This window comes from Podarcis bocagei (assembly GCF_964188305.1).
Source record: "Podarcis bocagei genome assembly, chromosome: 3".
NCBI lineage: Eukaryota > Metazoa > Chordata > Lepidosauria > Squamata > Lacertidae > Podarcis > Podarcis bocagei.
In genome coordinates this window covers 68,469,549-68,541,637 of record NC_138127.1, presented here as the reverse complement: position 1 = coordinate 68,541,637, position 72,089 = coordinate 68,469,549, and positions in this window count along the sequence as shown.

Here is a 72,089-nt window from a genome sequence, read left to right as displayed (position 1 = left end):
TGACTATTGGCCATATTAGCTGTAGTTGATGGGGGTTGTAGTGAAGCAGCATCTGGAGAACAGGTTCCCCACACCTGATGTTATCCGGTCCTTCTCTTTCAATTTTTCCTCGCAATATTCCCCTGAAGTAGATTAGGCTGAGAGATATTGACTGGCCCAAGGTCATCCAGTCCAACACCAACCTTTAAACCACAATGGTTAGACAACATTCACTTAGGAGTAAGCACCATTACATCCAACGTAGAGTACTTCTGATTGCCTAGGACTGCACTATAACCCTATAAATGTCATTCTGAGATTTCCAAATTCCTCTAGTCCACCAATTTATGGCGCTCCTAAAGATTCTTCATTCAGACAAAAGGGCTGCCCACCCCCCACCCCCAGCAACCAGTGATTTGGCCCCTCAAGCAGGACTTGAAAACCATAGCTACCCAGGGCATATGCTCTCTCAATCTGGAGGTTGCATATAACCAGCATGGGTGGCATTCAACCAAGTCTTACTTAGAGTAGACCCATAAAAATGCACGAACCTGTCCAAGTTAGGTCCATTAATTTCATTTCGTCTACTCTAAGTAAAACTTGATTGACTACCCACCCTACTACTAGAAATCATTGACAGACCTATCCTCCATGGATTTGTCGAAAGAAAAACTTTCTTGTAGCACCAGCATCAATGGGAAGATTGGCTTACTGCTGTTCATCTGCAAAGATAATGGAAGCAAGCTTGAAAACAGCATGTTCATTTACCTAGCAACAAAGTGCACAATACCTCAAAGCCACGTTCCTCATATTGATTCCGATCCTTGCATTAAACCTGTTCCCATATTGTTACCAATACATACTGCGCTGGGTATCATTAAGCACAGTATTAACTGAACCACAGACTGATGCGTTTGTTATTTCCCCCTTCTACAATAACTATCATGACCGGCAAGATTCTCCGCAGAAACGCCCGCACACCATTTCGGTTTATGTAAAAGGCTCTTTTGAGAAGAAATGTGCAAAAGGGATGATGAACTTGCTAATAGGCAACAACTCAAAGCCTGAGAATGGAAGGAAAAAATGTTGACAGCATGAGTAGTCAGCATATTGATCTCTGCTATTAAAACTGTATATGGCTTAGCCTTTTGTATCTAACAGCTAGCAGCAATTTGCGCATCACTAGCTGAACTGACAGTTGACTTATTAAGAATGAAAACACACATTTATTAGACCCTATGGATCTCCCCAACAGCAAGACGAGGGCTGATTAGAAAGAATTCTGGGTCTTCCTTGTTAAGAGTGCAAATAGAAGTTTCTGTGGAACTTCTGAATGAGATAGGTACTCCACTGGGAGAGGAAGGCCAACAGCTAGTGCTATGGTAATGATCTTTTGAGTGAAGTGCTGAGCAGCTGGTTCGTGTGTGATTACAATCATTTGATTGCTCAGTCCTTGATAAGCCTCTGCCCCAATGTGGGGATGGTCTCCATTGAAAAATATCACATTGGAATTGTCAGCTGCTATGAAATGTATGCCTATGGTGAAAATTCAGATAAATGTGTCATCACTCAATATCAGTTCAAGCCACCTTACATGTCTGGATTGTTCAGAGTTGTGCTAGGTGAAAAAAGAAAGTGGGAGGGAAGGGTATGTTAGTGAAATCAATAACTGAAGTAGCACTAAGATGGAAATAAATGGAATGAACTGATGGAAAGATTTGATGCTCTAAGAACTGGTGGCTAAAGACAATTATAATTGCCTTACTTGTATGTTAGGTATGTTAGGGCTGGTGTAGGCCTTTGGAGGGCCAGGCCCATAGTAGTGTAATTAGGGAAGCTGAAGGCAACTCTTGAGATGGAAATAAAAACCTGTTAGATAGCCTGTGTTGTAATTGTATAGCAAAGCCATTGTTTCAAAGCAGTATCAAGCTAGAATGTCTGTCATAGCTTTGGAAACAGACCAGCAGGGACCAGAACACTGTCAGCTGCTCCACTGGCACCAGCTTAGAAACTGGATCAGGATATTGGCTCTGAGCCTAATGTGTCAGTTTGCATTTCTTAGTGCAGAAAGTATTGATCTGATGTGTAGAGATCTTTCCTATTCTACTTAATTCAAGAGGATTCTGGATGCTTCTCTGTGTGAAAGAAACAAGCAGAAGGTTCCTGATGTTTGGGTTATTCCTTCTGAGAAGCTGAGTACAGCTAGCTTAAACTGGTTCAGTTATCTCTTCTTCAAGGTGTAGTGGTTAAGAGTGGTAGACCTGAATCTGGTGAACTGGGTTCGCGTCTACACTCCTCCACATGCAGCTGCTGGATGATGGGCTAGTCACACTTCTTTGAAGTCTCTCAGACCCACTCACCTCACAGAGTGTTTGTTGTGGGGGAGGAAGGGAAAGGAGAATATTAGCCGCTTTGAGACTCCTTCGGGTAGTGATAAAGCGGGATATCAAATCCAAACTCTTCTTCTTCTCTTCAAGGTCATGCTGACTATAATAGTGAGGCCAGAAGGAGCCTGGGTTTCACTCTCTCTTTCTATCTCTTTTCCTGCTGGTGTGGTGTTCTGTATGTAGTGTTAAGGTTTTAGACTTACTGTAAGTTTAAGTCTGCTGCAACTGGACTTCATATGGATAGTGCCAATCTTGAATTGGATTTGTGACCATTATGCTCATTTGCCTTCAGTAGCAGTAAAGCTCTGCTGGATGAAATGCCCCTGCTCTATTTTTGGGAATCCTGCAACGTGTTTAAATTTTTACTCTGCTAACTACTATACATTGGAATCTACTCTGGATCAATATTGAGTAGAATTTCAATGACATAATGTGGGTGACCAGGGCCCTCTAAATCTGAGGGTGGCAGGCAGGAGCTCACTGAGCTGGGGCACATGGGCTCATAGAACCAGAGTCAAAGCCTTCCCTGCCACCTTCGCTTGGGCCCGAGGAACTGAATGCCTGCCATGCTACTTAACCAGTCCATCAGTGCAGGGAGCGTATCAGGAAGGAGGCTGTGGAATGAAAGAGAAGTGCTCGTCTTCAGGTGAGAGGGTTGGCCTCTTAAGGATTTGAAGTTCTCAAAACAAAAGGTGGGGTAGAGCAATAAGAGAAACAGACTGGAGGCAGAAACTCCAAAGGCCTTAGTTCATACTCAGCCCTTCTTGGAGCTTGCCTGGACCTGTGTGCACCACCTTGGGACTAGAACAGGACAATGTCCAGTCAAGTGGGTTTTCCACACTCAGTGGTGATGCACAGCAGATAAAGATCATGCTAGTCAACATGATCATCATTATAGTGCCTAATGTAGCATGGTGAACGAGGGAACAAATTCAAAACGGAGATACGATGACTACAGTATAAGCAGGGTTGAAGTACTACCAATACTACTAAACTCTATTCCCCGCTTCCTCCCAAAGTAGTGAAGGGTGACAAACACCAAAGTGGTAAAACATTATGATTAAAAATAAAATAGAATATTTAAAACCGTGGTTCCCAAGCTTAACCCCCCACTGGGCCACCTGAAAATTACTGAGGGTCATTGTGGACAACCTATTGGTTATTCTGTGAGTTATTTAGCAATTGTAGCGTGGAGTGCTAGATGCTGAAGTGTTTTTTTTAAATGGAATTCAAATTATAATACAATAAAATACAATAAGAAATAAAGGAAGCAATAAAAATATAATTGAAAATCAATATGAATACTTTAATGTGATGGATGTGCCTGCTGGGCTAAACAAATTTATTTGACATTTGCTGTAATTTATGCCAGCCAACTTCCACTCTGAGCCACTCTTTCTTATGCATGTGTTTTCCCTTAGTTTCTCCTGCTCTTTCTCGCTGCTTGCTTCATTTCCATGACTCTTTCCTCAGGGGCTTTGTCTCCCTTGTTTTACTGCTTAGGACCTTCCGCCATCTTGCTGCCAGCCCCACCTTTATTCCTTTGAGGAATTATTCATTTGATTTATACACTACTGAAGGAGCTCAGGCTGGCGTACAGAGGCACAATGGAAGAACAAAGGAAACATATTCTAAAACAGCTTAAACATTCTAAAGACAATTACAAGTCCTCCCTCTGTCACTTCCAATGTACCTCATACCATTCTTCACACACACGGCTCAGCCAATCTGCAGAGCTGCCACCATGGAACCCCTAAATGAACCTCGTGGACCACTGGTGGTCTACAAGCCACACTTTGGAAACCCCTCATTTAAAACATTTGAAAACTATTTAAAACATCTAAAAACATGTAAAACAGTCACATACTCCCACAGCTGGGAGCTTGATGGAAAAGCAACCATTAAGTGTTCTCTGAACAACTGAGAAAGGTTCTGTTGCTTTCTAGATCAACTTACTAGGGTTAACCTTGCTGTAGATATAGGGTTTATTTTTTATTTTAAAAAATTAATTGTCTATTGTCAATAAAAATTATTTATTGTCTCTCAGCAATGGATGTTACAGCAATATAATAATAACTTAAATGACAGCAACCACAAATAATGACGATAAACATCAGAACTGAGATAAAACAACAGGAGAAAGGTGAAAATGAAATAGCTTTAAAAGCTGGGCATGCTACCTGGACAACAGCGTCTCCAGATAGTATCCAAATATCATAATTAGGGACTGATGGGGAAGTAAAAGGTCAAGGTGAGAGAGTTCCACAGATGAGGTATCACTACCAAAAAGGCCTGTCTCCAGTCACTTCACTGTAGAGGGTGGGATATTCTGAACAAGGCCTGTGATGATGATCTTAAAGACATTTGGGAGTAGGTTGGACAGTTTTAGTGGACAGTTGGATCAAAATGTATTGTAGGGAGCCATAGCAAGGCAATTTTTTATTTATACCTTTAATACTGTATATACTGTAGAATGTCAACCAGTACTCTTGCAGTTCACAAAGTTTTGCTGAAGGGCAGAGTATCAATATTTTAATTAAATGTAAATACTTTCTTTGATGAACCCACATAGCTCACTGGGTAGGATGTCTTCAGAGAATCACTCGCAGCGTTCCCCTTCCTGGGACACGAGTTCAAGTTCCGCCCAGGGAGGAAAAACTCTTTATGTGGAAGGTCTGTTGGTCAGTGGTAGAACACACACTTTGCATTCAGAAGGTCCCAGGTTCAATCCCTGGCATCTCCAGATAGCAGCGTAAGACTTCTGTCTAAAATCCAGGAGGGCCACAGCAAGCCAGCATTGACAACACTGAGATAGACAGGACCGTGCTCTGGCTCAGTTAAGGCAGTTTCCTAGGTTCCTGGCAGGTAATGACATTTTTATTTTAGCAGACTTTTACCTGCCAGCTATACGATGATGTTTTATTTAGAGCTATGTTTTATCTTTGGTTGCTGCCTTCATATTTGACTCTGGTCTTCATGCGATTATTTTTTATTTATTGAAAGTATTGTAAAATGCAGCATGCTTTTAATTTGTTGAAAGCCACTCTGAGTGAACACTAGAAGGATGTGATAGAAATCTCTCTCTCTCCCCCCCCACCCACCCAAAATAAAAAGCTTCCTGTGTAATTTTAGGCACAGTAAAAAATAGGCAAGTGTATTGGAAACCAAAAATGCGGAGGCAGACTCTCAAGAAAATACTTAAAATGCCAAGATTTATTGAAAACTATGACTTGCCTGGTGTAGTTGTAATGCCATGTTTTGCAAATGTATCGCCTTGATTTGCAATGTGCAAAAGCACATTGTTTTGCTTCCTGTTTGTACCACTGTTCCAATCATGCAGTCCCTAAAAAGCTTAGGTGATCATCCCCAAATGACTTTTCAGCAAAGACAGCATTGAATATATGACTAACAAGTATGCTGCTGTTCAGTGCAGACAGTGTTAATCCATCAGATTAGCTCAGGCAACACGGAATCTCATTCAGTTAAGACGGGACACCTGGATGCTCATCCTCAAAGTAGCAACACAGCAAAATAACAGCAGAGCCCCAGTCCACGCTCACAATCGGCTTTGGGCCTTTGGATTTGTGACTTGAAGCAGCTGGATTATTCAGTGTAGCAGAGTCAGTGCGAGTACCTGCTACCTCTGAGATAACAACAAGACCTGTAAACAGAGATCTGCAGACTGATCTACTGTTTATGGGTTCTTCACATCATGTTTTCAACCTCATCTTTTTAAAATGTTGTTTTTACAGAAGAAATCACAGGGAGTCTTGACATCTTAATATGTTTTGCATCTTGATATTAGTTTGGAGTTTAGGTCATGACAGTAAAATGCAATGTTTAGATGAAGGATACTGTACAAGCAGCTGACAACCTGATCCTACACTTGTTCCTGAGATGCACAAGCCCCACCGAAAGCAATAGGCCTCCCTGCCATGAGATATGCATTAGAGCAGGCTTCCTCAAATTCGGCCCTCCAGATGTTTTGAGACTACAGTTCCCATCATCCCTGACCACTGGTCCTGCTAGCTAGGGATCATGGGAGTTGTAGGCCAAAAACACCTGGAGGGCCGAGTTTGAGGAAGCCTGCATTAGAGTGAGGGTTAAGGATGGTACATTTGTGTTCTCTGCATTTTATATCAGCATAAAACTAAATCAGAGTCACTTTATCTTGAAAGAAGGCATCAAAAGATTCAATTTTTTAAAAATCCCATGGACAAAAGTTCTATATGTGGAGCATGGGCAACAAGCAAAATGAAAGAAAGCAAAGACAAGGCTTTTGGAACTGATGGAGATGAAAGTGTAAGAAGACTGGGACAGAGTCAGCTCCAGAACTGCAGTACTCCGTCTGCATTCGGCTGTTTGTGTGTATCCAGCAGATCCAAAGTTGCCTCCTCTCCCTGCTTCCTTTTGCTCTCTTCGCCACCAGAATTTCCATTATTCACAGTCTGAGAATGGAGGTGGAGACTTCCATGGCCTCTATGAGCAGGCCTTCTGCTCCATCCACAAATCTCCTTTGCCACCACTAGTAGATTACAAGATCTGCACTATCCTATGGCCCCCTGGCCTTCCCAGAGAATTATGGCCTTAATAAATGAATAAACAAATGAATGAATGAACAAGCTTCGTGAGTACTCTGAATGAATGAATAAATGAATATGAGCCAGAGGAAGCTGCCGGGACAAATCAAATTAAAGGAGAGGAAAAAGTGGAAGGATTATAATCAACTGAATAGGCACAAGCCAGAGAGCAGTGCCGAATTGTTGAAAATGTTGACCTCGACAGACGCTGGCTTTTACTTCAGGCTCTGCCCCAGAGCCTTTAATGTCTCTACAGCAGAAAGCATTTATCATGCATCTTTCATTGGTTCCTTTGCAAAGACAATTAGACAGAAAACCTTTCAGATTCTCTCTCCCCCTCCCCCAAGCGTGTTTTCCTGCCTTCACTACCACTAGTGTAAGTGATGGACTATTTTTGGTATAGCTCTTAGGACACATTTCAGGCTATTCATCTATCTCTTCTTAATGGTTTAGGAAAGAGAATCTTGTCAATGGAAAGGAGATATTATTGAGTTTCTAGATGAGCTTTGCGGGAGTTACTTTTATCCTCAAATCTCTCTCTCTTAAAAGCTGTACCTAGTTATTGTGCTGAAATGCTGAGTTTCAGCCGTTTCAAAATGCGTTTTAAGCATTGCACATGAAAAAGATATTAAGCAATATTTCGTCTTTGCCCATGAATCCCATAGAGTTTGCTTTTGAGGCAGGAGGATTAAAAATAGTTTTAATAAGTTTTTAGCAAGTACTCCATAAAACAGACTGATTTTAAAATATAAAAGATATAGCTAGGGTACTGCAGACTGAAACAAAGCTGAAGATCATTGGGTTGAAGTCTCTAGAATGAGAACCCAGTTTCCATATGCAAACTTTACAAGTCTGCTGGCATTTGAGGGAAATCAGGGACTTACCTAAGGCCAACCATCGAGGGCCAGTTGCCACTCTTCATTTTGAACCTGGGAATAGATATCCACTTCCAAGCGCAAAATATGCAATTCTTGCATCAGCTGAGATTATAATTATGATTGTTATTATCATTGCTTTTTATCTGGGGGGGGGGGAGACGCAGGGGTACGCATACCGCCAAACATTTTGTGAATCTAAGTGTGGCCTCATTGAGCGGCAGTATTTTAGTATGATTAGGAAAATGAGAGTACCCCTAATTTTTTATTAAAGCACTGGTTATTATGTATTGTACCCACACTTCACCAGCAAGTCGCAGGGTGGGTTACAACAATTTAAAATTCAGTATTAAAAACAGCTGAAAACAACAGCACATGCACATCTAAATTGCACTTTTATTTGGCAAATATATCCATGCCATGGCTGGGAAAGGAACATCTCCCTTGCTCTGCATAGTCTGCTGGTGTCATTCATAAGAACATCAGAAGGGCTCTGCAGGATCAGACCAAAGGCCGATTGAGTCCAGAATTGTGTTCTCACAGTAGCCAACTAGATGCCCGTGGGAAGCCAAAAAGTGCCTCATGACATAGCCAAGAGCATACCTGCCAACAAGAGGTGGCAGTGACTATAGCAGGAGGTGAATTTATCTCTTGGGGACAATGTGGCAAAAAGAAGTGAATTAATCTTCACTTTTAGCTTAATACACTTTTCCCAGCATGACTCAAAGGAGCCACTAATGGAGCATAAGGCAGAAGATTAAAAACATACATTGTTTCATATATATTTTTTTAAAAAATACCCAGAACTGTTGGCATTTTCTCTTGAACTTTGACAAAAAACCCCCCATAACCTTTCAATTACACTTATATGATCTACTTAAATAACTGCATGCTCGGTATGACAATGTCTATTGTGAAGATTCTTAAAATTTTTTTTCCCATTGGAAGGAGTCCCAGTCCTCTTAGCAAATGGATTTCAAAAAAAGATTTTTAAATTGCCTGATCAGTTTGAAATAAAAACTATCAATTCTTCTTCATATCATGAGGGAAAGCATTGGATCCTTGTCTCTCATGGTTATTCAAGGTGTTTTATGTTGTGTGAATAGATTTTTTTTTATAAGACACATTTCAAGTATTCCAAACACTTCATCACCACAGACCCCAACAAACAGATTAGTAACATCCAAACCTTTCTTTGTGATGGTTCTCATGGGTACAGAGTACCAGCACCTCTTACTTTGCTGCTCATAGCAGCCATTTTGTGCTGGAACCAACAACAAATTTACCAATATATGGGTACTGGCGCCTCATTATTTTTTTGAACAACAAAAAAATACTGGTAATATTATTCTTCTATTGCAAATATGCAGACTGAGAGAACAGAGGCTTTAGGCTTACGCAAGACCATCAGTGAATTTAAGACTTAGGCGAGATAAGTTTAAACCAGAGATTTCCTGGCTAATGGCGAGGGTGGCCAGTGAAAAAGAGGACAGGGCTCTTGCACCTTTAGTAATTGTGGAGATTTTAATTACTTAAAGGTGTAGGAGCCCCATTCTCTTTTTCACATGGTTATCCCATTAACACACTTTACTTCATATATTTCTTAGATGAACTTCCAGCTGAACAAGTTTTTAAAGAAATTTGTTTTGAGAACAAAATATTCAATCTCCCTGAGATTCAGAATGAAATTATAACAGGCCTTTTGATGGCTGCATGCAGATTCTTCTATTATTCTTATTCTTATTCTTATTAAAAATTAAGAGTGCACATATGCATATCTACTCACAAGTAAATCCCACTAAGTTCAGTGTGACTTACTTTTAGGTTTTTGTTTATTAAGTTCAATAAGGTTTTCTTCCAGGTAAGTAGTGGATTGCAGCCTGAATTTCTTAATAGCTTCTTTAAAAATAGAGCTGATTCTTCTAGCTTAAATCACAGATGCCAGTGAATGCTAATGTCAATCTGTGAATTGCTTGTATTTGTAAAATTACTTGTATTGTTATATACTGACAAACTATTCAAATACACAGCTTAAGAAAAAATTGCTGGGTGAGCAGGTTAATTCTTTTACTGACATTTCTTTCCCCATCAATTTTTCCCACCTATGGGCATTAAATTGTTGCCTAATTACATATTATCAAAACTGCACATTGCCAGTTTTTGCTCCGCACATAAAAACTAGCAGAGACAAGCCATTGAAAAATGTACCTTGCACGTCACCCTAAACTGAAGCCAAGAGCACTAAGTAAATCAGTGGGATTTAAAGTGCTTAACTTCTTTATGTTGTTTGTCTAACTTAAATACACTTCTGGTTCTCCCCAAAGCTCAGAGTGGCTTAGGTGTGATTCCTGGGCACTTTTCCCCATCCAGGCAGCTTACAAGGTCATAGCTGCTTAGCTTTTTGTGGTGGAAATGTGCCATATAATTTCATCCCACACTCTGGGCAACTTTAAAATGTCAGTACTCTTATAATGTCAAATGATATGCCTTGTCTTAGATTTTACACCTGCGAGGCGAGTCTCTCTCTCTCTCTCTCTCTCTCTCTCTCTCTCTCTCTCTCTCTCTCTCCTGATGCTTTTTCAGAAATAATATCAACACAGCCCAGATTATGTAGAACACAGTCCAGTGAACCACAGCTGGGTGTGGGGTGGAGCAGAGGAAGAATGAGAATAGACATGATGATTGGATTAACCAGGCCACAAGTATATCAATTCACAGCTTCTCCACCAGATTTGGCATGGCATGGGGCAGAGGGTTTCACTACCACTACCTGTTTGGTCACTGCCTGTGGTACTTTCCAGCCCACAGGAGAAATGCCAATTTAAGGCAGCAGAAAGTCATCCACAGTCACTTATCTGACTAGCTTGGTAGCATGGCTAGGGTGACCACTCACACAACACAAAAAAGGATAAAAAATGGCATAAAATTTGCACATGCTAACATTTATTGTATACATGCAAATTTAGATACTGGGCAGTATCCATTGATGTTGTTCCATTTGTGTGTTAAGATCCCCAGGGGCTTCCCAACAATAAAGACACAACTGGCACGGAATTTAGTTATAGGTTATTGGTATAATTTTGGCCACAACTTTATTGATTACAGATAGTGAGTTGTTTGTTTAGGCATTGGTTCCTGATTAGCTGCACCTGACCTCAGCAGGACAGCGCTGACGACTGGACCCCACCATATCGTCAGTACAGGTAAACACCGTGGAGGAGCACTGGTACAGTCACGTGACTCAAGCTCACCCCAAAATGCTCCCAGGGACTCTTGCGTGGCCCTTCCCCCCGAAAGGGGTCGACAAAAGCATGGCGAGTCCCTGGATTCTGTTAATGGAATACCTGTTGCGTATTGGAGGGGCCAGGTTCTCCGACTTCCCCTCCAGACCACCTTGAACCAATGCCTAACCGCCAAACCTTACAAAGTTGTGATGATTTGCTACGCGGCAGGCGAAACCCAAGTGGCATCAGCCAATTAGCCAAATGGGAAAATTCCTACTGGGCCCCTGCCCCAACAGCAGACGACTCACGACGGCATAGCAAGGTCATAGCAAGACCCTAGATATAGGGAGGGTGGGTGGGCAATCTGGTGCACGAAGTGAAAGCAGGAAGCTCGATGCTAAAGGTCCCTCGGTTAATACACAAAAAATCCCATTGGCCAGTCTGCCCAGCAACTGAGGGACCACCAATCGGGTTTTTGTGGCTATCCAGTCGCTTCCACCCACACAACAATGAGGTCAGTCCTGATGATCTCACCGCAACACGTGCCCTCTGTGAGGAGGACCCGATTAGTGCAAGGCCTTCAGGTGTTCAATGTAACTTCCCCTCCATTTCCTCTCCCTGTGCACCCCATAAATCTATTCTGGGGTCTCCCCCAACCCTCTGAAGCAGATTTAGAGAGGGTGTATCGAGAGAGAAGAGGGAGAAAAAGTTCCATTGTGTAAATGGAAGGCCTTGCAATAATGGAACTGCCTAGTAGGATACCATGCAACTACTACAACTTACAGTGGTGCCTCGCAAGACGAAATTAATTCGTTCCGCAAGTTTTTTCTTCTTGCGAGTTTTTCGTCTTGCGATGCACGGTTTCCCATAGGAATGCATTGAAAATCAATTAATGCGTTCCTAGGGAAACCGACTTCAGACCAGGTCCGGGGACAGTCTGTCCCCCGACCTCTTCTGAAGGCTGGGGGAGGGGGACAAGGGCTTTTCTTCCCACCCCCAGCATTTTAAAAAACCCCGGGACAGCGGAGGGGTTCTCCGCTGTCCGGGGCGATTTAAAAGCCCCTGGGAATGCAGGCAGGGGGGACAAAGACTTTTGCCCCCCGCCAGCCTTCAGAAGAGGTCCTGGAGGCCCAGGCTTCGCGGACCTCTCCGCCAGCAGCGGCAGCGCTGCCGCTGCTGGTGGAGAGTGGCCGGCATGCCGAAGCCTGCGCGCGCTGACATCAGCGCGCCCAGGCTTCACGGACCTCTCCGCCAGCAGCGGCAGCGCTGCCGCTGCTGGCGGAGAGTGGCTGGCATGCCGAAGCCTGCGCGCGCTGACATCAGCGCGCCCAGGCTTCGCGGACCTCTCCGCCAGCAGCGGCAGCGCTGCCGCTGCTGGCGGAAAATGCTGGCGCTGGGGAGCAAAGCCTTTCGGCCCCCGCCAGCCTTCCTGGACCTCTTCTGAAGGCCGGAGGGGGGGGGAAGGCTTTGCTCCCCACCGCTAGCATTTAAAAGAGGTCCCCGGAGATTTCCCTATGGGCTTTCGTCTTGCGAAGCAAGCCCATAGGGAAATTCGTTTTGCGAAGCGCCTCCAAAACGGAAAACCCTTTCGTCTAGCGGGTTTTCCGTCTTGCAAGGCGTTCGTCTTGCGGGGTACCACTGTAACTGGAATGACAGTACATCTCACCATAGTGGGGAGGATGGTGACCAAGCAGCCTGTATTATGGCTGCTGAGTTGGCTGTTCAGGTGCTGAATGTTGATGGGTAACTTCAAGGCCTCTGCTCTCCCTAGGATTCTTTGAGCAGATCCACACTGTGCATTTTAAGTGCATTCAACATACATTGGAAACACATGACTTTCTCCAAAGAATCCTGGGGCCTGCAGTTTCCCATTTCTTGTAGCAAAAAGAATTTTAAAAATCTAACAATTTTGTTATGGCTTAAGTAGGGTTGCCATAAAATTCCTGACACCCGCAAAACCACCAAAATTGTCGAGCTTTTTTGGGGGAAACCTCCCCCCCCCAAATAGTGATTTTAAGCTTTTTCAAAGCGTACATCTGGGTTTTCCCTAACATCCCTTGATGCCATTTTTACACCTGAAAACCAGGACATGCCACTGATGTATGGCAAGCCTAGGCATAAATTTTCATGGGCTCATCCGAGGCAGGATGTGAAATCTTTGTTGACAGGTATATGAAGGAGAAAATGGCAAGGTGTGAGTTGAACAGCAATGGGATGTCAGTAAATGGCAATTAGAAAATAATATTTACTTTATCCAAATTAATTTCAATAATTTGCAAGATAAGACCTTCTCTCACTCTCTCTCTCTGTGTGTATTAAAAAAAAAATCTTCTGTTTTCCCCACTCCTAAGAAATGTTACAAACCATTATGGCTATATTCTACCTCCACTGCTGGAGACAATATGGTTCCAGTTATTGGAAACTGCAGGAGGGGAGAGTGCTGTTGTGGGTGGGTCCTGCTTGCATGCATCTCTTAGGATTCTGGTTGACCAGTGTGAAAACAGCTTGTTGGGGATAACATGATCTGCTGGCCTGGTCCAGCAAGCCTTTCTTAGGTTAATTTTGCTCACATTGCCATTTGTCACAAGTTTCCTCACCCAAATTCAACTTGGGCCCCTTCTGACATTATTTTATTACTGTGGGAACTGCTGAAACGATACATTCCCCTCCTGTGTCGTTTCAGTAACACTGAATCTGGGTCACATAGGAAGACCTCATAATGAAGCTCTTTCCCTTGACAATCTGGCTAGTCCTACCACAAGGCAAAGGGAGGCAGGCGCCTTAAGCTGCTGATCTGGGGTGTCACGAAAGGGCAGCAAATGATGAGATATTCAATTTGTCATCATTTGCTTTTATTCCCAGAGGGAGGTGCTTGGGATTTCCTGCCTTTTGTGCCAAAGTAACTTGGCCAATTTAATGTTCAAAAGGATTCATTTATCTGCCTTATCTCTACTGCTATTTATCAATGCATTTTCATTTGGTCCATTTTACATCTATCTCTTGAACTATGCCCTTAAGATAAGAGCATCACAAAACTAGTGCAGGTTCCAGAGCTGTGATATAGTTGACAATCTCATCAATCACTGCAGTTATAGATTGCCAACATCTATTCATTCTTTTAAAACAAGATTATTATTTTTTGTAGTCATCAACCCCCCAAATTGCTTTCATGTATAACTTACTTTTAAAAGTTTGGTTGGAACAATATACATTTTGTAAATCATTTTAAGACATTAATCTCTTCCAATGAAATGGAGAGTTTTATCAATATTGTCAGTATGCCGGTATACTGAACCTTTCCTCAGTTATGTTTTAAATATATGCCCTTCTGAGTTTTCATTTGCTTCCAGAAAGAGCACCAGGCTCATTTCTGAAAACAAAGTTGGTGTGCCCTACTGAGACCCTCCTTTGAGCTCTAATCATCTGGACTTCACTAGGTAATGGCTGTGCATTTCTTTGGAGAGCCAAAGCCACAGAAGCTTAAGGAGTTCCCGATCTGCCTTGAGACACCTTGTTAATGGGATGATCCGACATAGATACATGAGAACCTTCCTTGAATCAACCTGATTCACCTTGTAATGTGGGGTTCAAACAGAGCCTATGCACACTCCTAGTACATTCCCAGCTTTCATCCCTAGCTAATGAAACAACTTCCAGATACCAACCTCCATTCATTCACACAAATTGTATGATGTTTATATATAAACGAAGTATCATAGCAATGGATGCCTCTCATATTGCTTACCGCCATATAGCTCTTAAGGGCACGAGGGACTTCTTCATGCTTACAAGCTGGCAGGTTATAGCTGAAGTGGTTGCTTGTATTCCACCTGAATGCAAGCGGAGCAAAAGTATGTGCAGCGTGGGATGGCGCATAAGCCTTGTGAGATCTGCTCTTCTGCCAAGGATTCAGAAATCTTTGGAACTGATGTGGATGACAATAAATACCTGTCTGTTGGATGTCTCATTTAGACAACCTCATCCTTCACAACTAATCTGGCCACTTGAAACTTGGTCATCTTCTATCAATCCTCCATCTTCGTACTTCTCATCTTCCTTAGAATAAGAAGGCATTCAGTTCACGTAGGCATGCCTTTATGATTTTAAAAAGAATATTCTCAGCCTATCTACTCCAGGTGCTGACTGCAGATGCTAGAATTGTAGGCATGTGCTATTTTTTAGGGTAACGTTTTACTGCATCAGACAATGCCGCCAGATGTGTTGCAAATTTTGTTTGATGGCTGGCTTTTTCTTGTCTTTATTTACAACCAGGTCCCTTAAGAATAACAGGCTCATTCTTTTGTGGTCTATTAATACTCTCTCTCTCTCTCTCTCTCTCTCTCTCTCTCTCTGTGTGTGTGTGTGTGTGTTTAATGCTGCAATCTGAGGGTGATTAGTTAAGACTGTACTCATGTCCCACAATTGTCATCCACATTACGGTTGGGTGTGTTTTTTAAAAACGTGAATGTATATTTTCCTAAATACTTGTATAAAATGGATGTTGAATGTAGGGGGAATGTCAGCATAGAATGATAACATTTAGTCTGTTTAAATGGAAATTTGGGCAGCTGCTTTCATTATATTTAACAATAGAATTCTCCTGCATGAAGGCTGCTGGGTCGTGGTACATTGCTGCATGTTCTTGCAATTGCACATTCATACATGAGAGCCTCCCAGTTATGCTGCAGTCAACAAAGATTAGTTTGGATGTTGTAAACCAAGTGAAGATACAAAAGGCAAAGTTTATGTTTTAGTTTGTGTTGCAGATTTTTTCCTTTTTTTTTGGGTGGGGGGAACTTTCCCCACTACTTTCCAAATGTTTCAGTGATATGTTTTGGTAATGTTGCTGCCATATTGTTGGTTCTTAGCAGCTGGGGTGACTTGTATTGCAGTATTATTTACTTTATTTATTTTGATATTCTTATGCTCTCAAGGCAGTTCACTGAAATAACATAAGGACAAATACATATGGGTATATATCTTACACATAAAATATTAAAACTAAAATAGCAGCATAGAATGACTCAAACCACACCAGGCATCCATGGGAAACATAATATAAAACACACTTTAAAAAATATAGTGCAGCTTCATTAATTAAAAGCCAGTTGGAACCAAGAGTTCTTTTAAGGCCCATTTATAAACTGCGAAAGAAGCGATGAAACCCAAGTTCTTCAAGGAAAACACTTGGGTGATTTAAAAGGCCTCCAATCAGCAGTACTATTCAACTGCAAAATGACGACTGTATGAGCAAGTGCTCCAGCCATTTACAAGCCTTGTTCACTTAGAATCATAGAATTGTAGAGTTGGAAGGGACCCCAAGGGACATCTCGACTAACCCCCTGTGATGCAGGAATCTCAACACGCGATCCCCCATCCAGTCTGAATCCATACCAGACACTGTCTTAGCTTTGCAAATGTGCTAGCAATTTTATTAGTCCACCACTTGTAAGATGCTCAAACTACCAGACCATTTTTTTCCTTTAAGAAAATATGTAGTCAGTTTGCATTTGGGGGACATCTGTGATGTACTCTTATATTTTGTTGCAGTTCAACAGTACCTCCTAGAGTTTCTGCAGTCATGGCACTCTTGGGGGAAGTTTGCAATGGGCAGACATTCTGGCTTTATTCTCCAATAAACATTCTGAGGCTAATTCTTTTTTTGACAATACCAAAACCTGTTAGAACGGGCCACCTCTTTTATAATATAAGTGCAGAGTCATTTGAAAAGTGGTCTAACCTCTAAATAAATGGCTGACCACATAAATGAAGTGTATTTCATCATTGTTCAATGCAAAGGTGCTCTGCCTGAGAACCTCTGAAAGAAACTCTTAATGTGCTCTGAAATCCTTGTGTTTGCCCTAATAGCTAACATTTGTGTGTTCAGACCCAGAACTCTCCCCCCTAAATAAATTCATACTTGACTAAAATTTTTGGTTTGTTTTTTGGCAGAATTTAGGCCACAACTTTATTGATTACAGAAAGTGACTGGTTGCATAGGCTCTGGTTCGACTAGCTCCCTGCACCCTTGCAGGTAGCGCTGACCCAGGGTACCAGCATAGGTCAGCCAAGGGTGAACACCTGGATAAGCGGAAAGCCAGGCATGGGCTAACTCTGCCACCCAAATGTCCCCCTGGACTCAGGCACGGGCACAATGCCCTCACAGGGGTTGACCAAACCATCGAGTCCCTGGATTCCTTTAATGGAATACCCTTCACATAGGGATGGTGAGAGTGTTCTCCCATCCCTATCATCTGAACCAGAGTCTATCTGCAACCTTACAAGTTGTGACGATTTGCTACGTGGCAGGCAAAACCCAAATGGCAACAGCCAATCAGCCAAGTGGGGAAAATTCCTGCTGTGCCCCTGTCCCAACAACAGACAACACACGACGGCATAGCAAGGTCAAGTGCAAAAGCCCTAAAAGTAGAGAGAGGTGGGCGGTGTTCCAAATGCATGCGCTGAAAGAGGAAGCTCTGGGTCACGTGCATGGGTATATATAGGTCCCTCAAACCGTTTAGACTGTGTTCTATTGGCCAGATTGCTCCCAGCTTTGAGGGACCTACCAATCGGGTGTTGTGGCTGACCAATTGTACCCACCCACAACACAGGGTGTCAGTTGTCCAGGTCTCACCGCAACATGTGCCCTCTTTAAGGGAGGACCTGATATAACATTAGAATGACTTTCCTATTTTATTTGCAAGTCTCTGTGTGTCACTCTTGCCTTTCCTTTTCTCCACCTTTTCCCTCCTTTTCCACCTTCCCTGTTTGCTAGATTGCATCAATATTAAGCTCCCTGTGGTGTTATAAAAATATTTCACAAGGTTTTGTTAAATTCTGTGTCCACCAGGCTTTGAGGAAACAATTCCAAATATCCCCTCTTTATTTGTTTTCCTTCTTTGACCTGGGCTGAGGAGTCCTGGGTAAAAGAGTAGACTCACGCGTCAGCAGTCATCCTGCTGGGCTGGCAACATATTATAATTCATTTTGGGGGGAGGAAACTTTATATAAAAAGGTGGTTTCCCAGTAAGGACCCCCCCCCTTTTAAAAAAGGTCTCCTGATGTCTCTTCTGTATGCCAATCATTCCTTTCTGTCGCTTTTCTTGCATGCCTTCATTTAATCATCACTTCTCTAAATTAAAAAGCCCCGACCTTTTAAATCTTTCTTTATATGGGCACATTTTCCATGTCTATAACCCATCCCCTAGTGTATCTCTGAACCCCCTCTATTTCCATGATAGTGTGATCATAATTAAGCTCAGCCTTCCATGTATAACAATGATTAATATAATAAGCTATAATGCTGTCAGTCTTCTCCCATGAGTGGTTACTGTTAATTTAAATCTCCAGCTTTAGAAAGCACAGCATTGTACAGATGGGTCTATAAATGAAAGGGGGGGAAAATCAAAGCACCCAAAACTGAACAACCTATCCTAGCACTAATGAAATTGAGAACCTTCCTGTTTACTTCAATTAATTTGGGACGGCAACCAAAGAAAAAAGCAACCCTTGATGCCCTAGTTGAGTGGAAAAGAACAACCAAAATTCCTCCACAAACAAGAAGCTTGCTCTTGATATACATATGATAAAAAAGTGAATTAAAAAATCTGCTTTTAATTCTATACTGTTATAATTTAGCATTGTGTGAATGAGTCCTTTCTTCTCTGGTCCAACAGCAAGGAAGAGACTGAAAGCTTTCATTTCCATTTTAACTAATCACAGTTTAGTGTTCTCACAGACAAACAGTGATTAGTCACAACCGTGGTTTACTGAAACAAGTCAACTTCAAATCTGCCTTTTTTCAAAAAACCATAGTTAAGATTAACCCCAGTAAGGATTTGGAATTGTGGCTAACTGAATATAGAAGTGCATGCTTCTACTCATCCTCTTTGCAGACACACCAGAGTAGGAGAAAAGGGGGAATGTGCTACCCTGAGCCATGCCTGGGTTCATTCATATAAAGGAAAACCAAAGTTTAGTGTTGTCACAGACACCACAAACTCATTGATGGTGCCCATCAATTCTTAGCTGCTTCCTTCCCTCGGGCCAAAAGGTTGAAGTAAAGTGGCAGTGAGTCCCCATAATTGTTTCAGGAGCTAATCCCTGAAGTATCTTGGATTCAAAGGGAGAGGCATTACTCTTCCTATCAATACGACTATTTTGGGGTGGGGTGGGGGGAAGAAATGGGACTATCAAGAGTCTCCACCCTGAGCAGTGCCACATCTTGAATGTCAGGACGGCATCCTTATTGATATAAAGGGAGAGGAGACCATCTTTGAGAGAGAAGTGTGCTCCCTCTCTTTCTCTCTCACACACCCATCTGATGGGAAAAAGCATTTTTCATACCAGGGACAAAAATGCTTGCAAAACATGTCCTCCATAATGCCTCAGCCCTAGGGAAAGCAACCTTATTAAAAATGAGCAAAGGGTGCCTTTAGAAGTGAGGACGCATTAATGTTGTTTTCCTTTCCCTTCCTCCCTAAGGGCCGTTTGGCCTGAACGGAAAGGAGGCATCCCTCTGTTAGGCAGGGACAGCTTTACAATAGAGATGTTTTGATATCTGCCATTAAGCCGTGTCACATATTTCGTTCCGTGTTGAACAGGTGTTAATCTGCTTTCAGGAAAAAAAGTGGAGTGTTTGGCTTTGCTCCTAATCAGAGCCATAGGCAGTCATGAAGCAATTCCAGCAGTTTCCTCAGTAAATTGGTTATGAATATTTAAGGAGGAAAGGCAGCCCTTTTCTTTTACTTTTGCCGCAACCCAGGCCAAAGCACGCCTCCCTTGGTAGTGCAAATATCCCCACCTCCTTTTAAACAAAGCCGCATCAGGAAAGTGTCTCGCTCATATTTTGCTGTTTAAATAGGCACTAAATTCTGAACGGGAAGAGAGTCCATTTAGCATGTTCTTGTATGTAAGCTGTGGTCATATAGCAAGCTGCCGACAGAAAATGGGAGTGGGATGTTGCCTCTAGCTGGTGAGGGGAAGCCATATATAATGGATTGCCTCAATTCTCATGAAGGCACAAAAGCAGAAAAGAAACAGTTTGTGCAGAGTGATGGCTGCGCAGCCATTTTAAGAGGAGAGTGAAAATTTTAGAGAGGTGTGTTGGCAAGGGTCACAGGCCTGCTCTTGGATACATTCAATATTTATTTTTTTTAGAAAAAGGAATGCATTTTAAGAGCGCCTGTTGAGATTGCTATTTCCCATCCCTTTATTTTTTTAAAAAAACATTTATTATATAAATTTAGTTAAAATGACTTAATTTTTTAAAAATATTTTTTTTAAATTTTTTTTTAAAATTGTGGACACAACATAAAAATGAACATAAAAAGACAAAAAAAATCAGAGAACAGAGTGGTACAATAGGTTTACACAGCAGTATATCTGTCAGGGGCTGGGCAGAGGAGGAGGTGTGGTGGAGACCGCCTCCCCATCCTGACCCTTCCAGGGGGGGAGAAAGAGGAAAGCAGTATAGATTTACAACAGTGGTTTGTGGGAGGTTGCAGCTCAGAGGCAGATGAGGGGGAAAGTTGGGAAGTAATGGGAGAGGGGGAGCAGGCAGAGCTGGAGCAGCAGCTGGCTGACACATCGTCACTAGAAAGCATTCCAGACCCACCATCTCCCAGAACCTGGCAAGCCTTAAAAGTAGGAGAGCAAAGAGCTCAAAGACAGAGGGCACTTAGCCAGCACCCAAAGAGGAAATGATGATGATGAATGTGGAAGTGGGAGAGAAGGGGGAGGTTGGAGGTTCATTCGGGACAACGCCGTTACAGTGGTACCTCAGGTTAAGCACTTAATTTGTTCTGGAGGTCCGTTCTTAACCTGAAACTATTCTTAGCCTGAGGTACCACTTTAGCTAATGGGGCCTCCTGCTGCCGCCGCACTGCTGCTGCACGATTTCTGTTCTCATCCTGAAGCAAAGTTCTTAACCCGAGGTACTATTTCTGGGTTAGTGGAGTCTGTAACCTGAAGCGCCTGTAACCCGAGGTACCACTGTATACAAGAGGCTGGGTTCTATAGCCTCTCTCTGTAAAGTTTGAAGTTAAAAGGGACTGTGAGAAACTTTCCCTTGTCTTTATACTTTCATGGGCAAGCAGCCGGGGGGCTGTGGACAGCATCCTGACAATATCTAGTAACAGTCTTCAGTTCTGTATTCATATTTGTTTCACTTTCCAGCATCACTTCTGTACCGTTCTTTCAGATGGATGGCCAAGATGATCTGCAATTTAGTCTGCCTCCCACAAGAGTTTCAAAATGTGTTGATGGTCCTTCTGTTCATTTGCGTAGGCCATGAGGCATGTTACCTGCCACTCCCATAGGTGAGTGAATCATGTGCCTCAAGTTTTCAGCAATTGCTTTCTTTTTTGATTACACATAAGATGCCTTCAATCCAGCTTCTTGCATGTGCAACTGCTGTGTGTGTGTCTAGCCTAGGCTTGATAATGGGTGAAAACACTGAAGCAGCTGATTGGGAATGGAGGTGGGAAGCAGTGGAGGGAGCTAAATCCAGCAGCAAATTCCTTTTCCTGAACAATTGGTTAAGACCACATCTACACCATACATTTAAAGCAGTACCATGCCCAAAAGAATCCTGGGAATTGTAGTTTGCTAAGAGAGCTCTTTTGGAGACTCCTATTCCCTTCACAGCTACAGAGTGATTTAACAATCAATCCCTCGTTCTAGGGAACTCTGCAGATGTACTGTTTTAAAGTGGTATAATAGTTCTTTAAATGTAGCAGATGATGCTTCTATGCCATTGCTGATTATTTGATTGGCAATATCCATAGGGAGGACTGGTCGCCAGATTTGATGTGGAACTGTACGCACAGCAGCCATTTGCCAGTGTGCTCCATCATACAGCTGGGCATACGTATGTGGAAGCCTGCTGTGTTTATAGGCAGATTCGTGGCCACATGATATAAGTAATTCTGAGGAGAACTGCACCTTAAAAAAATGGGAAAGGGAGCACATGACTGCCTAACCCTTCCCAATTGGCTCCCTAGGGGGGTGGGGAAAGTTGCAAATGTTAGGGGTAACAGATAGAAGCATATGTAAGCCACAAGCACACATGTTTGTAAAAAAATTGGGGAGAGGAAATCAAGGAGAGGGAAAAGTACTGTATTCTAGGAGAAAGGCATTATGAATAAACTGAGGAGTCAGAAAGAGCGGAATTGGCAGGCACCCAGTAGGAGGTCACAGCAGTTAAAAAACAAACAAATCAAGTTATGGATAAGAGGGCTAGGAACCAGAGTAGATAGGAAGTGGATGCGCAATTTTTTGAAAATGAAGGAGCGGAAATTACTTGGTTGTATAGGGAAAAGATTTTGTTTCCTTCCAAAAAAAACTCCCATAGAAACAGCACAGTTACCATTTGTTCTGTCTCACTCTGTTATACACTAGTCTCTCTATCCAGTATGATTCTGGATGGGATGTCCTACTTCTATTTTTCCAGGACACCATAATTGTCGTGATGCAGGAGGTGGGTCCAATGCATAGAAGATGCCAGGAATAAGTCTGTGGCTACCACTGTAGGATGAGAATTCAGGCATCTCTCACTGAGGTAGCAATGGACACGTTCCACTTAAGAACTTTGAAAGCAGTTAACTCTTTAAAATCAATCTTACCCACCTGAAAATTCTATTTGTTTCTAAAATTTGTGATCTATATTCTTATTAGATCACATATCCGCATGCATATAGCCCTGGTAGATTGTATGCCTTCACGTCTCCTCAGCGACAAATTTTAAAGTCCCCGCGGCACAATTTTTGGCATTTCACAGCTTGCTAGAACTCATTCTATAAATGAGTTGGTTGGTACCACTGGCTGTGACATTGTGAGAAAATAGAGTACCCATTAAAGAGATAGTTGGTTACTGATACTGTTGGTCTCTGTGTCGGCCTACAATTTTGTATCAGCTTCCACTTGACCTTTGCTGCCACAGTTGCTTTAGCGACATCAAAGCTATCTTCAGTTGCACATTTAAAGTACCAAAGGTCTCTGTTGTTTTAATGAAAAACCATCTCAGCATGAATTTTAGTAGGCCACCATGTGACACATCAGATGCATAAACTGGACAGCAAAGGTGTTGGCGTACATTTAGAAGAGACTACTGGATCTGGCATTTTGTTCAGTATCCTCTTCTCAGAGTGGCCAAGAGGATGCTTATGGGAAGCCCACAAGAGCACTCTCCTCTCCTGAGGTAACTTGTATTTAATCAGGAGCATACTGTCAGCAGCATAGGTCCAGGCTACAGGTGGGTGTTTTACAAGGGATGAGTAAAGCTACAATCTTATACCCACCTTGTTTGGAGCAGTCTCACTGACTTAATTAAGTCAATGCTAAATAAACATTATTTAGTACATGTTAGCAAACATGTAGGATCAGGCTGTGCAGTCTTCACATCTTCACATCTCACCTTGTAAAACAGACATTCCCTCTCCCACTAGACTCGTACCTTGATTCATAGGCAGTTCTAATGCATTTGCTGTACTCGGTGCACCTGAAGACACACATTTCTTGCTTACCAAAACTCCTGCCACAAAACAAGGGTGCTTATTGCTCTCCTGGGTTGTTTTAGGGTGCCACTTGGCTCTTCCTAGATCAGCAGGTGTCCATTTGGCTTCAGTTTGTTGAGCAGCGTTTTCCGTGAAAGTGTACAGAATGCTGGTACGCTGCCTCGAGCATGGAGGGAGAGGTGGGAAATGAATTTTTCAAAACAAGCGACACATAAATACATTCTGAATGCTCTGTGCCAAGGCTGCTCAGGTCTTTCCCATAGCAATGGAGCAGGTACATCGCAAATGTGACATGCTTGCAATGCTCTTCAAAATTCAGGCTCTCAGCACATCTGTTCTAACCCAGTGGATGCATCTAAGGGCCTGTAATGGAAGCCACAGTGATTCTGACATGTGTAATATTTTGTTGGGCAAACAATGCCACGTTTGGTTTTCAGACTCTCCTAAGACAACAAATTAATGAGGATCACCATGTTTATTAACAGGGATTCCTCTGGTTTTCCCATTGTATTAGCAGAAACATCTAGCGTTAGGGGTAGGGAATCATATCCAGCTGATTTTTAGGGTCCTTTCTGCACACAGCCTTGTGGGCTATGTTTGACATGTGGGTGGGGCCACCCACCTGTCAATCACCTAGCTTCACAATTATGTCATGTCTGTGTGGTTTGGCCCGGGTAGTTTTAAATCAAATTACATGGGCCAAAAAGGTCCGCAGTGCTTTCTAAGCACACAAGAACCGGCTGATTTTCCTACATATAGCTCCTAGTATACTTTAGATTCTAAGTTAAACTAGAATCAATACATAATAAAAGACAACAGCCCTTGTCTTACAGGTGCACAGTTCATGAGATCTACTGCTCAGGTCTCTTTTATACAAGCCAGTATCACTTGATGTCTCCTTATGTCTACCTTTCCAAAGCAGCTGCACTTCAGATGGTTTGGATTTTCACCCAGCTGGGGGTGGGGTAGGGGGTGGGGCTGGTTTTTCCCTGTACCAGCATAGATATTATTATAGTCCCAAGCAGTGTGAGTGGAGAGAGTCTAGATCCTGGCAGAAGCACTTGGCAGTAACTCTTCCAGCATGAAATACGAGGCTTGCTTCTCTGGGGTCACCTCTGCTGTTGTGTTGGAAACGTCACTAGCGAGGAAAGCAGCATCCTGCTTGCAGCTCTACACTGGATGGGGTGGGGCCTCAAGAAATCAGGAAGGGTGCCGAAGACAGCCCAGAGGCTCCAATGTGTCATCTCTGCTCTGACCCATAAAGGACCTTATGTAAGACCTAACCCTTTCACTTCCTTATCCTTGCCCATTCATCATCACGTGTCCTCTTTCCAAACCTAAAAATGGTATTTGCTTCCAATAAGGCACTTTAAGCTTCAGTAAGAGAGAATTCAACTGAATCTAAATATATATTGGTTGTGTGTGTGTGTGTGTGTGTGTGTGTGTGTGTGTGTGTGTGTAGAGCAATACTCCAAAACACGCCTTCTCTCCCACCCCGTATTTGGAGATGTGCATTAATTCCCTTATTCTTCTTCTAGCTGTGCACCAAAGGTTGCAGCTAGACTCACCAGGGTGCTGTTTCATTAATATTAATCATGGGTATCCTTTATAGTACTGAATTTTCTCTTAGTGCTAAGGAGTGTTCTTCAACAATGAGTCCTTTTCAGGTGAATTATATCCAGGGCACTTATTTTCCTGCTATTGGCACAATCTACGATATTTGCTTTAAAGAGCACAGCTTGTTTCCTACCAAGAGCTGAGATTTGCAGACTTTTGTAAAGAAAGCCTCTGGTCTCAGTTCCCAGTTACAGAACAATGCCGCACTCTCCTCCAGCAGGATCACTTGGAGGGATCCTAGTTTGATGAATTTTTAAAAACGGCTTTCCTGCTGGTTGCCGCTGCAGTGCTTCTGTGGTAGCGGGCTTTGCGAGTGCTTATTATTATTATTTTAAAGTGCCGGGCACCAATCTTTCCTTAGAAGCCGGCATTTGAAAGGATGCTTTGGCACACGGGGCTTAACTAGTCATACATTCTGAATCACGGGCCTGTACCCTGTGGCAGCAGGTGAGCAACTAAATGGGCTGGAGATGGAAACTCCTCCCTACGGCTTCAGAAGCGAACGCTGAGCTGTCGAGCAGACAGTTCTGCAGAGCTTCTGAGGCTGCCAAGTTGCAACTTGCCGGCACGTTGCTTTGTCTGCGGAAAGCAGGTTGCAGAGAGGCTCCTACAGAAACCTCCACTCTCTGCTCAGAAGGATTCTTGTGTCAATTTTAACAGCCTACCGACACAGGCAGAAATTCTTCATGTGCAGCTGCCCACACCCGAAGATGGGAAGGCTCAGTGATAGAACCTCAGCCTTGCATGTAGAAGGTCCCAGGTTCAGATCCCAGCATTGCCAGGTCAGGAGATTGCTTGAAACCCCGGAGAGCCACTGCCAATCAGTGTAGACCATACTGAGCTAAATGGACAAAAGGCCTGACTCATTATAAGTCAGCTTCCTATGACAGGAAAAGCTTCACCAGGTGCATTTCTCTTTAGAAATAAATAAAGAAAATAAAATTTTTCCACCTGCTCTCCGCAGCCACAGCTGATCCCCGCCCCGCATTCACTATCCTTGTATACAACAACCCCAAAATTAAAGCAAAAATTGTCATCTTGTACATGGAAAAATACAGTAATCATGTCCCGCTTTAGGCCTGGTGGAGAGAGGCAGGAGCAGGACTGTCAGACTCTCAGCAGGTGTTCCTGCTTCCCCCAGCCTCCCAACCTGGGAGATCTTCTCTACCCTGCCCCTCAACCAGAACCACCAGATGTATTTCTCAGTGTCTCAGGGCCGGCCCTACCATTAGGCTCAAACAGCTGATTTGAGGTGTCATGAAAGGGCGACAATTGCTAGAAATTCAATCTGTTTTCACTACATCGGCCCATAGGAGCCTATTTGTAGTGGGACAGGAAGGAGGGCAAGAAGCCACTTCTGGGGCACCACCACTGTGGTATTCCAGCCCTTGGGAGGAGTGGGCTGGGTATACAAGGAGGCAGCAAGAAGTCAGGAAGGCCTCCCACCTCACCCGAAGTGGTGTGGCATGAGATGACCACTGGTCCTGCTAGCTAGGGATCATGGGAGTTGTAGGCCAAAAACATCTGGAGGGCCGAGTTAATCCCACCTTTCCTCCTTAATCCCACCTTTCCTCCTTGATGGGCAGACTTGCCCAATTATGATAGGCTTAGGAACCAATTTATTCTGATCTCACACAACTGTAATTTTTACACCCAGGAAAGGAAAGAAACATTTTGAGGATTTTCTGCCTCAGGTGCTGAAATATCTTGGCTGGTTTGGGGTATGTTGCCCTTTGTCTTGGAATTGTGTGCATGCATGCCTTTTGCTGCTCCACTTCAGGCAGTAAAATCCTGTTTTTGCATTTGCTCAGGAGTCTTGCAAGAACAAAGTTAGTAACTTGGCTTATTTCTGTGAATTGTGTGCACACCACGAGGAAAGCAATGTACTGAGTAATGCTATTACTCAGTACATTTTGGGGAGGGGGTGTTGGCGACAGGAAAACATGCTTTCATGCAATGTGTCAGGATATTAGAAAATCAATTCTTGAGTTTACCTTGAATAAACAGCACCCCTGTCCCCAACAACTGAACAGCAATGTTCATTACTGTTATTCATATTGTGATGCCCTTTAAAAATAAGAGGCAGCCATTAAAAAGCCTTCTTGGTTCAACTTCCATTTCCAGAAATTGTTCTACACAATGCAGTTTGTTTACAAATGAGATTGGGTTTGAAAGAAAGTACACAGCACTCAAGAAGCAATCAGACGGCCAACAATAAGAAATGGTTTTGTGGTTTTGTTTTTGTCTTGAAGGAGACAAGCAGAACAACAGCACGTTTTGTTCTCGAGCTCATAAACAAAAAATCATAAGGTAACTGGCATGATTGCTTAGTGGCATGTCACAGAACAGGTACAATGTTTTAAGTTAGCTCTGAAAACAAGGCAGATTAGCGTGCTCAAGTGAATGGAAGTTGCTCTGGGCTGTAGAAGACAATGGTTTTAATGGCACCACCACTGCCCCAGACTCATTGTGTTGCATAATAATAATAATAATAATAATAATAATAATAATAATAATGCAGGGTTAAACAGATGGGCAGGTCTGGGAAAAATGGCCTTGCAGGGCAAGTTGGACCCCCTGGCAGGCCATGTTTGGCCCATGGGATTGGTTTGGATTTGATATCCTGCTTTATCACTACCCTAGGGAGTCTCAAAGCAGCTAACATTCTCCTTTCCCTTCCTCCCCCACAACAAACACTCTGTGAGGTGAGTGAGGCTGAGAGACTTCAGAGAAGTGTCACTGGCCCAAGGTCACCCAGCAGCTGCATGTGGAGGAGCGGAGACGCAAACCCGGTTCACCAGATTACGGGTCTACCGCTCTTAACCACTGCACCACACTGGCTCTCACCTGAATCTATGCTCATTGACTTAAAATTCTCAATGAGAAAGGAACATGGGGCTTTTATGAGATTTTCCATTCTGTCCTAGTGATTGAAAGACCACCGGGAATAGCACAAAACGGGGGTGGGCAGAGATAGAATAATGATTTCTGGTAACTCCGACTTTGAAAGATGATCTTGAAAAACTGAACACCTTCAAACATTTTTGGGAGATTCTGAGATGTTTAGATTTTTTGAGAGAAAGGCAGTTTAAAAAAAGGCATTTTGCAGAAAGAGCAGTGAAAGAGGACTGAGAGGTTGTTGTTTTTTAAAGAGAAAGGGAGGGAGGGAGAAATGGATTCTTAAATGAAAATGAATTTATTGAAACTCAGAAAGGATAGGTAAACACCGAGGAGAGAAAGTTGTGGAGAACAAAAAGCAGAACTGTCGAGACCAGTCTGGGCTCACCCTGTGTGTGCATGTGTGCTTATGACATGCCATGTACATTGATGTTTCTTCATAAACAAAGCAAAAGAAACATGACCATGCTGAAGAGGCCCCCTCTTTTTAGTTTACATTTAACTGGAAACCTGTCTCTCTGCTCAACACTGCAGGCAGCTGCAACCAAAAGCCACAAGCATTATACATTGCTCTCTTCTGTGCTGGAATATAGTTCCTCGGGGCTATAGGTAGAGAGGACAAATGCAGCCATTGAGTTTGGCACAGAAGCCTTTCAAGTAACCTCCCACATTTAAATCATCTTCCCACCATTTTGTAAAGGACCAAGATGTCCTACATCTTCTGAGAACAAGTGAAAACAGTGGTGGCCTTCAAGACAATAAAGTTTAAGAACCTGTCACAAGCCTTCTTAACAATCTCAGCTATCTTAGAATGCTAGAAGGTCTACTGCCAGCAGAAGGACAAACTGGACTTGGACAGGGAAGAGTTATTTGTGTGTGTGTGTGTGTGTGTATGTAACCACACTTGACTTTCCTCCCTAAAATTCCTCCCTAAAATGCAACAAGACTATATATGGCCTTTATTGATCTTAAAATGGTGTTTGATTCCATTAACTGGGCATTTGGATATTTTGTAACTCTGCACCAGTGTGCCTCAGATAAAATGACGTGGGGAATGCACAAATATACCCTAGGGAACGAGAACTGTTTGTCAAGGTTAACAAGCACCAACTATTTTTGGACTTATTTTGTCAGTTTGTAAGATGAGGATTGCGTTTTCACCTCCTCTGGGGAAGGAAAATTGCTTTGTCCTTTTATATGCAGATGATGCCATGAAGATGCCTTTGTTACTTTATTATCCAACATCAGTTCACATTATATGGATAAGGTTAATTACATGACGCTCCTTGTGAAAACGACAGGCAAGAATCCCTCTTGTCTTAATTTGATTTTGGGTATATGGGCACACAAAGCCAAGTAAAGAGTGGATTCTGAAAGTCCACATAGACCTGACCAAATTGGAGACATGCTATATGGACTCATAATATTTACGGCCATCAATTTCTCATGCTTTTCATGAAGAAGAAGAGTTTGGATTTGATATCCCGCCTTTCACTCCCTTTCAGGAGTCTCAAAGCGGCTAACATTCTCCTTTCCCTTCCTCCCCCACAACAAACACTCTGTGAGGTGAGTGGGGCTGAGAGACTTCAGAGAAGTGTGACTGGCCCAAGGTCACCCAGCAGCTGCAGGTGGAGGAGCAGGGACGCGAACCCGGTTCCCCAGATTATGTGACTACCGCTCTTAACCACTACACCACAGTGCTAGGTTGCTCAGATTCACCTGGTTTAACGAATTGTAGGCAACTGAGTCATTTGCCAAAGGCAGCCATTGGTGCTCATTGAGGGCAGAAGTGGGAATTGCTTCCCTCAAAAGCAAGGACAGGTCTGCATTTTATGATCACTACAGGAAACAGAATTATGGTGCTGGAGGAGACTCTTGAGAGTCCCATGGACTGCAAGAAGATCAAACCTATCCATTCTGAAGGAAATCAGCCCTGAGTGCTCACTGGAAGGACAGATCGTGAAGCTGAGGCTCCAATACTTTGGCCACCTCATGAGAAGAGAAGACTCCCTGGGAAAGACCCTGATGTTGGGAAAGATGGAGGGCACAAGGAGAAGGGGACGACAGAGGACGAGATGGTTGGATGGTGTTCTTGAAGCTACCAGCATGAGTTTGATCAAACTGCGGGAGGCAGTGGAAGACAGGAGTGCCTGGCGTGCTCTGGTCCATGGGGTCACGAAGAGTCGGACACGACTAAACGACTAAACAACAACAACAACAGGAAACACTGGTATTTAGTGGTGTTTTTCACAGCAAGCACATGCTGAGTGGATATCGCACACCTTTGGTTTCCCAGCTGTGTGTCAATATATGTTTTATGTTTCCCAGGATATTTTTCAGGGGGAACTCACAGGAACTCAGTTCCACCAACTCTCAGGTGGGCACCATTGCCATTCTAAGAGAATGAGGGAGGTGTTCACGGTGAGTTCCGACACCTATTTTTCTAGAAAAACAGCACTGGTGTTCCCTACATGCTACGGGAAACACTGGGGCAAGGCACCCTTTCCTGCAGCAATTGGAATGTGTGTGGGATTCTTTTCTGCTTGAGACAGATGAATGCCAACCAGGAGGAGCTCTTTTCCCCCAAGCATAGCTACTCTCAGTTTCTGGACAAAACTCTCATCTGTTTCTGAGCTCCTTCCCTTATTTGTGCCAAGCACAATGAGCCAAACTTTGGGGAGCCAGGTGATATCCAGTGGTTTTAAAAATGTTTCCTTGCTTACTATTTTAGGCCTTTCGGTGCCTTCCTTTTTTTGGCTAACCTAATCATTTTAAAAATGTAATAGTCTCATAAACAAAACAGCTCTGCTAGAGGATTTGGCCACAACTGTCTCCTTTAAGTGATGTCCCCCCTGAAACAGTGTGTACTGCAGAAATCCCTTAGATTTAAGTTGTAGTTGAAGCAATCTCTGGATGTGAATCTTTCTAGGCACCATTAAGCTGCATTTTAAAACTTACAACTCAGCAGTTCCTTTTGCAGAATCTTCTCAAGAGTTCCTATTCTAGGCAGGCTTCTGTTTGCAATTCAGATCCCAACTGAGATGATGATATCAAAAAGGCTGCTATAACTATACTGTCATCCTCTTCCACAATATGTATTAGACGTCAAGGGTAGCCCCCACAGTACAATACTCTGAATATGACGTTATCTGAGCATGGATCCACTGGCAGAGGAAGGGGGGTGCGGTGGGTGCGGTCCACCCCGGGTGTCATCCTTGGGGGGTGGTGACATCGCCACCGCACCCCCCTGGGACGCTCGGCACAGGCGGCTAGTCCCGCCCCCATGGGCAGCTAGCTCTGTCTCTGCATGGATCAGTAGAACTAGGCTATAGATGGTGAACTAGCTATCGTTGAAAATAGGCTTGCCTAGCCATTGTCATCTTGTGACAAGGCTGGATTTCAGAGTGCTCCAGGCAATGCACCAGCTCCTTCAAGAGCAGCGAGACTGCACCCTGGGTAAATTGTTTCCTCACGTTCTGGCCCAACAGCAAGTGTCTGTGCCTTGTCCGGATTCAGTTTTAATCTTTGGCTCGTCTCTAGCCTATTACTACCTCTAGGCATTGGTCCAGCATCTGCACAGCCTTGCCTGATTCAGATGGAGAGTAGAACTGGTTGTCATCTGCAAACTGGTGACACTTCATCCCAGATCCTCTGATGGTTGCTCTCAACAGCTTTGTATAGATGCAGGTAGTAGCAGGACCACCAAACACAATATCTTGCAGAGCCACTCCAAGAGGATTCAGGGGTATCAAAAGCTGCTGAGATGTGGAGGAGAATAAACAAAGACATACTCTCCGAGTTGCTGTCTCAATAAAGGTAAGTGACCAGGGCAAGCTTGGCTATTTAAGTGACAAAACTGGGTCTCAAGTCAGACCCAGATGGGTCTAGATAATTTGTTTCATCCTTGCATATCTCTGGTTGAATGACTGCAACCAACTCCACCACCTTATCCCTAAATGGGATATTAGCTAGCGGGTGCTTGCTGTCATACATCTCAGGATCTAGGGAGGGTCTCTTAAGGAAGAAGCATATAAATACCTCTTTCGGGGTACCTGGCATCACCCATCTCCACCACAAGGCATTCATCACCCCTGAAGCCATCTTCACATTCAACCTTCTAGTCTTGTTCCAGACACATGATAAACCAGGGATGCCGACTTGAATATAATGGGGGGCGAGGCAGGAAAGCCCTGCTCTGCATAATAGATCACAAGACATGGCACACACACATACACCATTTGAATGGTAATGCCCATCAACTTTGGGGGGCTCTGGTGAAGGGGAAAAGGGACCTTGGCCCCTAGGAGTTGGCTCCTATGTGATAAGAATAATTTTGCTGGGGCTTGGACTTCTGGCATAGATGGCAATGGAAAGAAGGATCAAACCCAAGAAAATATAGTGTGAATTTTATCTCATGCTTTTGTGACATGTTTATAAGGTGTGGGTGTGTTTTGAAAATTATGGCCTGTCCACATATTGAATGATGATTGATTCCAGCAATACCATGCACTTTATCGCAGCAGCAATGAAAAAGACAAACTCAATGTTAGGAATTATTAGAAAAGGGATTGGAAATAAAACTGTCAGTATCATAGTGCCTTTATATAAATCGATGGTGTGGCTGCATTTAGAATACTGTGTACAGTTCTGGTTATCCCCACATCCCAAAGAGGATATCAGAGAAATGGGTAGGGGTGGGGGCAGAAGGGAAGGGCAACCAAAATGATCAAGGGTTTGGAAAAACCTTCTCTATGAGGAACACCTCAAATATATGGTAGTTTAAAGTTTGGGGAGAAATGAAAAGAAAAAGCGGAGCATGATTTATAATATATACAATCACAAATAGTGTGAGGAGGGTAGACAGAAATATACTCCCAGCCCCTCTCTCATATAACAGTAGACACATCAAATGAAATTCATTGACAGTGGATTCAGGAGAAAAAGAAATACTTCTTCATACAACGCATATGAATTTACTCGTTTTGGAATTCTCTCCCACAAGTTTTAGCGACGATCACTAGTTTAGATGGCTTTTTAAAGGTTACTTAAATTTATGGAGAACAGCTCTAGCAATACCTGTTAGTTATGAGACCTAAACGGAGCTTCCATGCTTAGAATATCTCAAAATACAGTGGTTGTGCCCTAAACCCACTACCCTCCAGGATGAAATTTAAGGTGGTATCCTGGAATTCCATTCTTGCCTGCCATTTTTGTTGGTGAACCACAAGGGAACAGAAGCACACATACACAGAGAGAAAGGGTGTGTGTGTGTGTGTGTGTGTGTGTGTTTGTGTGTTTGTCAACATGTCCAAAGACATCTGCTGTTGGGTCACACCATAAACACTGGTGGAAATGAAGTTTAGCAGCCCATGGTGCTATAGTGGTCAAAATTCCACAGTTCCATGACACGGCAGGTAATAGAATGTAAAAGGAATGTTAGAAAACTAGTGTCAAAATCGCCTTGTTTAAATGCACCCACAATTGGGTGAGATTCCTGCATAGCAGGTGTTAAGGTAGATGATGCTTGGGGTCCCTCCGTCTCCACAATTCTATGAATCTATGACTGGAGAACCCTGCTCACCTTTATTTCGTTAGCTATATTTCAGGCCTGGAGCAGTATTTTTTTTTATTAAAAAAACCAACTCACCACCACAAAACCCTTCAGTGTCCAGCTTGAACTGGAGCTGATCTCTGGGTTTCTTTCTGCACATTGTCTTATGCCATGAAAGAGGTTTAATGGAGGTTATAATTGCTTTTCTTCCCTGGCAAGGGTACACTTCATTTGAAATTCACTCTTGAGTAATGATGCCCCTATTCCTTTTATCTTGTGCATTTACAAGACTAAAGAGATATTCTTGAAACAGCTCCCCAAAGAGAAGAGTTTGCAAGGGGCTACTTGCTATGCATTTTTCGCTTTTGGAAATTGTCTCTCATTCATTCTGCAGCTGAGGCAAGTTGAGAAAGGCCTCCTTTATATTGCACAGTCACCTGTAAACGTCAAAACACTCCAGAGCGATAGAGGCAGATAAATATTATCCTGATGTGACTGGAAACGGGTGGGTGAGAATGAGCTTCAGATTGATCAGGGAAGGACTGTATTATGCCTTTAAGAAAAACCTTTTAGGGCTTCCTTGAGTGATAAAATAAATCTGAACTTAGGGTAATAGAAAAACAGTTAATGTATTTTAGGCAGTTCCAGCACCTCTCAAATGGGTGCCATTGCCATTCTAAGAGAACGAGGGAGGTGTTCCATTGTGAGTTCCAGCACCTCTTTTTCTGGAAAAATAGCACGGGTTTTGGATACGGATTAAGCCTTGGAGAGCAAAGGCTTAAACATTCCCTTCCTGTGAGCTGTGCCCCTGATGAAAATTGCCCTATATTTGTGTTTGTTTAGGGCCATGTCTAGTTTAGCTCTCTCACACCTTTTGTTCCCACTAAAAAAGGTAAAGGTAAAGGACCCCTGACAGTTAAGTCCAGTCGCAGACGACTCTGGGGTTGCGGCGCTCATCTCGCTTTACAGGCTGACGGAGCTGGCGTTTGTCCACAGACAGTTTTTCCGGGTCATGTGGCCAGCATGACTAAGCCACTTCTGGCGAAACCAGAGCAGTGCATGGAAACGCCATTTACCTTCCCACCGTAGTGGTACCTATTTATCTACTTGCACTTTGACATGCTTTCAAACTGCTAGGTGGGCAGGAGCTGGGACCTAATGACAGGAGCTCACCTCGTCGCGGGGATTCAAACCCCCGACCTTCAAATTAGCAAGCCCAAGACTCAGTGGTTTACACCACAGCGCCCTTTATGTTCCCACTAGCTTGGGCTTATTCATTTTCTAGGCATCTGACAGCAAGTCATTTGCTGGGCTAGGGGAAGGGATGGAGAAGAAATCCGGTTCAGTTCAGATTTTAAGGCCACCCTACCTCAACCACACTTTCCAAAACAATGTGGGTTATATGCAAAGTGATGCCTTGCATGAATAGAAATACTTCCAATTGCACAACAGGACTCCCTCCCCTCTGCCTGTGCCCTCCAGTCTGTTCTGGGACTGCTGGTTCCTTCAAGGGTCAGCAGCAGATTTGGGGACCACGCAGAGGAGGAGAGGGTGTGAAAGTCCCATTGCACAAGTGGAAGTCATTCTGTTCATGCAGTAATTTCTTTGAATACAGACCTTTGTGAACCGAAACACATCTATCCTTCAAAATGCACAATACTCTCCAACCAAATAATAAGCACCAAAGTGTATATATCAGGGGAAAGTCTGTGTAGTAAAAATGCAGGCATTAATAAAAATACTGTATAAAATGCATTGGAGCAGGGGAAATTGTGTGCAGAAATGTGTGCAACAGGCAATTGCATGCAAAAAAAGTGTCTATTAGGAGAAATTTGCATGAAAAGGGTGACAAATTTTTATGAGGACTTTGTAAAAATAAATAAATTTCAAACTGATGCAGAAATATGGAGAAGTGAACTAAAAACAGAAAAAATGAGAAAGAGAGGGAAACTGAAATTGACAGGTTTGTCTCTTCCTAGCCAGGACCTTGACAGGTACCAGGCCATGATGTCCACTGAAGCTGGCACGGATGCAGGGCAGGGAAGCTGTTCTTGAAATGACAATGTTTTCCACTCAGTGCAAAACATGAGGAAGTTCTTCCATAGTTAGGTCTACCAGAGTTTTGTCTTGTTGACACTCTCATATTGGCTTCTTGAATAAAGCTTGTTTATTAGGAAATTGTGTTCTCCCAAGCATTCTTCAGTATTTCAAAAAGATCTGGGCAATATGCAAATCTTATTTAAATTTAATTAATCAGCTCAAAGGCACATGGTTATTCACCTAAAAATTCTCCAATTTCTTCACAACACTACTTCACATGTATGCATCTGAAATTATATTTCTGAATAATTTTGCCTATGATTTTTTAAAATATAGAGTTACACAGTACAAAGGCATTTCTCAACCTTAATCACCTGGATATATGTAGAAGGAACAACCTACAGGCTCCTTCCACTTTCCACCTTATGCTAGAACACTGTTGACAGCTTAAACGCAGCTTACCAGTCATGCTAATGCAAAGTCAAATCTTTATTTCTGAAATTAAATGTGCTGAACTGTGTCCAGAGTGAAAGCTCAGCTGCTGCTCTTGAAAACATATCCATTTAAATTATTTCCCTATATTTTCTACAAAAGCAGAATAAGTGTGAGTAAATTCATTCCTTGGAACTTGAACAATTTGCTTTCTCCCTCAATCTCAGATACGGAAGGACCTCTCCCACCATCACTATTAATCTGCAAGTTGTAGCAAGAAAAACGAATATTTGCTTTCAGAGGAAAAGCTTTACCATGCTCAGCAGTGAGCCTATGATTTACCGCCACTGCATGGGCATTTCTATAGGCTGGGGCAAAGTAAAAACACTAGCAGGCTCACAAAAATATATGAAAATATTGCCTATACCTTTTGCCACGTATCTCAGATTCTAGAAATGTTTGCCAACACTGAATGTCACCCCCACTTAGGTAAAGGTAAAGGGACCCCTGACAATTAGGTCCAGTCACGGACGACTCTGGGGTTGCAGGCCTCATCTCGCTTTACTGGCCAAGGGAGCCGGCGTACAGCTTCTGGGTCATGTGGCCAGCATGACTAAGCCGCTTCTGGCGAACCAAAGCAGCGCACAGAAACACTGTTTACCTTCCCGCCGGAGCGGTACCTATTTATCTACTTGCACTTTGACATGCTTTCAAACTGCTAGGTGGGCAGGAGATGGGACCTAACGACAGGAGCTCACCTCGTCGCGGGGATTCAAACCACCGACCTTCCAATTGGCAAGCCCAAGGTTTAACCCACCCACAGTGCCACCCGCGTTCCACTTCCCAAAAGGGAAAAGGTGAGGGGCCAGGCAGTAGGGAGCTCAGCAAAGCCAATCTGATGCTCCTGCCTCCATGCCCACACTGTGCTGAGCTCACTTCTACCTTGGTTCTCCCCTTCACAGTAAGTGGCAATAACACATGGTGTTGGGGTGCTGGAAGAGCAGTGCAGCCCCACCTGCGCCAGCCCGCTCTCTGCTACTGGTGGGATGGAAGTGGGACAATGTAAAACATGTCGTAATTTGAAGTAAGTTATTTGTTGTTGTTGTTGTTTAGTCGTTTAGTCATGTCCGACTCTTCGTGACCCCATGGACCAGAGCACGCCAGGCACTCCTGTCTTCCACTGACTCCCCCAGTTTGGTCAAACTCATGCTGGTAGCTTCGAGAACACTATCCAACCATCTCTTCCTCTGTCGTCCCCTTCTCCTTGTGCCCTCCATCTTTCCTCACATCAGGGTCTATTCCAGGGAGTCTTCTCTTCTCATGCGGTGGCCAAAGTATTGGAGCCTCAGCTTCAGGATCTGTCCTTCCAGTGAGCACTCAGGGCTGATTTCCTTAAGAATGGATAGGTTTGATCTTCTTGCAGTCCATGGGACTCTCAAGAGTCTCCAACATTTCTCCGGTGAAAATAAGGATGTAATAATACCCCACCCATCGGACGGGGTTGCCTCAGCTGCTCTGGGTAGCTTCCAACATATATAAAAACATAAGAAAACATTAAACATGAAAAAGCTTCCCTATACAGGGCTACCTTCAGAGGTCTTCTAAAGGTTGCACAGTTACTTATCTCCTTGGCTCAGGGGTCCCATAATCCTGCAACATTTCTCCAAGGAAAATAGGGATGTCCTAAGGAAAAGTGGGACATTCTGGGATCAAATCAGAAACCAGAACAGCTTCTGTGAATCTGGGAGTGTCTCTGGAAAATAGGGACACTTGAAGATATTTTGAAGGAGAATGCTTGGCTGCCATTTTCAGTAGCAGCTGTTTAATGTCTAGACGGAGTAACGTCTTGTTTTCCCATTAGTCAAATGGCTGGTATATTTCTTTCTTTTTAGAACAAGCTTATCCAGCAACTTGATGAATCCAGTATACCTCTAGCTCCCAGCTTACTCAGGGAGCATGGCTAGTGGTCAGAATTGATGGGAGCTGGAGTCCAGTAACATCTGGAGGGCGACAAGTTTACTGATAGTGAACTTGTTCTCTGAGCATTGATCCTTCAGTAGCAAAGGTGGACCCATCTGCGTACACAAGAGAGAGATCAGGAGAGGGGGAACCTAAGGGGGGTGGGGTGGGAACTAAAACAGCCCAATGAACATTGATCATTCTCAGTTTCCATAGAATACTTTGTTTCTGTCTGGGGAGGGGCAGGCAGTAGAGGGAAACAGAAGAACCTGGGACGGGGGATGCAGTGGAGTAGCCTGAAAGGAGGGATGACTTACTGGCTTGCTAGAACAGTGATCAGGAATGCGCCACACTGCAAAATTTTGTTGCAGGTTGCACTTGCCAAATATAATTGGAGAAATTATTTAACTGACTCTCTGACATGTAGCCTAATCAGCTGGTGATAGAGAGAAATATATATATATACTTTCCCATTCATTTAATGTGTATAGAATTGAAATCAGCTCAGTTGAGAATGATTACTCAGAAGATAGCACTTACCCCAATAATCTATAAGGTAGATTCTCCACTTAAAGATGTAAGTCAGAAGCCAGTTCAATGAAAGAAGTGTCCTTTTTATAAATCCTTAAGGTATTGCTATGAGCAGAATCTGGCCATTTAACTAAGCTGCCCTGAAACACAGGAGAATGAAAAATAATAGACTCAATTTACTAACCATTTGCATGGTACAATTTCCATAAATTGTACTAATAGGGCAACTTATAAACATTCTCCTAGTGTATTAAAGAAAGCAATTTACAAAATCTATTTAGAGCCATAAACTGAAGTTTGTTGGTAAAGTGGCTCAGTTTCCAAGTAGTGTTTTAGATATAAAACAAATTGTTCCTGTTCAAGACACATTATGTTAATGGCACATTACATTAATACCCAGTATAGACATGTGCAAATAATGAAATACTTTGATTTTGTTGTTGTCGTTTCATGTAGTTCATCTACATATTGAATTGACAACTGTCCTCTATTTTGGAGACATTGTGCTTCGTCTTTCTGGGGGAGGGGAAAAAGAACTCGTAGGATATTGCAGCTTTTAAAGGTGAAAATTACTGTTGGTGGGGGGAGGGAGGAGGAAGAGGAAAGATTTTCTAAACCTGTTCTGCTTGTCACTGAAGTAAATATGTCAGTATATAGGAATGAATATATTAGACCGTCCATACACTACGGAATCACTCACTTGAAAACCTACACATTATATTTCAAGCAGCAAAGATTTAATGGCTGACGATGCAGTGACAGCATGTATCATTAATAATGTATTTAACTAGGGCATTATGCAGTGTTATCATAAATACTGAGCACCAAGTTACAGGTGGCAAAAAAGAGAGGAGGATGAATGCAATCCTTTCTCACAGTCTTTGTGCAGGGGAGCTCATGCGGGCGCTGTTCTGCCTGAGATTGCGGAACAAAATAGAAGAATCCTGCATGTGCTTATTCCCTGGTTGAAAGGCATTCCTGCACCTCTCAGAGACATAGTGATAATGATTAACATATTTGCAGCCTGATGATTCCCAGGGGCTGCTTCAACGGTGGAGCTACAAGCGGATAATTATGATGTACTCAGCATGTCAAGTGGGGCTGAGCCATGCACAAAGAATGACCATCACTACCCACTTGAGACGCCTCGATTCCCCTTAACAAGGTGCAAATCTGGGAGACGATGCTCGACTCGTTGACAGGGCTGCAAAGTCCTCTCCAAGACTGTGGGGCTGTGAGCTCAGGTGTGTTGGAAGGAGGCAGGGGCAGCCACACAAGTCAGACCACCTCCAGCCAATGCCGTCGCTTGACAATCATGGCTCTTTCTCACCTGTGCACCATCAGATTGGCTTATCAGGTTAATTTCAGGTTAATTTGAGGGTTTCAGGTAAGTCACAGACAAAAAATATTCTTTTCAGTTGCCAGGGTACCTTCAGCATTTGACAAAAACTGGATGACAATGATAAATGGCCTTGGCCCAGTATACCTGAAGGAGTGTCTCCACTCCCATCGTTCAGCCCGGACATTGAGGTCCAGCTCCAAGGGCCTTCTGGTGGTTCCCTCACTACGAGAAGTGAGGTTACAGGGAACCAGGCAGAGGGCCTTCTTGGTAGTGGCACCCGCCCTGTGGAACGCCCTCCCATCAGATGTCAAGGAAATAAACAACTATCCGACTTTTAGAAGACATCTGAAGGCAGCCCTGTTTAGGGAAGTTTTTAATTTTTGATGTTTTATTGTGTTTTTAGTATTCTGTTGGGAGCTGTTCAGAGTGGCTGGGGAAACCCAGCCAGATGGGCGGGGTATAAATAGTAGTAGTAGTAGTAGTAGTAGTAGTAGTAGTAGTAATAATAATAATAATAATAATAATAATAATAATAATTTTTGTCACATCTTTGTAGAGGAGCTTGTCACAATTTGGGAAAAGGAAATTCCATAATTACCAAGAATGGCTTAGCACTTGAGACAGGGAAGGAGGTGGCCTTCCAGATATTTGAGACCCAAGTTGCCTAGGGCTTCTTGCAACTTGAATTGGGCTCAGAAGTGTGCTGGAAACCAGCACAGCTGCTTTTGAACAGGGGCTGTATGTGTTCTAGATGTCACACCAGCCAGTAGCCTGGCTGCTGCATTCTGGATCAGTTGAAGCAGGGACACATTGCATAGAGCGCATTGCTGTAGTCAGTTCTGGAAGATTCTAGAGCAGTGGCCAAGTCTGATGATAGCTTTCAATGGATTCATAGAGCATAAATTTAAATTGCACAAATATGAACAAGTTTTTAGTAATTATTACTATTAGTTATTGAATTTGCAAACCGCCCTAAACCTGCAGGTCTCAGGACGGTTCACAAGATAAAATAACAACATAAAAACACAAAATGCATAATCAAACAAAAACAACCCAATAACGCCCCCCACCACATTTTAAAAGGGACAAATCTGATCAGGATCAAATGCATGCTCAAATTACATATTATTTTCTTGTAGCATAAGAGCTCCCATTGTTTTAATGAAAGACCACATAAGGTATTTTGATTTTTTTTAAAAAAACACACACCCAAGGGTTTAAATTCTGCTCAGTTACACCCATGCAAACCTATTGAAGCCATACATTGCTACATATGTATGCCTAGCCAGGATCTGTTCCAAAAGCCTGGAGAAATTAAAAATTAAGGAAGGGAACACAGCATGCTTAGTGAAACTGGCTATTGGCCAGAGGAAGGCAAGGCATGAACACCTATCAGATCCTTGGCTTGTTTGGAGGAATTCAACAAGGCAGAGTGGCATAAACAAGTATTTCTCCTAGCGAGGCACGAAATAATTGCCTAGCCAAAACAGGAAGGAATTAGAGTGGAAGGGTGGTAGCTGTTAAAACAAGAGTAACACACCCAAGCCCAGATGGCGAGCTTCCTTAATGTGATGAAAATAAATAGAGCATGCAGCTAATAAATGCCAAGCACAGAAGCACATTAGCTTAAATGTATATTCCATACCAAAACACATTAAAAAAACATGAAGGTCAGGCAAAAATAAAGCCTGGAAAAATTAGGAATTTAAAGTAGCAAGGGAGTCTTATTAAACATTAACTACGGTATGTACTTGGGGCTGGACAAGCCAAATATTACCTTGGCCGAAAGAGCTTTAGTATAACGTGTGTGTGTGTGTGTGTGTGTGTGTGTGTGTGTGTGTGTGTGTTATATATGTGTGGCTTACTCCCATGCAGCCTGTGGTTAGATGTGCATAGAAGCCCAGGCATATGAATCTTGCCAGTTTTTTCCCTAGACCCAATCAGGGTGTTTAAAGCCCTAAATGACCTGGGCCCGAAATCTCTGAAGGACCACCTCCTTTCCTACATAGTGCAGACCCTCTCGTGTGTTAAGATCATGAGAGGGGGGGCCCCTCTTGGTGTCTCCACTGCCCTCAGAGATTTGAGGGGTGGTGGCCTGGGAAAGAGCTTTTTCTGTGGCAGCCCCTAAGCTGTGGAATTTCCTCCCACCAAAGGTGCATCTGGCTCCTTCATTAGGTAGTTTTTGAGCCTTTGATGCTCGAGAGAGATATTTTTAGAAGCCACTCTATTCCCTGTCATTTCTTTTATACTAATTTCATTATTTTATTTTTAAATGGCTGTAACCCACCCTGAGATTTTATGGTGAAGGTCAGGGAGTGGCACCACTGCTTACACAAATGGGAAAGTGGGGTAGATCATCTGCTTTGCATGCAGAAGGTCCCAAGTTCAAGCCTGGCGTCGCCAGGGAAGGGACCGCTGTCTGAGATCTTGGAGAGCTGCTGCTAGATGGGCCAATGGCCTGACTCAGTGTAAGGCATGAAGCTAGGGAGTTCCTTATCTTTTGAAGGGAATGGACTGTCCTCTGAAGGTGAATTTCCATGTATACACTGGAACTATTAGGTGAATGATTCTTATACTTGGTTGTAAGGTGTTTTGATTCAGTTCTCTGATGACCATCACATTTTCATAGGTAATTGTTCCAGCTCCTTAAAAATCAAGGTCCTTCTGCCCACTGGTTCCCTCGAAAAGAAAGGGGAATGTAAAAGAAAAAGCCAGGTGGAAGGTAGGTTGGTAGGTATTGCTAGGTGTACACAGGCTCCTGGTATGTCAATCAGGCAAGGCCCATCGGGGCTTATCTAGCAACACTTCTCCCTTCCCCTCGGGAAACTGTAATCACTTATATTTCATCATCGGTTCTTACACGTTAGAAATTAAAACATATTTATGATAATCCTCTTGGACGAAAGCCTGAAATACTGAGAGCTTAATCCCTCACTGCCAAACAAAGGCTTGCAGTGAATAAATAGCATTAAGCACTTTCTGAGTCAAGTGCTAACCGTTATGCTCTGAAAAATGACTCCTTATAAAGAAGGAATTAGGGATTCCGTATTCATTTTGTCTTAGTCATTTTCTCTCACAGTTTGAATGCCGTTTCGGAACCAGGAAATACTACCCAAAGGAAAGTTTTGCGGATTTTCACTGTAATCAAATATCTTGCTCGTAAGGCAGAAATCAGAAACAATCCAGCTCTGTAGTGGATTTCCAGTAGTGGATTTGTGCACGGGCTTGAATCACTCCCCGTCCCCTCTCACACACGAACACACATCCCTAAGGGACTATTAGCAATGGCCACTGTCTAACAATCCAATGCAGACTCTTGAGGCCTGCTTGCGGACTTCTCATAGGCTTCTGACCAGCCACTGTGAGAATAGGATGCTGGACTAGACGGGCCATTGGCCTGTCTTCCTAAATTCAAGTGACTGTGACTTCTAGTCCAGAAGAACTTCCACACCTGCAGTCTTACATTCAAGCCATTCTACAATTGTGGGTAACTGTTCTTCATTTAATTCAATGGGAATTGTACCAATAAACTTCCAGGTATTCGTGTTTGGCAGCTAGTATCATGTTTAGGGCAGCACTAGAGGTAAAGGCTATCAACTTCTTAATTGGGTTTGTTCCTGTGCCTTTAAGAGCAGCCCATCATGCAGAAATTTGGCAGGTGATGCTTTTCCTGTCATGGAAACACAGTGCCGGGGAACAATTCACCTGCTTAATTTCATGCCGTTGCAGAAGTTTAGGGATTCTTAAAGTGTTCCAGACCACAGGTGATCTTTTCCTGCAGAGTGCCAATACGTTTGGTTATTATGAGGCATAAATAGTAACCACAAGCAATGCTCTTAAAAGATAATGACTTTTTTGCATTTTAATTTTGAATATATCCAAGAGTGGGCTTTTGAATCTAAATGCCACACCCCACCCACTTCCAGATTAGAGACACAGGAGTGGGGCCAGTAAAAAATATATGTTTGCAACACTATACAAAACCAGGTGTAAAAGCCATGAACGGAAAGCAAGATGGCAATACAGTGGCACATGCTGTTTTTGCAAAAGAATAAAAACAAGAACGAATTTCGCCTCACCCATGTACTGTCAGTCTCCCTGATTCACCAGTGGCAAGAGTTTGCTTCCTGCAGCAACTCCCAGCAAGAAGTCCATTAGCTGTAATGTGGCTAGTTCCAAAATGACCCCTATTTTGCCACTATGTTTGTTTCACGATGTATGTATCCCTTCAAGTAACGAGGAAGCCATGTTTCCTTGCTTGATCTCCAGTGTTCTGTTTTGCAGACCGAAAAGCCGAATTTCTTTTTAAAAATGCAGACTCAGGTGATATTAGCAAAACATGCAACCCTGTGCGAAAAACTGGCATAAACTGCTCTAGCTTGATAAAGTTGTTGCCCTGGATTCATGCCGGTGCGCATAAAAGAAGTATGCCTTCTTTCCATGCGCGAGGCATTTCCGATTCTGAAACTATCGGGCCCAGTTAACGCTCTTGGTGAACTTGTCCTGCTGGTGATCATTCTTGCATTTTCCATGCAATCTAATTCCCACCCAAGGCAATCACAGCTTGCAAATTGCACATTCTGTGCTTGGCGGAGGGCAGGGTGAGTTTTGGGTCACGGAAGGAATATTCAGGAGAGAGAACAGCCCCGCACCTCCAGACCTGCCTGTGGTTTTAATGAGGACATTGAGTTCTGCATGAGTCTTTAAAAAGTGATAGCTTGATAAATAATAGATCTTAATTTGGGCTTGTTCAAACAGGGCTCACTCTTTAACCCTGTATTGACATTCATTGGAGGTCTTTTCATACGTTCGGAGAATGCATGGTAGAAGAGAAAAATCAGGATTGTACCTGTTGTTCTTACACCCAACCTCTTAGCTGAGCTGTCTGTTTAAATAGAGACAATCATACAAATTATATGTAGGACATCGGTTCACTATCAGTAATTCTTCACACATGCAAAAAGCAGGGAGCCAATGGGTGAGTTTCTGCTTCCTCTCCCACATACTCACTGAATAGCACTTTGCAGATGCATGATGTCACACGCAGAAGCCTGCATGTAGTGCACATGTCGTCGCATGGTTGCGTTGCGGCGGATGGAGGTGACTCCTCTTCCTCCTCTTCCTCCTCCTCTCTGAAGCAAGCAAGGCACACTTTTCCGTGGGGAGGGGCTCAGACTTGAAGGCAGAGAGGGTCTGCCTCTGTGTCTGAGGCCCCCACCCTCCGAAACAGGGTGCCCCGCTGGCAGGCTTTGAAGGGCAGAGCTGAACTGCTTCTCTCTCAGAGGTTGTGCTGCTGCCATCTGCCTTTCATTGACTTTGTGGGTGCCTGATCCCCACAGTTATATTATTGTGGGTGCCCAGGCACCCACGGCCCCCTGGATTTGGCTCCTATGGATATTGGCATGAGCACATGTTTAGATATTAGGGTCTTGGGCAAATTAAACTGAGCTATCTTGTAACTGAAAACACTGATGGTGGTGCCCCAATTGTCCTCAGTGGTCTTCCATAACCCCTAGCTGTGCTTCTGTTCTTGGATAAAGTGTGAGATGCTCACCATTTCATGTTCACTGACTTCCTTTGCTGTTTCAACATGTGCCTTGCAAAGCTCCCCTCCCTCCCTCCTTCTCCTCTAGTACCTTCTGGTTTGTGTGCTTCAATTAGCAGAAGAGGTGCTGTTGGTTGGAGTAGTGAGCAGGACAGGGTCTTCTCAGTGGTGGTGCCCCATTTATAGAACTCTCTGCTAGGAGACATTTGGCTGGCCCCCACATTAGAAGTCTTCCAGCACAAGCTGAAGACATTCTCACTTACTGAGTCCTTGGACCCAAGTAGGAGTAGTCCTGAGAGTTATGTTTGTTGCTGCTGAGTTATATTAGCTGACTACAATTCTGTGATTTTAAGTTAGCTGTATCCAACTAAATCCTTGTGCATGCAGGATGACTTCTGCTTGCAAAATGGGACTTTATCCCCTTTCCTCTTCTCGCAGATATCCTGTGCAGAAAAAATGGAGGGGGGAGGGGATAGAGGGGGAGAAGACCATTGCGCAAGTGGAAGTCATTCCACACACACAAGGATTTACTTACCGCTAAGCTGAGGGACGCGGGTGGTGCTGTGGGTTAAACCACAGAGCCTAGGACTTGCCGATCAGAAGGTCAGCGGTTCGAATCCCTGCAATGGGGTGAGCTCCTGTTGCTCAGTCCCAGCTTCTGCCCACCTAGCAGTTCGAAAGCACGTCAAAGTGCTAGTAGATAAATAGGTACCGCTCTGGCAGGAAGGTAAACGGCATTTCCGTGTGCTGCTCTGGTTCGCCAGAAGCGGCTTAGTCATGCTGGCCACATGACCCGGAAGCTGTACGCCAGCTCCCTCGGCCAATAAAGCAAGATGAGCGCTGCAACCCCAGAGTCGGTCACAACTGGACCTAATGGTCAGGGGTCCCTGCACCTTTAAGCTGAATACAAATCCATGTTTTTATTGTATTGCCACCATTATCAGCAATAATAATAATAATAATGTTCTACCCTTCTCTCTCTTTTAGAGCGTTCAGAGAGACTTAAGTGGATCTCCCAGTAGTGCTCCATCTAAACACTCCTCATTAGGTCTATGCCTGCCTCCTTTGCTTTGAGATTGTGTGCTTCCATCCCAGAGCCTTCGTACTCATTTTAAATGCTGACTGCTGAATACATGCAGGTGAGGCAGCTCGTGGCAAAACAGTCCAAGTCTCCACAGTTTCTGTATTAAAAAAAGATTTAAGAACTAGGAACCTTCATTAACTTTTCACTGATTACGGAAACTTTCCAATAAGTCACTACATATTGTCTTTGGGAAACAGGCAAATGAATGTCTAGAATTTAATCAATCAGGGATATAATATTTGTCAGAAAGAAAGGACTCTTTTTCTTTCTATTTCACAAGTCCACCAGGAGGGATGTCTTATTCTCATTTTGTTTTATTTTGCTCTAATCTGCCTCTGGGTTAAACCACATAAACATACTTGTCCTTAAGAGCTCTGTTGGCCTCATGTTCCTGACACGTTGACAGCATGGGGTGGCACACAACCTTTGGAACTCCCTGCCTATTGACATCAGGCAGGTACGTTCACGGTACTCTTTTAATCACCTACTAAAAGTAGAATGTTGACATGTATTTTAATCTGGCTTTGAGTTTATTGTCAACTTCAATCAGTGCTTTTTTGTGTGTGTGGGGGGAAAGGTGGGGGAACTCACCATGAAGTTTGTATGTTTATTGTGGGCCCAGTCACAGTGCCACCCCCCCCCCCGGCAGTGGCCAAAGATGTGATTAATAAACTCAGGCAATGATCTGGATTGGAAATGGCTACAGATTTATTGATTACAGATATAGGTGGATTTTTGACTCAGTTCCCCCAGGTTCCTGCTCAAAAAACACCCTGACTTCAATTATTTTTCAAAGTTTTACATTGTTGTTTTTACTGAAAATTTCATTGTTTTATTCTTTTCGTAAACCACTTTGAGATCCCTCCCCCAATAATCAAGTGGTATCTAAATTCTATCAAATAACATAAATAAATAAACCGAGGCATCTGTAAATACTAAATAAAGGGGCAGGGCTGAGCAAATTCTCTCCCTCCACTTGATTAAGCGATAATAATTCCACCCCTTTATTCACAGCAGCCCTCCCATGGTGGTAAAAATATCATCCTATACCAGACAGACAATTTGCTGTCCTTTGTGTGTACCCCATAACATAAGGTTACCAGATTTTTTTCAGTGAATCCAGGGACACTTTTCAACTTCAGTAGGAATGATAGGATTTTGTCAGGGGACTGATTTGTAAATCCAGGGACTGTCCCCAGGAAACGGGGATGTCTGGTAAACTTACCATAACATGCCCCTTGGGGCAAGCCACTTTCCCCTGCCCAATAGAGAGCTTGTTTTCCCCTGCCAGTAGTTGGTGCTTAGACATACCCAGCACACGGACACTTTCAGTTGTGGTCTGCAGCAGCTGGCTGAGTTGTGGGCTTTGAGAAATTGTTAGAATGTAGTTTCAGCAGTGCAATCAGCCACCTGTATCACTCAACCTGATCAGGGTTTCTTTTTCATTGTGGGGGTAAGATCAGACATGTAATTGCCTTTTCTTCTGGCGTGCAGTTGTAAACTCTAAACAAATCTGGGCAAAGCCAAGTAAATGGAGTCCTTGGAAGAATTTCAGGTTACCTAGATTGCGCTCCCACCCTTTTCTCCCTTTTTGTATCTTTTCTTTTATATGGTTTGCAAGGTGACCTGCAATCCCATGCACACCCATTTGGATCTGATTCCCACTGCATTTATCTCAACTTACTGGCAAGTAAACACATATAAAATAGGATCTGTGTCCTCCCACCCTCTGACTCAGACCCTCACCTGAAAGCTTTATTCAAGAAATCAGTGCATGGTCTCAACATCAGTTCAAAGCATCAGATGCACACGTAAAAAAAGTCTATAGGCTGAGCTCTGAGATACATTGCTGGGCATTAGCTAAGACCTTGTCCTAACACACCAGTCCTGGTCCACTTTTAAAGAGCGGCATGGGACTCATGATTCACATGCTTCTCATCCCAAGCAAGAAGACTGTGCTTGCAAATGTGTTCTTTTGCAGGGAGGAGGCCACAGAAACATAGAAACACAGAATTATAGAGTTGGAAGGGACCATGAGTGTCATCTAGTCCAAGTCACTGGAATGCAGGAATCTTTTGCCCAATGAGTCTGTTCACTCCAGCACAGACAGTGGCGCATCCTTGGAGACGGATCCTGAGTGTCCAACCCTCTGGCTGTCCCTACACCTCTGATTGGCTGGCCCTGCCAATGGGCCAGCCACCCACTCATCCACTAGGGTGGGATCCACTAGGATCGTCACCATCAGGAGAAGGGCTAAGGACTGACTCAGATGGCTCCCCCCTCTGCCTGTGATGTCCAGCAACAGAGGGGTGGAATCATTTCCCAAGTCACCACTGGAGGTCTCCCCACCTCTAGCCTCCACCCTGCGCTCTGTCCATGAGCATTTCACCAATGCAATTTCTTTTCTTCTTAATTGATGGTGAATGGACAGGGGAGAAAATGCAAGAAGATGTTTTGTCACAGCACGAGTCAGCGCTGCTGCATCTAGCTGTTTTTTTCTGTAGCTACTGGACGTTGACTCTGTTTCTGGGAGAACATAACATTGTGACTACGTTATGCCATCATTTGCCCTGGTGAAGTGGCTGCTCAACATATGATTGATCACCCTGGCTGGCTGCAATCCTATGTACACTTCATTGTTTTATTTAACTAGAAAAAATTATAAAGCACTTACTAATTTAAAAAAAAACCTATCCAAGTAGTGCACATTAAATAATACAAAACTATTATCAATTATACCAAGGTATATCGGTAAATATTAAAAACAAGTATATATAACTAAATAATGTGTCTGACGAAGCTTGCTGAAATAATGAAAAACAAACAAACGTTTAGCAGGTATTTCAAACAGTACAGAAAGGGTGCTTGCCTAGGATTAATAGGATTAATAGACTGGGAGTTCCAACCTAGGTGCTTACTTGGGAGTAAGTTTGATGGAAGTCAGTTGTCTATAAGTAAACATCTATAGGTGTGGGATTCAAATCTTAGCTAAGATTCCAATCCTACAAAAGAACACAATGAAGCAGATACTTTGGCCTACCAAATTCTCAATCCCTGTTATTTCGCAGAATCTTAATCTATTTAAGGATAAAAATATCTCATTCCTGCACAATCAATACTATGCTTCCCCTCCTGTCTTTGAGGACTGTTACAGTGCACTTGATGGGTCATCAACATTTAATTTTCTGGCTAATTGAAAACTGTGCAGTGATGTCAAATTAATGGGAAAGCATTCAAACAGAGAGCTTTTGGCTTAATTAGATAATTAACACAATCAGTACAGCATCAATTGTTATTCATATTAATATTTTAACTGTAGGTGGTTTTCTTTCAAAGCGCACAGTTGGCTTGGAATACCGTTTATCTTGTCCCTGTTCGTAAAACCATAACGCCTGGGCTGAACCAGAAGGTTGTGTCAACCCCACTCCCAAGACAAGACCCTCCATGTCAGATAAATGAAAAAGGATATGCTTTAATTTCCACCAGAAAACAAAACAAAAGAAAAATCTGCAAAAAGGGAGAGATATTTTGTTTCTGACTTTCTCTCAGTACAGCTCCATCTGTTAGGCACTGATTGCTTCGTAGGAGTAAAGTTGTCTCTTTCCCCATTACAGTGATCACCCCATAACATCCATGACTGCCACTGCACCTATCTGTTCCTCCTATGGCACCCACAAAAGGTCTATAAAACCCAGAATACTCAGTTCCTGTTTGCACAGGCTCAACCTCTTCGTCTTCTACACTGAATCCCTCCCCTCCTTAAATGTGCCCACATTTCAGCGGATGCCGACAGGTCAGCCGCCCTTCCATCCATTCTGAAGAGAAGAGGGATACAAAGAGCTTCTCTCTGTGAGCTGATATATGTGCCTTTCCCTCCATTGATAGCGGGGCTGATGAGACATGCTTGCCTCATTTTGCAATTCTGTCTCTTTTTCTGTTTTGACGGATGTGGCAGCCATTTTGTATTGTGCCGTATCCTCCCCCATTGCAGCCATTTTGTAACTGGTGCCCACAACTCTTTATCAGTTTTTTGGATGTGCCCAATGGCCTGCGTTTGGCAACCCCCATCCTATTAGCTACCCAAATCCTCTTCCAGGATCCCCATAAAACAAGGAGAACATTGGATTTAAACAAATAACATTGTGGCACTGTGATCTATACCAAGGTTGTTGTTGTTTCCCCATCCCTTAATATTATTTCTTTTCTTTTTAGAAAAAAATACACTTTATGTTTTCTAAGAGTTACAAAAACGAGAAAATCAAGGCAACCATGATACATTTCACAACTTGAGTCTGATATATGCTAATCCACGCAATCAAGCTGCAGCCCTCCCAAATTGTCTTTCTGTAAATGATTGCGAATTGTGGGCAGTTTAGCTCCTTCTTTTCCTTTAAGCAGCACTCTCACTTTATGTGTGAGTTTCTCCATTCACAACAAGCTCTGCGTTTTATGGTACCGGCTGTCTAGCAGGTTGGTGCCTAGTACCTTCTAGTTTTGGCAATTATAAACCTGCAACAACTATCGAAAAGTTTATGAGCTCTTTAGGCAGTACATTTTCTAATAGACTATCAAGCAGTGGCGTAGCGTGGGGGGTGCAGGGGGGGCCGACCACACCGGGCGCAACATCTGGGGGTTAGGGTTAGGGGGCGCAAATCCACGGGTTAGGGGGTGCAAATCCACGGGTTAGGGGGCGCAAATTACTTGCCTTGCCCCGGGTGCTGACAACCCACGCTACGCCACTGCTATCAAGTAACATTAGAAGAGTCAATTGAGGACCAAGGTATGTTAACTGATTAATGATTTTGGTTTTTTGTTTCCTAAAAGATTAAGTTCTGGAATGGTGCCTTCTCATCACATGTCCGCAACATGCGAAGTAATGTGCTTCACTTCTCACAACCTCTCCAGCAAATTTGGGAAGACAAATCGATTATCCTGGTGAGAATGTGGGGAGTCAGGTACTAGTGGAATACTGCCGATAGTCTTCCTTCTAGGAGGAAGGGGAAAGGGATCGGAAGAAATCATTATATACTAGAGGGGACACTTGGCAGGGGAATGCTCTCAGGAAATGAATTTCCTCAATTCCCCATTTTAGCTATGAATGGGAGAGATACATGAAGAACAAACATGCCTGCCCTATCAATGGGTAGTTTGGTGCTTAGACCTGCTTGGCTATGGTTACCAGTATCATGCTAAAGGAAACCTGTAAGACGTGGAGTACTGCTTGAATGGAGGGACAGGGGGAATCTCAGTTCAACAGCCAGTCTACCTGAGGACAAATAAGTTATTGCTCTCCCTGCTCTCAAATGCAGTGACCAGTTGGACCGGAAGTAGAGTATATTTTTTTCCGTCCAGGGCTGAATTCTCTGAGGTGTAATTCTGTTTGGGGCTGCAAGATAGCAGTGGGCAGGGCCAAAAGTGGTCTGCTTGCATAGCTCCCTCTCTTTCCCCACCTCTCTCACACCTCTGGTGATTGTCTGAAGAACCATCTCAAGGAAATTATACCGGTGGCTGTAAATTGGAACTTTAATGTAAAAAGAAACCTCACATATGGGTTCTCCATAGGAGAATGCTTTTTCTAAGTGCTTTTCTGCCGCTTACATTCCGTACAACTGTAGTTCACTGTTATTAGAGGGGGGGGGGAAAGCCCTAATTGAATTTTGTAGGTCAGATTTGAAATTCTAAATGAAACCATACAATGGAATTCAAAATGTAGGCAGCCCCTCCGCCCCTTCACTGAACATCAACCTCAGGGCTATTGACTTGCTAAAGGTGATATATAATTCTTACCTTATGTGGTCTATCTACAAGTAATTTCTTTTTAGGTTGTGGAGATAAGAGTAAACAGGTTCAACTCAAAATAAGAAATTCTCCTAATAAAACCAATATTAATATTCTAAACCATTCAGCCACATATGCATGTAAATAATTGAGAATCTTAATTAATGTGAAGTGTACATCTGCCTCCTCTTAAAACCAATCCTGTGCATAAAATCCAGCTCTGGGATTTCACCAGAGGAAGAACAACAACAACAACAGCAATTGTATTTAGAGTGCAAACATTTTAAGACTTAAACTCTTAAGCAAATCTGTCACAGGACTTGATTAGGATCTTTTTGGAGAACCCCCTTTTCTTGGGTAAACCAATCAGCAGATGCTAATTAATGCATTAAAATGTGTGCCTTTCCTGGAAGGTTTGATACGATGTAAGCAATTAGGAGGGTTTGCTTATTTTTGCAATGGAAGCTGCATCTCATTATGAACTCTTCAAGAGACACATTATTCTTTCATAAAGAAAGCAGTTATCTTGTTTATGGATTCTTGAATTCAGAAAGCTGAGAAGCATTAAGTATTTATGCAGGCACTTGAAAGCAAACTGCTATGAAGTTGAGCTCATTTTTAGGGGTCTCTCATCTTGTTGGTTTTTAAGCAAATATCGGTCATGCATACGCTGCCATACAAATTGCTGCGATAAAAGCGAACTAATGCTTCGTTTAGAAAGAAATCACAAAGTGCCAAATTTGTAACGAGGTTTTGCTTAGACAGGTGCACATTGTGCAGCTTACACGTGGCGCCATCTTTCAACTGCTCTCCGTGGCAGTTGCCTCCATTTGGAAAGTCAGTCACACACAGTGGTCTGCCATGCAGATTGGACCAATTTCTCTGCACCCCTGATTCTTTGGTAGTATGATGGAGAGAAAAATGAGTTAATGTCCAGTCCATGTAGTGAAATGGGTACATGCAAATGTATTTCCCAAAATCATGACATGGGGAATGATTTAAAAAGCATCTTCTCTATATCAGCTGTATCCTGTACAGTGGTACCTCGGGTTACAGATGCTTCAGGTTACAGACGCTTCAGGTTACAGACTCCGCTAACCCAGAAATAGTACCTCGGGTTAAGAACTTTGCTGCAGGATGAGAACTGAAATTGTGCTCTGGCGGCAGCAGGAGGCCCCATTAGCTAAAGTGGTACCTCGGGTTAAGAACAGTTTTAGGTTAAGAACGGACCTCCAGAACTAATTAAGTTCTTAACCTGAGGTACCACTGTACAACAGTACTTAGGCATCATGCCTCTGAAACTCTCTTATTGTATGTCAACATGGTGACAACTCAGAGCCAGCTGGGTCCCCTGGAACTTTTTATGGAAGTTGACATTGCCATAGGAATATTCTAGATATAGTACAATGGATGGCTGATAGTGATAATCATGGAACATCACAGGCGCTGAGTTGCGCCCAGCATGGGGGGGGGGCTGACGTCATGTGCGCAATGCGTAATGTGCGTGTAATGCCATGTGCATTGCAACGTTTTGTGTGTTGTATACATGACGACTGTCACATCGGGAGAGGCTGACATTTGCGCATCTGGACGGGAGACTCCGCGTGTTCTGGGGTGATATCCTGCGAGGTCACGCCCTGTCTCCCAGTGCTGTACGGCATATGGCGGCATCCCACCAGGCCTCCTCTGCTTCCTCAAGGTTCTAGTGAACATAGGAGGGGGCTGTAGAGGCCTTGGCCAGCCTGTGGGACATTATTAGCTACATATCAATTCTTTCACTCTAAGGTTTACAAAAGGTACCCTGGAGTACAAGTGTATTTCCCTCTCCCCGTGCCTTCAGGCAAAGGGTGGGGTTGGAGTCTGCCATTGCAATGTTGCACCTACCCACTTACACATTCATTTTAGGGCAGATAATGCCTATAGTATTAAAGTTGCAACTCAGAACCAAAATATCCAAAAATCTGTGTGCCTTTCTCTCTCAGTCCCACAGATTAAGAAGTTAGGACTTTGAGACTGCAATCATATCCCTATCTGGGAGTAAGTCTCATTAAACCCATTGAACTCAATAGGACTTACTTTTGAACAGGCGTACAATTGTACCTGTACTGTAAACCAGGGCTTTTTTCTGAGGGAACTCACAGAAACTCAGATCCAGCACCTCCAGCACCATTGCCGTTCTAAGAAAACGAGGGAGGTGTTCATTGTGAGTTCTGACACCTCTTTTTCTAGAAAAACAGCACCGCTGGAAACTAATGAAGTCTTGCACCATGTCTGTGCGCACACACACATATAGCAAAGACCCCAAACAAAAGCTCCAGAAAGAGGAACCACTGTCTCAAGGCTGAGTTTACATATTACAGTGTAGCAGTGAATGAAAAATTGCTTTCTTTTTCAGGTTGCCATTTCTCTCCCCCCTCCCCCCAAAAAAATTGTGGTGCAGTTCCCTTCTCAGTTATTGACTCAGCACTTCCCTGCTGCTAAAGCATTCACATCTGGGACTTGAGTTCAATAAACCTGTTCAATCAAACAGATTAAGTGCATTTGTAACAAGCTGTTCATTTGAACAATAAATGGAGCTGCCCATCTTTCTCCCCTGAAGAAACACCTACTCTTCTGTTTACGTACCCCAGATTCTCAACCAGCAACTATCCAATTGTACTCCTGTAAATAAACTTTATGCAAATGTATTTATTTTTAAAACTATTCAAATTTTAAAAGAATTATAACATTGCTAAACATGTATCAAGCCACACACAGGAGTTCTGCATCATTATGTCATGCCATAATCTGGAGGACAGGACTGAGACAAAAATGTAATATACCCGATGGTGTAGGAAGGGGGGTGCAGTGGGTGTGGTTTGCCCCAGGTGTCATCACTGAGGGGGGTGACAATGGCAAAAATATGTGTTTTTAAAATACAGTGGTACCTCTAGTTACAAACTTAATTCGTTCCGGAGGTCCGTTCTTAACCTGAAACTGTTCTTAACTAGAGCCGTGATTTCACTAATGCGGCCTCTTGCTGCTGCTGTGTCGCCGGCACACAATTTCCGTTCTCATCTTGGGGCAAAGTTCTCAACTCGAGGTAACTCTTCCAGGTTAGCGGAGTTTGTAATCTGAAGAATTTGTAACCTGAGGCACTTGTAACTCGAGGTACCACTGTAAATCACAACCCTTTTTTTTTGGAATTTTTTTTTATTTAAAACGAGTTTAGCTACTTTGTCTGACAATTAATTAACCTCAAGAAGTCAACACAATACGTATTGAACCTTTTTAGTTCAGTCAACAAACACAACGAAACGTGGATGCATAGCAGAGGCTGCGCTGCCCCTCTCCCAGTGGTGTAGCGTGGGTTGTCAGCACCCGGGGCAAGGCAAGTAATTTGTGCCCCCTAACCCGTGGATTTGCGCCCCCTAACCCTAACCCCCAGATGTTGTGCCCGGTGCGGCCAGCCCCCTACTGCACCCCCCACGCTACGCCACTGCCCTCTCCAATGGTGGGATCCAAGGCTGCGAGCTGGCCGCGTCTCCAAGCATTGTGAGGTGACGCTGCCCCTCTCTACAATGCTGGGATGATCCCGGGCAAAAGGAGTGCGGGGTTGGCGCATGGAACTGCTGTGTCCCTCCGCATGAGAAGGACGCAGTTGCTTCGGCGGTGCCCCCCGCCCCCACAGTACACCCTGCCTCCCTGGCATGGCGCACTTTGGCGTGTGCCCACCCATCCCGGGCACCGGCAGGGCATGCTCCGCCACTGAATATACCTTCAGAGAAGTTGCTCTAGAGTCAAAATTGTGTGGCTGGAAGACAACTTTATTATGAACAGATTTTTTAAAAAAGGAATGTTGTCATATACATTGCCAGCCGTGTACTTGACTGAGAGATCGGGACAGATCTTTGGCATATCTGCCGTCTTTTTACTTCGAGCAGCATATGAGCAGATTGGCTTTGTAACAGGAACAGACAGAAACACGCTCAACTGGCAAGCTGTTCCACCTCTGTTATATTTAGTGAGAGGATGCCCTGCATGTCGCAGGCTGAGTGCATAATGGTCAGCTGGCCACAAGGGAGTGGATAGTAGCTAACATGTTTGGCTGGCCTGGGCTCTGGGGATTGTGATGACCCTTCCCAGCAACTGGTGTTTATGAACTCAAAGTACTATTCTTTTCCGCACATATGTTCTAGCCACTGACCTGGGTGACCGGGGAAAATAGAAAGCAAATGCTAAAGTTAAAACTAACCATTTGCTCTTTAAATAGAAACCTTTAGAAAGACGTGCAAAGTGATCAGACCTTGACCTGAAACCCCCTTTGTCTGAAGGAACGTGGGTAGGAAAAACAAAACAAAAAAGCCATCTCCAGCAGCCAGTCTGCTGACAACACTGATGCAAATTGCACCGTCACGTAATTTTATTAAACCAATTGCTTACTGGGGTCCTTAGCCATGGTTTGTAGCATGAAAAATGCAGTGCGCTTAGAGTACATCCCATGTCTCCAGGGGAGAGTGAGGAAAGGTAGCAACCCAGGCCTTGACTCTTTATGCGGCCTCCATCCTTCACTAGCCAAGTCCAAATACCCTTGGCGCCAAGTCCTTCATAATAAAAGGGATTCATCACTTTCCTGGAGAGCCCTTCCAAAAGCCTACTTAGCTCAGCTGCTGTAGGACAGGGCTGGAACAGAAACGATGCTTCCATAAGAGGGGCTGTTATCTTATAGTTATCTTGAAAGAAGGAAGTGGGGGGGGAGGCAAGTGACAAGCGAAAGGTCTTTCATACCTGGGACGGACTCTTCTCCCGCTCTCCATGGCCATATAACATTTCTGCATTTGCTGATTTGCTTCTGAGTTAGGACTTCCTTTTGACGTTCAAAGGCACAATCCTGATCTCGCTGAGAGGGAATATTAAAGGTGCCTTCATTATACATCTTTAGGTGCCAGGCAAAAACATTCCTCTTCAACCAGGCCTTTGACCAGTGCTTTTTTCTGGGGGGACACAAGGATACACATACCCCTAAACATTTTGTGAATCTAAGTTTGGCCTCATTGAGGGGCAGTATTTCAATACGAGTAGGAGAATGAGAGTACCCCAAAACACTTTAGCTGATTAGCATCTTCTTCCCCTTTTAAATGTGTTTGTGGGAAGGGGTGGGAGGTTATTGGTTTGTGTGGGGTTTTTTTGTTCTTTTTTGTGTGTCATGTACTTTGTGTTTTTATATTGTACATTTATGTTGTGAACTGCCCTGAGATCTATGGATGAAGGTGGTATACAAATTTAATGAATGAATGAATGAAAACACAGCTTGGGGAAAACAACAACAGCAATAACAGCAGGTCGGAGGAAAGATTTGCACTCAACTAATACTTATTTTGCAGTGTCTCCATATTTCCAAAGAAGATATCACCCTATTTGAAAAACCTGCTGGAGCCATAGCTTGAACTCCCAACCATGTATAAAGAGCATTTTGCAGAACAGTGAAGGAAATAGGACTTAATGGTGTGCAAGAAAATCCTATTTTGCTTCCGCAGAACTCTGTTGTGCTCTGTGGTTTAGATGGCAGGGAGAGATTCCCAGCTCGGCTTTCTGTATGAATAAAATAGGAGATGGTCAATTACATTTCAAACGATACAGCACTGGCTATATTTTTCCTGATGAAAACAAGCTGACTCCTGTTTTCAGCACTCATGCATAAACGAGGCTTGCACTGTTCATTTCAGAGGAATTGCTTGTCATGTGTCCTTGGTTATGGTGTGTGGGGTGGGAGCTATGGAACAGTAACCAAATTTTCAAAGCCTTGCCAAACTATAATTCCAATGAACCTTTGGGGGAAGCCATGGCCATAGGTATAAAACCTGCATGCATCTATAGTGGCATGTGCCCACTGTTGTTTTAGTGATGCAACCAAGAGCATAAGACAGAGATGGGGGACCTGTGGTCCTCCAGGTGTTGCTGGACTCCAACTACCATCAGCCCCAGCTAGTATGTTTGATGAAACAGAATGATGGGAGCTGGAATCCAGTAGCATTTGGAGGACCATGGACTCCCTATCCTTGGAAAAAGAAATGCTGTGCTTCCATTGGGCATTATTTTTTCAGCACTGGCCAATCAGGTACCCTGGTTGCTCATTTGTTCCAAGGAAATCTCGAAGATGTTAGCCATCTTTGTCTGCTGCAAATTGGTACTCAAAGGCCTAGCCCAGGCTTCCTCAACCTCGGCCCTCCAGATGTTTTGAGACTACAATTCCCATCATCCCTGACCACTGGTCCTGCTCGCTAGGGATCATGGGAGTTGTAGGCCAAAAAACATCTGGAGGGGCGAGGTTGAGGAAGCCTGGCCTAGCCTAACCATTTACAGTGCAATCCTACGAGTTCAATAGGGCTTACTCCTGACAGATAAGTGGGGACCGTATTACGGGTGTTGGACAGGATCCACCTAAGGAGTCCCATAAACAGAAGCCTTGTGCAATGGGGCTTCCCCCTACTTTGGTATTCCTGGCTCAGGGTTGTTTCCCAGACCAGTGGGCAGGAAGAGATGGGATAGATCGGTTTGGCAAGCTAAAATGCTTGCACAAACGGAAAGATCATTATAGCGCAATGTTGAATTCCAGCTTTTGTTATCTTTGCTAATTGCTACACATGGTCCTGTCCTCCATGAATGTGTCTAATCCTTTTATTAAAAGGCCACCAAACCTAGTGGACGTTACCACGTCTTGTAGTAACGAAACTCACAAATTAGTTACTTCTGATTCTGTTCTGAAACCTGGCCTGAATCCAAATGGATGTGAATCCAGATAATCAGTGCCATCCGGAAACACTTGCTGTTTCTGTGCCACCCTGCTCTCCACCATTCCCAAAAAAACGACCCTGTTACTTTGGACGACCCTGTTACTAGGTAACTGCTGACTGTGTCAGTCTCTATCCTTCTAACAGTGAATTTGCTCTTTTCACTGCTGCAGCACACTGAGCTGATTTTTCAGATGTTCAGTTTGAGTGCAGGATCTCTTTAGGGGGTAGTCACAGCCAATTTAGACCCCATCAGCACCTCTTTGAAATTAGGGCTTCTTTCCACCCTGGCTTGTGTTACTTGGCATTACTTACATTTCAGCAGCAGCTTAAAGCGCATCTTTTCACCCCAGGGAGGTGGAGTGCAAACCCTGTTACATGCATTTTTATACCTGCTGGTGAATTGCTAGTATGGTGCAATCTTCCCAGTGAATTTTAGTGGTTTAAAACTATTTTAATTCTCAGTGCTTATGTTGTTGGCTAGGGTTTTGCATTTGCTTTGGTTGTTCTGCTCATCACCCCAGGATCCCATGGGATGAAGGGAGCCATCAATAAACATGTAATAAAAATTGAAGCTCATCAGCAGGGGCTGACACCTGTGGACCTGCCTTCATGGCTAGTCACTGCAATTCATCACCACCCCCCTCTGCTTCCTGGGACCCTGAGACTATGCAGAGAAGTGTGAAAAAGGGAAGTCTGAGTCTTCTGCCTTTGCAGCTGGTGAAACCAATATCTTTCTACTTCTACAAAATTCCAGCAACAAAGGGAGCAGGGAAGCAACTGATCCTTCCCTTCCCTCACCTTTAAATGAATTATAGAGAACTCAGGCTGTGAAAAGTCATGCCTGGTTTTGTTGGCGCCAAAGCATGCAAAGAAGCCAGCCAAGTTCTCTATGGATCATAGAGAATTTACAGGTAAGGTAAAGATAAAGGACCCCTGGACGGTTAAGTCCAGTCAAAGGCGACTATGGGGTGTGGCGCTCATCTCGCTTTTCAGGCCGAGGGAGCCGACGTTTGTCCACAGACAGCTTTCCGGGTCATGTGACCAGCAGGACTAAACTGATTCTGGCACAACGGAACACCATGGTGGAAGCCAGAGTGCAAGGAAACGCCGCTTACCTTCCCGCCGCAGCGATACCTATTTATCTACTTGCACTGGCATGCTTTCGAACTGCTAGGTTGGCAGAATCATAGAGTTGCAAAGGACCCTGGGGGCCATCTCATCCTCCCCAACCCCTGCTCAATGTAGGATCTCCAGTGAAGGATGCAAGGCCCCCCCTCTCTTTTTTAAATAATATTTATTAAAAGTTTAAGAATTACAGAAAGAAGTAAAAAAGAAAGAGAAAAAGTAAACAATACAAATCAATACATTACAGTACATATAAAAAAACAAAAGACACAATACATCAAAACAAAAACAAAAGCAAAAACAATTAAAAACACATCCAATATTTCCATATCTTTATCTTTCATTAACTTGTTTCATCGACCTCCTCACACCTCCCTTTTTTGTGTTCTAGTTATTAATTATTTCAGCAAATCCTTTCCATCTTTCACTGTTTTCTGTCATTTAATTGTTTTAATTTATTTTAACTTTATCTTACCATTAAAACCCTAAAACTTATTTATACTTAACTCCTTATAACATTTCTACTAAAGCCGATAATTTCATTCCAACATTTTTCTAACACTCATTAATTTTACAATATTTCTCTAAATAAATTTTTTAACTTTTTTCCAATCTTCTTCCAATCTTCTTTCCAATCTTCTCTTCTCCCTGGTCTCGGATTCTGTCAGTCCTTTCTATCAAACGGCCTCGGTCCAGTATACCTGAAGGAGCGTCTCCACCCCCATCAGTCTGCCCGGACGCTGAGGTCCAGCGCCGAGGGCCTTCTGGCGGTTCCCTCACTGCGAGAAGCAAAGCTACAGGGAACCAGGCAGAGGGCCTTCTCGGTAGTGGCGCCCGCCCTGTGGAACGCCCTTCCAGCAGATGTCAAAGCGATAAACAACTACCTGACATTCAGGAGACATCTTAAGGCAGCCCTGTTCAGGGAAGTTTTTAACGTGTGACATTTTACTGTATTTTTGGTTTTTATGGAAGCCGCCCAGAGTGGCTGGGGAGGCCCAGCCAGATGGGCGGGGTATAAAAAATAAATTATTATTATTATTATTATTATTATTATTATCAATTGCATATGGTCCATCAACCTGGTGATCTTCTATCCGAGGCTCTTAACTCTTTTCCATGTCCCTTCTGCAGATCTTCTTCATATTTATACATGTACTTTACTTTATCTTCTGCTGATCTTGTTCTTAATTTCCTTCCTTTGGCACTGAGGAGTAGATCTCGGGGAAACTCCAACCTAACAATGTCTTTATTCCTTCTCGACAGGTCAGCCCATTCTCCATAGTCAGAACTAAAGTCCAAAAGATATTTCAGAGCGTGTTTCAAAATCCCTCCAAAGCTAAAGGCCCCCACAACTCCAATCTCCCCTGACCCAAATCCAGATCCCAAAAGCCAGAACATCCCTGCATAAGGGGATCTGTCCAACTTTCCTTCTCCAATCCAAGCAGGACTCCATCCCTCCAAATCTGGCTTTCTCTAGATTCAATCGTAAAAGGCAACAGCTTATGTTCATCAAATTGCCTCTGTAAGGCCGGGGCTCTCTCCACTTGAATTACTTGAGGTTCAACTACAGCTTTCTCCTTCGTCTTCTCCACAGCTTGCCATGTCAAAACAGATTCCTGAATCAATTCCTGAGTTGTTTCTGTATAGGTATTCACTTTTTGTCCCAAATCAGTCATTTTTTGTCCCAAATTGTCAATTTTAATAATCATCACATCCGTCTTCTCATGAAGCTGTTCCAATAAAGCACTTGTCTTGCAAAATGCAATCACTAAGGCTTCTTCTGTCGACATTCTTGTCCAAGGTCTGATTCTCTGATTCTCACGGTCTTTAATCTCTACAGCTGGAAAATTCCCCAGCTCCACTCCTGCAACAGTTTCAAAAGCTCCCTCTAGGGGAAACAATTTCTATTTGTATCCGTCCTTTTAAACACAGATCCAGCAACAAAGTTAGTTTGATTTTCAGTTACTTTTGCTCCTTTTTAAATGCAAAAGGAAACAATGGAAACAATATATTTCTCTTATTTAACTATCTGTCAACATACGTTTTATTCACAGTCAACGAACTTTCCCAAAACATCGATCTTACTGGCAGCCCGTTCCCAGGTTCAAAATGGTGGTACTTTATCTTTCTTCACTCTCTCTCCTGCAAGCTTAGGCAATCGAAAATTTCCCCCCCTCTTCTCCTGCTTCCAAGGGGGGTTTAGTAATTTTAACCGATGGAGATTTAATCCTTTACAAAAGGCTTCCAGACTTTAGTTTGCAACGTCTTTGCTTTAATCTATTTACAAAAGAGGAAGCCGGACTTCCTGTTTGAAACCTTCCCGTTCGATGCCAAATTAAGATGTTTAAAGATCCAGTTTTCCGTTCTACTCACGGGTAGTTGTTTAAAGTCCAATTGTCCATAGGAAAAAGTCAACGCTCTCCGGCAACAGCAATGCGGCTTCACTCTGTGAAAGAAGCAGTCGATTCGAAGCACCGCGCCGCTCACCCCACGTCGCTCCGGAACCCCGAAACTGGGTTTCCCCGCGAGTAGGGGAGGCGCAAAAGGTGCCAGCCGAATCCCACGTCCACAGGCTTCTCCTGCCTGTGGTTTTTAGTGGGTCTCCACCTCGCCGTGGCGGTCCAGACCCTGATTTCCACAGAGCGGATTCCTCCCAATCAGAGGAAATCCGCCATTGCCGGAGGCGCTAACCCGGAAGTCCCGATGCAAGGCCCCTCTCAACCATGAAGCAAGGTGAGGCAACTGCCTTGGGTGGCAGGATTCACAGGGGCAGCAGATCCAACCTCCAAGGAAGGCATTGCCTGCTACTGTTGCCGCAATGGCTGTGGTGAGCTCTTGTAGGCTGGCTCTGTCACTGCCTCGGCAAACCCTCCCAATGTTGCCTTGAAAGTGGTCTCTTGGCGAATAGGAGGTGCAGCTCCCCTAGTGGTCAGGCTTCAGGGAATTCTATCCCTCCCCCAGTGGCAGCAAGAAGCAGAGAAAAACAAAGAAGAGTTCTTCTTTGAGTTTATTCAATCATCACAGTGGAGAATAACTCTGTACTATCTCTGGTGTGGCAGACTGTCAGTATCTGAAGACTGCTATCATGTCTTCCCCTTAATCTCCTCTTCTCCAGGCCAAACATATTCAGAGCTTTTTTCATGGGACTTGGTTTCCAGACTCCTCATCAGTCTGGTCACACTTCCCTGGCCATGTACCAGTTTTTTAATGTGCTTCTTGAAATGTGGTGCCTTAGATGTGGAGATAGCACTCAAGATGTGGTCTGCCGAGTTCAAACTAGACTGGGATTATTACTTCTTGTCATGTGGACACTATGATTCAGTTAATGCAGTGTAAAGATTGAATTAGCATTTTTTTTTTAAACATGCCCAGCTCCCTTAGCCGTTCCTCATAAGGCATCGTTTCCAGGCCTTTGACCATTTTGGTTGCCCTCCTCTGGACACGTTCCAGTTTGTCAGTGTCCTTCTTGAATTGTGGTGCCCAGAACTGGACACAGTACTCCAGGTGAGGTCTGACCAGAGCAGAATACAGTGGCACTATTACTTCCCTTGATCTAGATGCTATACTCCTACTGATGCAGCCCAGAATTGCATTGGCTTTTTTAGCTGCCGCGTCACACTGTTGGCTCATGTCAAGTTTGTGGTCAACCAAGACTCCTAGATCCTTTTCACATGTACTGCTCTCAAGCCAGGTGTCACCCATCTTGTATTTGTGCCTCTCATTTTTTTTGCCCAAGTGCAAATCCACAAATCCCGCAATGCCTACTCATTTCCTAGTAGCATTTCCTCATTCATCCAGTTGAAATATGTAGTACAGCTGTACTGGACCTGAATATTAATTCAAGTGGTTTCCTAACATGGTGACTGTAATGTTGGTATTTGCTCATATGCCGGAACAGTGGCCCAAAATACACTAAAGACATTTAAGGATCAAAGACATTAGCAAATCGTTTCAACACAAACAATGAAAAAAGAAAACCAGGATGAAAACAAAATGTCATAAAATGCAAAGCCAAACAATATACGTACGGCACAATTATATTTTCCCAAACCCCAGTGATCACCACCACCCATTTAATTAATGTCATTTGCTTGGAACACTTTCCAGAATTAAAATGAATCATGACTAAGACTAGCATATTGGTTTTTATTTTATTTTATTTCACAGAACCTTAATAAATGCTCAGATTTTTCATTTAAATGGGCAAATATCAGTAAAGCCATGAGAAATATAATTTATGCCAATTAAATCCCATGCAAAAAAAAATTAAGAGACTCAGGAATTGTGAGCCATTTATTTTAATGAATAGTTAAAGTTAATATTTTGAAAGATATCAGCACAATGCAATCAAAGTTAAACATTTTGAAGTCCTACTTATTTCAGAGGGAGATAGTTAAACAGGTGCTGTATTTTAGTCCACTTGAGACCAAATTGAGATCAATGGAACTTAAAAATGCTTAATCTGTTTGAGAGCTTATGTATGATTATAGGCGAGTGAGTAGTAGGCGAGTGGAGGACTCCCTGGTCCTGAATGGGGTAACAGTACCCCTGAAGGACCTGGTGCGCAGCCTGGGAGTCATTTTGGACTCACAGCTGTCCATGGAGGCGCAGGTCAATTCTGTGTCCAGGGCAGCTGTCTACCAGTTCCATCTGGTATGCCGGCTGAGACCCTACCTGCCTGTGGACTGTCTTGCCAGAGTGGTGCATGCTCTGGTTAACTCCCGCTTGGACTACTACAATGTGCTCTATGTGGGGCTACCTTTGACGGTGACCTGAAAACTGCAATTAATCCAGAATGCGGCAGCTAAACTGGTGACTGGGAGTGGCCATCGAAACCATATAACACTGGTCTTGAAAGACCTACATTGGCTCCCACTACGTTTTCGAGCACAATTCAAAGTGTTGGTGCTGACCTTTAAAGCCTTAAACAGCCTCGGTCCAGTGTACCTGAAGGAGTGTCTACATCCCCATTGTTCAGCCCGGACACTGAGGTCCAGCTCCGAGGGTCTTTTAGTGGTTCCCTCACTGCGAGAAGTGAGGGAATCAGGCAGAGCAGAGGGCTTTCTCGGTGGTGGCGCCCGCCCTGTGGAACACCATACCATCAGATGTCAAGGAAATAAACAATTATCTGACTTTTAGAAGACATCTGAAGGCAGCCCTGTTTAGGGAAGTTTTTAATGTTTGATGGTTTATTGTGTTTTTAGTATTCTGTTGGATGCTGTGCAGATGGGCAGGATATAAGTAATGAATTCTTCTTCTTCTTCTTCTTCTTCTTCTTCTTCTTCTTCTTCTTCTTCTTCGTTCTATACTCTGCTTTTGATAGCGATGTGGGGGGCTCGCATCAGGCAAAGTGCTGAGTACCCAGCTCATCTGTCTGCCCCTGCATATATCTGTGTGTGGGCAAGCCATTGAAGCGACAGCAGGTCAGCGTATTTCTCTCATACCCCGGGAGGTTGCAGGGAATGATTTAACCCCTTTCATTCCCTTCTCCTTCAACTGTGTCTCTCTCCGGTGTTGAGAGAGCCAACGCCATGGTGCGGGAAAGGAACTGGAAACCAAAAGTGCTCCACTATTGGTCATATTGCACTACTGGGAATGCATGGCCAAGATGTCTTAATGGAACCAACAGAAACTTAACACTGAATGAAAAGAAGCGTGAGCAGATAGAAGGAATAAGTTTGTGCTGGGAATGAGGCCTGAACACACAGGAGGCATAATTTTGTGGTACAGTTTGTTGTTTTCTTGGGGGTGGGGGTAGGAAACACAACTTTATAAACCACTTTATAAAACATTCAGGTTGACACAGTTGGATGTCAGGGGGATATGCAAATGCGGTTTTGCTGCTAACGCTGCTGAACCAGGCAAATAAAACTGTCAAAGTCACTTACAATTATGGTATCAAAAGAGCACCTAAATCGAATCCAAAGCGATGTAACAGCTTAGCTGCTTGCCCCAATTTATTACTAGAAGTGTATTTCTGAGCCAATTTCCATTTGTGAACATTGCTAATGGTGCACCGGAGGATGTCTGAAGGTTTATTGATAAATGACAGTTGAGATAAAAAAAGAAGAAAGACGAATCTATCAACAGGATTCAATGAGGCTGCAACTCTTAAGCATTCAAAACAATCTGAATATTTCTTTAGCTAAAACAGGAGAGCCTTGGGGTTTGTTGCTGGATTTTTTTTTCTTTTTAGTCAATACTAAGGTAATAAGCTTGAATATTTCCTAATACAGAAAGTACAGTTAGTAGTGTAATATATGGCTGAGGTTTAAAGGCCATCCCTTTCTTTCTTAATAGACTTTAGAGCACATAAAATGTAATTAATTGGTTATGGGGGAAAGTCATTTTACTGCCTGGCTTAAGAAGCGTTAAACCAAAACCTACCAAAAGCTAATTAAATCAAAAGGAAGAAGAATTAGGAAACTACAAAATGAAGCTGAGACAGCTGTATAAATCTTTTGATTGTACAAGATTAAAAGTAGTAATCTAGAGGTTTTTTGTCAGCTGTTGACCAACTTATCCAGCAGGAACATGTACTATAACTGAATAATTCTTTTCCATTCAACTACCCTGCCCCATAAGTCATTTCCAGGGCAGGATTCTAATGCTATTACCACCACGCCAAGACCTAGTGCAGTAGCAATTCATGAATATATACTTTTAAGGATCCAGTGGCTGGAATGCTAAAATTCCCAGATTAAATGCTCCTGCTCTACTCAGAAGCTGTTTTGCAGGTATTCTGAAGCTTTTCTCCATCATGTCACATTTCCCCATTTTTATTCCCTTCTGTTGAATGTGCTACACTGTGTTAGGCTGCAAAAAAAGGTCCAATGAGAAACTTACTGTAATTGGTTGCCTTGTTCCTCCTGCCAAACTTGAGAGCAAGCTCACTGTTTCTTTAACTTTTTTAACTTGGGTCCTCCTTTTATACTTACTCTGTCCTCTGTGCTCTCCTTTTATAATTACAATATGCTCTGTGCCTCCCAAGGTGCCTTCTATATGTTCAGTATGAACCTTCTTCCTGACAGACCCTCTTGGGTGCTAAGATCAGCAAAGGGTTTGCTTGGCTGTTCCACTGCCCTAAGAAGTGGGGTAGCAGCCAGGAAGAGGACATTCTCTGTGGCAGCTCCTCAGTTGTGGAACTCCCTCCCCACAGAACTGCACCGAGTGCCTTCATTATACTGTTTGGTTCCCCCCCAAAAAACACTTTATTGTGGATTTTGACACCTATTTAGGACACAGCCTATTTCTGTGATTACTTGTCATTTTAAACTGGGACCCTGGGATGAAGGGAAGGTAATACATCATCATCAGCAACAGCACCACCACCACAGAGAGATTGTTGTGCTTGCAAGTGCATTGAGGACCCATGAGCAACAAGACCCTTTTCTTCCCAGTCACTTTCACTCTTTCACACATACCAAGTTCACCTTGAGAGGAAGCAGTGGATCACATTTATCTGGGACTGGTGAGCTCAACCCATTCCCTTGGAAAGCCATGACACTACGGTGAGGTGTTTTATCACCTCTCCTGGTCCCAAGGACCCCAGACCCCAGGTTAAGAACCTAGGAGAGAGGAAAATACCATTCAACCATGATACGTAGTCCTTTAGGAGACCTCTCTGTAAGATACATGGATTTTGGTGTGTGTGTGTGTGTGTGTGTGTGTGTGTGTGTGTTGGCATCTGGAAAGAAACTCTTCCCTCAGGTGTGCAACTAAATCCGAAACCTTGAGTTTCGATGAAACTGACGGTTTTATCATGTAGTCAGTTTTGGTTGGCATGAAAATGCACTTCTCACCTCATTCCAAATCCCCAAAGGGTCTATCTGGAAAGGGAGGGGAAGTTAGGGATACAACCTGGTGTAGCTGAATTAAAGAAACTTGTATGTGAGTCTTTAATTTCTGAAATGGGCCTCAAGCTTACCTAATGTAATGCACAGTGCACCTTACCTCAGATGTACACTTGGCGTGAGCTGTCAACTGTTCAGTAGTGAGGAAAAATGACCATGTGCATGCTTGTGTAGTGCTCTCTGTTCATTTTGTTACTTCACATATGACTTTATTTGAAGCATTATTTGAAACTTGGGAAATACCCCTCAGCTGTTAATAGGGTTGAGTATTACCAGTTGTAATATTTTGTATTTCAAGGCAAGTAAATACAAATTGCATGAATCCTTGCTTGCCAGAATGAGGGGCATTTTGTGAGTAACAAGGGAATGCAAGACTTACTAAGAGCCAGTTTGTAAGGAGAGATGAAGACCCCCCCCATCTAAGCACTCCAAAGAGAGGAGATATCTAATCTACACTGTCCTTCCATTGGTTTCGTTCCAGGCCTAGATTAAACTGCAAGTCATGTCTCAAGTTTACCTGGAAATAATAGCAATTGACTTGGGAACGTTTCCTCCAATGAATGGCTGTTTATTGGGATTATTTGGTGGTGAGGGATTAGGGAAGGACAAATCTGTTGATTTCGTTTTCTCTCAGTTTCTCATTTTTCCACTCTTGAGTTCAGTTTTCCACATTTCCACATCAGTTTGTGAATTAAAAAAGGAAACAAAACTCATGAAAATTCTGCAACATTTCAGTGAGACTTTCTCTTAACATACACAATCTTGCATGCAATTTTGCCACACACACACACACACACAAAACATCCCCTAATAAAATGCATCTTTGTATGCTATTTTCACCAATATATGCATTTTTATGTTTACTTAACCCCAGTGCTATTTTCCTAGAAAAAGAGGTGCCAGAACTCACCACGAGCGCCTCCCTTTTTCTCTTATAATGGCAATGGTACTGATCTGAGAGGTGCCAGAACTAAGTTCCTGTGAGTTCCAACTGAAAAAAGCCCTGCTTAATCCTAGTATATGCATTTTTAACACATTGCTTGGCTTGCTTGGCTGGAGAGCCGCACTGCAAAATTTTGTGAATTGCGAATTTTGCCGGGAGTTCTGTGTTTCAGTTTGCACATTGTTTCTGAAAATGCTAATTTGGTAGGTTCACCTTTAAAAGAAAACCAAGTCAAATATATCCCCCATCCCTACTCCTGACCCAGATATTCTTATTAGTACTGTTGCATACCTTCAAGAGATGAGTTCTACCATGGAAAGGACCTATGGTTCCAGAATTTGGTCTGTGTTCTGGGGATTAACCCTCCGGTTCTGCTGGGTGTTGTGCCCAGAAGCAAGCCAGCTAGGGAATTGGAGAAAGAGCCATCAGAGATTCCTGTGATGATACAGACCCCAGATTCCAGTAGGGACTAGGGGTCCACCAGATTCACCTAGCAGTAAGGGTCATTCTGGGGATCTGAAGGCTCCCCTAAGGAGGTGGTATGCAACACCTTCATTTTTCAGATTAATTATAGGTCAGTGTCCAGTGTTCTATTCTTGGCTCAAGTAGTTGAGTAGGTGATGGCTGAGTAGCTCCATGCACTACTGGATGAAATAGATAGATGATAGATAGATAGATAGATAGATAGATAGATATAGATAGATAGATAAATAGATAGATAGATAGATAGATAGATGAGTTGTGTTCAACTAAATTTTATTCAGAGGAGACTGATTTAAATTAATGGATGTCACCTAGTCATGCTCATTAATTTCAGCAGGCCTACTTTGAGTAAAACTTAGTTGAATGCCACCCATTTTCTAGATCTATTTTCAGGGAGGCATCAAACAGGTCTGCTTTGTTTACTCCGGTGGTAACCAAAAGAGGTACTGAGATTGGTTTCTGTGGTCTATGACCCATGCCTGGAGAGATATATGGAGAATTTGATGTGAGTTTTCTTGGAGGCTTTTCAATACTGTTCTTCTGGGGAAATTCAAGGGCACCGTGTTCTAGTGGTTCTGCTATTTTTCAAGGTGGTTCCAGAAGATGGTTTTTGGGAAGTGTGGCTTTTTTATTTGGGAGCTTCCTCATCAGTTGCCTCAAGAGACCATCGGCTGTGGAGTGGTAGGAATGCCTACTCTGGATGGGGCCAAACTCCCATAGAATAAACAGGCAAACAGCTTTGTAATATATCCTAGTCTCCAATGGTTGACTGGTTGGGTTGTGATTAGGAGCATGTCTTATGAATGTCAGATTAATTGTCAGCTTCCCCACTTATTCAGAAGAGCAACACTGAATAGTGTACTGTGATGTATGTACGTCACACCTGGACGGTAATACTTTATGTGTGGGGCTGCCCTGAAAACTGTAATTGCAAATAGTTACTTGTCTCAAGTGCAACTTACCTTAACTTTCAAAAGTTTGCTGTGAGAGATAAAGGGTTTTTTTTATTATTATAAGACCTCAAGACTAATGAGCAACACAAAGAGATGACAGCATAGAACTGCAGAAATGCTAAAAGGGCAAAAAATTACTGCAAGAAATGCAGTTGCTAAAACTGATGTGAATAAAAGGGGCAACGTTTTAACTTTTAGGTGATTCTTAGAGCACTGAAAGGCCTTGCCATCTTCAGCTATAATGATCCTGAATATTACTATTGAACTAAGTGGGGAAGCTGACCAATAATTCAAGACATGCTCTTGGTCACAGCCCACCCACGTAATCCATTGGATGCTAGGATATATTACAAATCTGTGTTCCTTTCTCTAAACAGCAGTTTCAAGAAAGGCATTGGTATAAAAAGGTGGATAGGCAGGCAGACGGAGAGTGTAGATGTGGAGAATTTTTTTTAAAAAAAATACCCTGCACACATGATGTAACTAAAGAGGTTTTGAAACTTGAAAAGTCAGTCTTATTCTCCATCCCTTCATCATTGATCCAAAGAAAGGCACCTGAAGATGGCAACTGAGAAGTACCCTCCAGGGGTTAAATAAACAGTACGGCCCTTATGTTGAGATGTGGATTAGATACTTGAACTGCCTGTGACTTTCAGGGGAAAATAAAGTAAACTCCATTGTATGTTGTTGTGGAAGCTGTCCAGCTTCCGATAGGGCAGTGCTGTGAGATATCAGGCAGCTGCAGATTTCAGCCTCACACGGTTACAATTGAAAGAAAGGTTTCTTTGTTTGACTTTGATAATTAAAATCAAGATTAATGTGTTCCCAGCCTGATCAGTGACAGCCACATTTGGAACATAAATATAAATGTAAATGTCTTACCAGTTTATCCAGATCATAAAATGGAAATGGAAGGATTTATTGGAGCTGCAAAAACCAGGGTACATGTATCTCAATACCGTTATAGTCATTGTTACTTAAAAATTGGATAGTTCCTAATATAATAGGTTTTTATGAAATCAATGCTAATGCAAAGTGGCTGCATATATGGAGCGTTATGATTCTAATTAATTGAATTTATAATGTTAAGCATGCTTAGCAAAGATTTATTGCAATTTAGCAGTGAACAATAAAGATACATGGTTATTTTGGAGAGAAACTTTCTCCCCGTTCACTAATGATTTAGGTAAAAACATTTTCTTACACTCTGGCTGCAAGGCTACAATCCTTGTGGAATAGGCCCTGAAGTCATCTCAGGATTAGACTGGGAGAGACCCTTGTCTGAACCCCTGGAGTCAGTGTAGACTAGGAGTTTCCCAACTGTGGTCCATGCACCATCAGAGGTCCAGGAGCCTCATTCAGGTGGCCCCATGCATGTCTGTAAAAATATACAATAAAAAACCATACAGCATCTAGCACAACATATTAAAATTGCTACAACAGGCAGAAAAATAATAAAGTGTTCTGCCAGGAGCTCCAGCAATTTTTCTAGTGGTAATGGGAATTATTGGCCAAATATGACTAGGCTTCTACTAGCTGTTGAATAATGCTTTGTGGCTTTGAACTGTTTAATTAAAATAAGCAGGAGAGCTGACATGGCAAAATTCTTTGTGTGTCTGTGT